The sequence below is a fragment of the Styela clava genome, chromosome 11 (assembly GCF_964204865.1).
Source record: "Styela clava chromosome 11, kaStyClav1.hap1.2, whole genome shotgun sequence".
Classification (NCBI taxonomy): domain Eukaryota; kingdom Metazoa; phylum Chordata; class Ascidiacea; order Stolidobranchia; family Styelidae; genus Styela; species Styela clava.
Window position 1 is genome coordinate 21,241,087 of NC_135260.1, and position 72,089 is coordinate 21,313,175.

The following is a 72,089-nucleotide window of genomic DNA, read 5'->3' on the forward strand; positions in this document are numbered from 1 at the left end:
TACATTCTGAAAAAACATTTTTAAATCTGGAATATATTCTAAATTGGACCATGGACCGGGAGATAATCTAATACTACACAAAAAATAACGCAAATTTAGGTCTCTAATTACTTGATGGATATATAACACTGAAGTGGAACAGCATAGTGGAACATGTCCCGTTGAACCTGGTCCATTGTTTCTTATAAGCAGCAAACAGTTTTGGACTGCTTCATGTCAAGATGAAGAATGTATACACACTCGGCAACGTTAGGAATATTTCATAGTGGGCTAAAGCTGAAAATAGCCAGACCGTGGTTTGTTTTGCTGGAGAAGGCTAAAGTAGAAAAAAGGAAAAGACTGGAATGGCGAAATTTTAGTTTCAACCCCCTAAACAACTTCACCCGATAACTCGCGTCGCTCTGCACGACCACTGTGGGTTTACGAAGACGTCGTAACTCACCGAAAGACGGTCTCAAGCACCGAAACGCATGATGGATATGGTATGAGAGCTGATATTCCACTGTGCCCCCCTATTTGCTAGTTTCTGTTAGAAACAGGACCCAGGCGTGTGTGAATAAACTTGAATATCACGACGATAACACGCTTCACGCTAAATCAGGGTTGACGAACCTATTTGCTATCGCCGGCCATTTTATCAGTCATTGCTTTGTAAGCGGGCGCACAAATTTTTAGTCATACTATAATACCTGCTAATTTCATCAACAGAAACGGACAACAAACGAAAGTACCAAAACCCGTGCATCCATAGCCTACATCTTGAGTTATTCAATGATATATTACAGAAAAAAATAAAAAAACAACAACGAAACATTCAATGAATTTTTTGCTTAGTGAGATTTTGGAAACTTTTTTGCTTTACTAAGCTTTATATAAGGACGAACTGACATGTGAAAACTGCATACTAAGATTTTTGTCCGCAAGTCTTGACCTGTATCAATTAAGTTCGATTTCGGATTTTTGACTCGAATTTTTTTGTCGAATACCGGGGGTAGATATCGCTGTACAATAAATTTTTATTGTACTACAATAATTGTAGTCTTTGATATTTTATCGCAGCTCTAGTTTTTTTTTAAACATTGATATCTTGAAAATAATCTTGGGTGATGGCATTGTGATAGAGCGGAGTCAGTGTTGCAAGAACAAGTTTGTAACATCGCATAAATACGAACAAAACTAGGGATAATCTGGCAGTTTGACACGCTTTTTCATGGTCGTGGATTGTCGTGATATTTCATACTTCATAGTAGCCTAATATTTTCCTTTGTCGACGCAACCGAAGGTTACATTGACACACAATTAATTAAGCGTATTCCCAAGGCTTAGCCTTAGTACGATGCGCCCCACCGCCGAGCCAAGACAATGATCATTTTGATCCATAGTTAAGGATTCAATGATCCAACAAATAAGATTTATTGGAAATAGCGTTTCCATAATACTACTGGCACTCCCGTTTTTTTCTGTACAGTTCCTGAAGGCTTATGAACCCATGCCAAACATACACTCAATCGCCCGAATGCTCCGCGGGCCACATATTCGCTAACATCTGCGTTAAATAGGAGAATCACATTTTACCTACGAAACCGCTCGCGAGCCTACTAACTTATTTCCAGCTACAAATCTCTGTTAACATGGCCTCTACATAGAACTGTGATAAAAAACATCGTGATTCATGTTTTTCATTAGATATCAAGTGAGCTATTAGGATTTATTATAAATACAGGAAAGGAACTATTTTACCAAACCGCTCACGTGCCACTTTCAACTTTAGGCATAACGATGTATATCATAGCAAATATACAAATACAAACCAAATTTTATTCAAATAAAACAAAACACAAGAGTAAGATCAGCCTTAACAACTTGATATAAAGATCAGTGATTAAAGCAAACTATAAAAGCCCGAATGAACTGGGCAGCAAAACGAAGCAGCCTTAAAAAAGAAAGGCAGTGACAGGATAAAAATTCAATAAAATTTGTATAAAACATTCGCATAACAGCTTCAAATATCAATATGTTTTGGTGTGGCAAAGTAAAATATCAGTGCAAAAAATTGCCAAGAGATTTATCTATGCCCCACCACTGTGTATGATTGATGGAGTTATAAATTGTAATGATGAATATATAAAATTAACTAGGTATGCAGGCTTCATTGCAAACACATATATATCACATTCAACTGTGCCGGAAAGATTGTCCATAACATTTGGTTTAAACTAATGGCATCAGGAATATATTTAGCGAGATGGATTATTTTATATCATATTTATTGATATATTGAATGACTTGATTCTCGGCAATTGAACTAACTAGATCGAGACACCGGTGTTTGCCCCCGACACCCATTTTACAGTACAGAATAAATATATATTTAATATTCAACATCTGAATTTCCTTCTTCAGAGCAACTCGTAGAAACATTGTTCGAATCGACTCCAGAATCATCCAATGAATCATCAGCACCAACAAACTTGATAACCTGAAGATAAGTTATATATAACTATCACTATGATTGAAAAAAAATCATCAATATTTTAATCTGTCAATTGGACACACTTTTCTTACCTTATCCAACATCGCCCGTTGCCGTTCAGCATCTTCAACGAACTCTTCATTGCAGTCCAACGTCAATATGGGAACGCCAATTAATGTTGGATCCATTCTGAATTAGATGGTAGAATAACGGTACTATTTTTTATACATACCCCTCAAGTTTATACCCGATACATGACAAAACCATTTTCCAGAAACGGTATAAACATGTTTAAAATAGGCCAAAGTCCAAACTATTATCAGATTCAAAATATGCTATAGTTAGGATAACAGCACCGATGTTTTGTTTGTATGGATGTTACAATACATACAATTCTCAAACAATACACCTCTCTCTCTAATGCTTTTTGAAAGTACTTTTTGAACACTCAACACTTACTGAACTTCATTCCTATGCAACCAAGCTTCATGTTTCTCATGAAGACATTTTAAATAATCAAGAGATACAGTTTTCTCTTCATCCCTTCCTCGTTTTTGCATTCTTGAATAACAAACCTGAAATGCCAAAGTTTCAATACATTGAACAGAATAATAGAAAGAAATAATGAATAAAATCTAATTACTCAAAATCATCATTACAGTTTTCTTAGAGAAAAGTAGGTTACACTTGGTATTTGGATGAAATAAATCAAAATAATTTACATAGTCAAGGGCAATGTTCCCTCTAATTTTTTTATAGTATGTGTGCGCAGAAATTTTGGTGTGTGCGCACTTTTTTGGAAATGACTAATATTTGTGCAAAAACCAATGAAGAAATTTTGGCGTTCTAACCGGGTAATAAGTGGGCCAACAACAAACTTTCTCCACCTGCCAACCGAGCACATTGTTACATTACATCGAAATACGTCTGTGCGCAGTAAATCTATGCGTGTGCACAGCCTCTGAAAGCTGTGTGCGCGCGCACACGCGCACACCTTAGGGGGAACACTGGTCAAGGGGCCACGAGATGTTTAAAACACATAACAGAGGATTGTGAATCAAGAGGGTTGGTAACCAGACATAAAAAACATCCTACCTCTGGGTTTGCTCTGAGATAGATGATTCCATCCAATTTCAATTCTCCTAATGATCGCAAGAGGTAGCTGCTCCAATCTTGGTAAATATTCCACTCCGTTTCTGACATCACACCACTTTCATAACAGTTCAAAGCAAATATATATCTAAAAAAATTTATGATATTAACAACTTATTGAAGCAGTTGGCAACAGACTGATTGACGCCTATCCTATTATATACTCAATAACAAAGCTATCCTTTCTAGATTACAATATGTAAGCAGAGCTTTGATATACAAACAGCTTGGCAACCAGAAAAGGGCTAAGTGACTAACAAATGAGTAGGTTTCATAATTGTTAATCTAAAACATAATTAATAAAAAATCGAGCAGCTCAGCAGTATTACTCACCTACTGCTATACACTGAACGTTCATAAAATTGCACTGGGTTTAAGGCAGATTGCTTCCCTGACAGAGGATTGAAGCTATCTTTCATCCGAGAGACAAAAGTATACGATTCAAAAGTATAAGCCCATCGCTTAGGGTCTTGATAAAAGAGTCCAAGGATATTTCCGCCGGTCTTCTGCGACATGGTGGGCTAGAAGTTTAATTTACAATTCAGTGTGTTTGCAAGTTTATATCTTGTTTGCAAACATTAACCAGTCTCCTTCACTAATGCTCAATCGCCAAACCCAGTGCAATTTTCTGAACGATCACTACATTAGATATGCTGACATTAAAAAGAAAACTAAAACAGCTGGAGCAAAGATGATAAAGCAAAGCGAAGCAAAATTTCTACATTCTTTCAGAAACCGAAGGCCAAGTCATTTGTGAACCACACAGTCAATCATCTTTGGCCCAGGATTGGAAAGATATAATTTCTGATGGCAGAATCAGCTTTCCTTACCTATCTGACTGTAATGATCTCTCAAAGAACTGCACTGGGTTATTGGCATCTTCCAATTCAGGTGGAACGCCTTTTCTTTGGAGGCGCATTCGACTTAGCAAAGCATATGACTGGAAAGTATACGACCATCGACTGATGTCATCATAAAACATCTGGAGTAAGTTGCCTCCGCTTTGTTGGGACAGAGATAACGGTGCCTAGGTGGTCATTATTAATTAGGTTCAAATAATTACATTATAGTTGTATCCTACGAGGCACACAAGGACAGAGAAAAATATAGTTCAATTATGCTGAGAAGACATAGAGGATGCTAATAACTTTGCCTTTGTTTGTTAAATATCAGTGACTTGGAGTTTGCCAATTGCAATTTTTGAATTTCAATCAAAATAGAATTTCTATAGACTATATTCCACATATTATTATGGCAAAACAATACCTCGTCATCTCCCGTACTGATGTTGGTCCATCTGGCAACAGGCTCAGGGACAACACTCCATTCCTCTGATTCATTTTGTAACATTTTTATAAATGTTGATTTGCCAGTTGCTGGAATAAAGCATAAAAGATTACGATCAACCAAGCTTGAGAATTATCTCGATGTTACTGTGTTACGGGATTCATTGCTCAACGATTACCAGTATATACAGATATACGTATTCCAAAATTGCGAATGGAATCATTATTTGAGAATAGGGCATTATCTTTAACATTATATAGCTATATTAAGTACCGGTACATGTTTAGTATCATCATACCAAACTTCAACCAGTCCATAAAGCAGTAAAGCCTGGTTAACAAGCAAGCCGTTTTCGAATTCCATATAGAGAGAACAACTTGATAGCCCAGTCCATCCTTAAAACTGACAGGACGGCGGAACGTATGTAAGGTAGTTCTGATACCGGTACTATGGTAGTTTCAGAATTCTACAGTTGAATAGTAAATAATTCTTGATTTAGAATGTTTGAAAATTTGTTAAAATTAAATAAGTAGGCCCATACATAAATAAATAGGGATAGTCAACTGTATAATGTGCTGGAACTTAACATCCATTAGGGCTGTAGGGGTGATTATATTCTACCATTTCTCTATGCTTTAAAGACTGAAAGAAGGGATATTTTGAACATAAATTTTATACTGTTATAGTTATTGTAATTGATGCGATGTTTTTTTGTCAAAAAATTACACAATTTGAATTTTCTCAATTTCGGAGTCTCTAGTATTTTCAGAATGTCAGAAAGGATTTATTTTTGTAGTTTTTTCATAGCAAACTGGGTAAATCCAATCACTGAATCAGTACCGTACCAACCATACTGGTTTCTGTACTGTACGGTACCGGTACCGCACCTACAGACCTAATTACAGAATTGAGTAATTTCTTCCTTTATACAGTTATTTCAGTATTTCAGTAACACTATCCAAATTCCAAGAATGTCCCATCATTTGGTTCAATAAAACAAACACTCCATGTGTCTCACAAATGAGGGTCGTCTGGCACAGCGGCAGATGGGTCATATTTAAATAAAATGCGTAAAATGGGTTTCTGTGAAACGAGACAATGTTGCTCGATCTGTATAGTGTGTTGTACTGAATTCTGCAATTAACAAAAGTCGGAAGAAAGATAAACTACACCAACACATAGACACAACACTTTTCATATGGAAAAGAAAACTCAGAAATGAAGTCATGATTATTTCAGTATTTTTCCAATATATGAATATTGATGACTTACCAATATTTCCTTCAATAGCAATCTTTTTGCCTTTAATGACGTGTGTTCTTAATCTCTTTGAGGCACGTGGAGCTTCCATATTGAATATTCGGGAGGTAGGTTTCGGCAGAGAAACGGATAATAGAAATGCTTTGATTAATATCTTGCTCGTGTAAGATCTTAGAAATATGAACGAGTCTCCTCTTCGAAAAAGTCTACTTGAAAATGAATCAAAAATCGAGTTGCAGCGCGTTTTTCTGGCAAACGATTCCCTCTCGAACAAACTGTCTTTTAGATTCAGATTTCCCGCGGCATCGGCACAAGCTAGATTTTGCATTTCCCGCCCTGAATGTGATTGGTTGGAATAACTAACTCCGCCTACTTTCTAATGGCGAACTGAAGATATGAATGGAATCAGCTGATCGCTGCTGGTCGGTCGCCCACAAGTTCTTTTTACATGTCGCGAGAGAAACGCGCACTCTGTTTAAATTTTCGCGGTTTCGCATACACGCTACACAGTCGCTTTTATGAAATCTGTTTGCAGTTTGCACTGCGTGTTTCTTCAATCCATTACTACGTCGTCCTCAATCAATATAAATCAAGTTGTCAACATAATCAAAGTGTGGTTATTAAGCTACTACGGGTACAACTGTAAAAGAAACTCGTTTGCTCAAACATTAAATGTAAAAACATATACAAGATGGTCAACGTGGCATGACTGATCTTTGTACCGGATAACGAGATCAAATAATTAACCATAATATAACTTGGCTTCACCAACTATTATATTGACGACTAAAACGCAACGCCGACAAGTTCCACGATAATTGTTGGTCCTCTGTTATTCGATTGCTATATAAATGATCTACCAAGATTTTATTTGCAGATGATAATTCTGTCCGCCATTCTACGTCTGAACGCCTAGAATATGAATCTAAAAAGTTGATAAATAGTTGGCAAATATCCAAACCCAGTGCAAACTCTCCTTAGGCAGTAAGAAGGGATCTTTTATATAAAATGCGAGATTCGAGTAAACGGTGACCGTACATTTGAACCCATGTGTATATCCGCGGGTGCTAAAACCCATGGGTTAGGGTTAGTATGGGTTCAAATATCAGCAAAACAAAAAATTCCATAGGTGCATTAGTATGCAGGACCAATTGTCGTGGGTTCAAACGTACGGGAACCGAGTAAACTAAACACCCCCGCCTGGCTTTTGCACGATTTGAATAATTTACAATATATCCGTAAATACTTAAATAATGTTAAATAACTAAACAATATTTCTGAAGCTACACCAAATACAAAGTGATTGCTCCACCAGAAATATTAAAATTCCTCCATGTGATGGAATTCCCCTCCTGGTGGGTAAAGGTTGGCATGTATAGAATATTTGGGGGTCATAATTGATGATTATTCTGGGTTGGAAACCTTATATATATTAATAAACTTGCCAAAATGTTTTCACGAACTGTTAGTATTTTATAAACGCTGGAAGCAGTTTATTTCACCTCCATTGCAAAGTGGAATCCCTAATTGGGGATTAGCAGCAAAGTCTTCATTACATCCAATTCAGGTTTTACAAAGTAGGGGAGAGTGGGGCACGGTGGCCCATGGGGCACAGTGGTCCAATCCACTCACTAGCGACACCGGTGGTCGTACCGGGCACGTGACCAAACTGAAAAAAGTCACGGTCAAGCCTGTCCTCTAGGAAATTTATTTGCGCCGGTAGGTCGTATTGGAAAAAGTTAGGAGACTTTCGTTGTTTTTAGGGGGCCAAAGTAAAAATAAATTGCCGGAGTTTTTGTCTTCTCAACTGCAGCCCGCATGACTTTTGTCGCCCATATTGGCATGCCAGGTAGGTGCCCCACAGTGGCTTATGACGGGGTATAAGATAGATCGGCACTCTAGCCTACTTGTCATGAGAGGGTCAATTATCCCAAAATGGTGGGCTTGGGCACAGTGGGACATCAACCACGAGTACACACTGGGACGTGTCCCACTGAACCCCTCCACAGCTCTGTAGGGTTTGAGGGACCTAGAGTAGCCTACCTTCTGTCCCCGCACCTGCTTGCTAGTTGCAATGTTGGATTGTCTTCCTATTTCAGAGCAATCCTAATTGATTTAAATGAACAACCAGCAAAATGCCACGTAAAAGGAAAAGAAAAACCTCCATAGGACAGATCGATCCATTGGTAATGAAGAGAGTAGCGGAGCAGGTGATTCATGAAGGCAAAAAACTGCTTACAACTGCAAGAGAAAATGCCATTCCCAAAACAACCCTATCAAGGTACGTCAAAAAACTGAAGTTTATGTCAGAAAGTTCTGTGTCCGACTCAGCGCCCTCAGATAGCCTCGAGTATTTTCGTCCTAACTACACGGTAGGAAGAATATTTTCGGATGAGGAAGAAGGTGAGCTTTCGAGTTATCTGCTACAGACACCACTACGGGCTTCGAAAAGACGAGGTTCGAGAGCTAGCGTATAAAATGGCAGTTAAAAATGGAACAAACATTCCGCGGTCATGGGTTGAGAACAGTAGGGCAAGAAGCGACTGGCTGTACGGATTCATGCAGCGTCATCCTAAACTCTCTCTGCGCAAACCAGGAGCCACAAGTTTGTCGAGAGCTACCAGTTGCAACAGGAAAAATGTTGGCGAATTCTTTGATAACCTTGATTCCGTAATGAAGCGTAACAAGTTTGAGCCAAATTCCATATATAACATGGACGAAACCGGGTTAACTACCGTTCAAGTGCCGTCCAAGATCATTGCCGAAACAGGTATAAAGCAAGTGGGAAAGATTACTTCGGCCGAAAGGGGACTTCTTGTGACAATGATAGGAGCAGTTAATGCACTAGGAAACTCCATACCTCCGTGCTTCATTTTTCCTAGAGTCAACTTCAGAGAACATATGCTGAGAGGTGCGCCACTTGGTGCAGCTGGGTTTGCAAACAAATCTGGTTGGATAAATCCACAAATCTTTCTTTCATGGATGAAACATTTCGTAAAACATGCAAACTGCACACCTTCAACTCCCGCACTATTACTAATGGACAACCACAAGAGTAACATCACGATTGATTCTCTCAATTACGCAAAGGAAAATGGTCTGGTTCTCCTCACATTTCCACCCCACTGTGGTCACAAACTACAGCCTCTGGACAGGTCAGTATACTAGCCGCTGAAACATTACTACGATAACGCCGTTGATGCGTAGCTAACTCTTCCAGAACATGCAGGCAAAACTCTAACGATATACGATATCGCCGGAGTTGCTAAAACAGCATACATTCGCGCGTTCACGCCTGAAAATATTCAGTCGGGATGTCTGGAATATTTCCGTTTGATCGAGATATATTTGGCGACCATGAGTTCTTTTCTTCCTTTGTTACAGATCGCCCAGAACCAAAAGAAGATGATAGCGAAGAGTGTCAGGCTGCGCCAAGCAACGCCGACGTAAGCTCTTTGCCTGGGACCTCCGGCACTACTGCACATTTCTCACCAGAAGATGTCAGACCGTTCAACAAAGCCTGTCCGCGAAGAAAAAAGTGTGGGAGAAAGAGATCAAAGACGCTTGTTCTCGCGGATACGCCGGTGAAAGAGGCTTTAACAGCTAAATTGACTAACTCACAATCCAAAATCAAAAGCTCTAAAAAGAACCCCAAGCGAAAGAAGGCTGCGGCACCTGCTGAAACGAGCAGCGATGAATCATCTGTCCCCTTGAATGACGATAGAGATCTGGAAAGTGAAGTTGATTCGCGTGTAGACGATAGTGTAGATCGGGTGGCAGCTGTGAGGGATTTTGCCATTATTAAATTCAGTAGAAGGCGTGGTGGAAACGCGTTGCATTACGTCGGTAAAATTCTTGACAAGGGCGACGACGAGAAGGAATTTGAAGTTATATTTATGCAAAGAATCCCGTCGAAAGCAACAAATTCCGCTTTTGTTTTCCCCGAAGATGAAGAAAGCACATTCGGGCTGGATGAAGAAGATGTAGTCTGTCGCCTTGAAGCTCCAGTTAAAGTTGGCGGCACGGCAAGAGCTTCCAGACACTACCGATTTAGTGAAGATCTCACACAATGGAATATCCAGTAGCTTTGAAGGACGAATAAGGGCTCGATATTTTAGCAAAATTTCTTTCCTGATGGTGTTTTGTTCTTTATAAATTATTTCCTCCTCAGTGTCCCACTATGACCCAACCACCGCCCCACTGTATACCGACGTCGGGTCACAGTGGGACAAATTTTTTTTTTTAAAAAACCTGGCTCACAGGAAAAATATTCCCATTGAGCAAATTCTTTGGTAAGGAATAAAAAGTTCGTTTCTCTTACAATGTAGTCATAAGCTTTAGAAGTTGAAATAGCGTAGTAAATAGTTCGAAAATCGCCAAAGTAAAAATGAGGGCCACTGTGCCCCACTCTCCCCTAAAGTAGCCTACTAATGAGCAGAAAAGTAGCCTATATATATATAACCAATTGTACCGTCAGCATGGAATTATGCTGCATTCGGGAATGCACGCTACGGAAATTGCAAAATTTAAGCAGCGGCATGAAAATGGCCTCTTCCGCTTGGTTTCAATAACAATTTCACACGCCTAACAAATGTAGCTCTAGTTCGCCCAACAGGTTTCCTCTGATGTTGAAAGATCTTCAATTTGAAACGTAATAACAATGCGTAGTCAAAGTGAGAATAACACGGACAGCAGCTGACAGAATGTGAGAGATGTAAATTTTCCCCCTTTTTCCACGTTTCGAGTGACCACACCAACACGGCGTTGGTTCAACCAGTCACTTTGGGTTCAACTATCGATAAGTATCGATGGTTTAACAACTCTAACAGCTATTGAATGACATCTAGCGCAGTGGTTCCCAACCGCCGGTCCGCGGAAAAGTTTGTTGTTTTTATGCCGTCTCAATCGCTTTACCGAATACAGTGTTGCGTTGGTTTATCACGAAATTCCTCTTCCTCCGTCATATTGCGACGTCCTTCGCGACATTTTGGCGACGAGTAATCACACTTTTCGCGGCTCCGAGTCATCACGAACGCGCATCATCAAATTCAGAAACCTACAAATTGACAAGCGTGCTTTTTCTGTTCTACATGCTTTTCTTGATTAATATGACCATCCATATAAAACGTTATGCATATTTCTTTGTTTAAACCAGAAAAAAGTCAAGAACAGTATAATATTCCAGTAAGATATGAGCTTGTTGCGATCCTGCAGGTGGTCACGAGACGCTCGAAAAAGCATGAGCCGCTGAGATCTTTCTCAGTATTTTGGTGCCTGGTGCCAGGTTACATCGGGGAATCCACATAAGTCATCTGATTCTGATGGGTTCTATTAGAGATGTTGCCATGTACTTACTATCTAACACCGCAACAAAATCTGGAATTGAATGAATAAATATAGAAAGGGTTAACCAGACGCGCTTTTTGGGTGTAATAATTGATGACAAATTGTGTTGGAAACAGCACACAAACCTGATTCTATCTAAAACAAGGTCATCTCTAGGTGCTATTACGAAAATAGCTAACAATTTAAATACATCCTGTTTAACATCCCTATACCACTCACTAATAGAAAGCCATATTCGATATTGCGCTTCAACTTATGTTCATCGCCAAACGTCCATTGTCAAAAAAATTCAAAGTGTATGCAACCGTTTTATTAGAAAAGTTTTCAATAGAGGAAATCGAGAAAAAGTTGATGACTTATTTAAAGAGTATAAGCTGCTACGTGTTGAGGATTTAGCTAAATTTGAACTATGCAGCATGATGTTCTCTAGCTACAACGGGCAACTTCCATCCAGCCTGAACAGATTGTTCCGAACAAACCCAAATTCAAATAGCAGAAATAAGGAAAATTTTTTCATTCCATTTGTTGCTAAAAGTATCTCACAAGAATCCATTGCAGTATGTGGACCGAAAGCTTGGAATTCCCTACCTAATGGGTTAAAAAAATCAAACTCAGAATTTCGTTCCAAACTTATGCAACATTTGTTATCATCATATTAACCAAAATCTTTGTTTTGAACATATTACTGTTTCGGATGGGCTACTATTTAGACCAAAAGCACCAACAGGAAACTCCGAAGGATATCAAATCACCACTCAGTAGATGGCGACTTCAAACTCCGCAGGCTACCTCAGCAAGATGCAATATGAAACAATGAACTGAATTAATATTTCAACTCACCCTTCTAATCTTATTATCCTGCTTAATTAGACAAAGACAATAAAAACAGCAAATTAGGTTAAATTTATTAAATTACAATTACATCAAATTTGAAATCAGCCATCAATAGAAACAGTTCTCTTTGTCAAAGTAGCATGCTGGGCCCTTTCTTTCTCATATAGGTCATAGCACAAAATCAAATATATTCCTCCCTTCCCTCCCCCCATAAAACTATATTACTCTATTGTGATCCTTATACAATTAGGGCAATCCATGACATGGAAACAATGCTTCTTTTTATAAAATATTAGCCTTAATTAAATAGTACTCTTATACATTTATTTTCTTCTGGCAAAAATGCAATCATGACGGGCTTTGTTGAAATGCTTTTCTTCAAGTTTATTTTTCCTTTAATTCTTACCACATTCGGCTTCAATTTTATAAATAAAACAAGAATACCTAAGAATTTGACACTCGAACTGAAGTATTTCAACAAAATCTGTATGGTTCACATTTTTGCTGAAATATATATATTCTATCAAAGACTCTACTAGCACCCTTGAGTGACGCATACCATATAGGCATAAGAACCTCAAATTTATCCCTTATACTTCGCCCATTCATACAATATGGTCTCACCACTCAAAGGTGCTGTATTTGCGCCTAAATTTTGATTTCATTGTTATGTATATGTTTATTTGGTGTTGTGTTGTCTCTATTTATATATATTGTCTTGTCTTATAAACTCCCCTGTATAAACAGTTTTGTATACTCCACCCTTACCACTTCCACCGCACCAAACGACCCATTGCCCCACCTTGCACAACTGTCTATATAAGGGACCATACTATACATATTTAATCTAATGTTTTTTGTTTTATATTTGTTAAAAAGGGTGCATGCCGCACATTTGTGTTTTAGGCCAGTTCGGTCTTGTGCATGCATCCCGTCTTACATAATAATAATCGTTCATTTATTTTTTTTATCACTATTACGAGACGAATAAACATACATATATACATAGATTTGTGGTCGTCTCATATAACCTTCATGTCTCTTGGATGTTATATGTGGTTCAGCTGCCAAAGCCATGCTCATTTATATTAAAATTGTTCTAAAAACGTAATTTCCTTAAAAAATAAAGTTAGATATTGAACCTCGGGTGTCGCTGCTCGATAACCATTCCTGGTTCCCCGCGACTTCCCTTCCCCAGTAAAAATGTGTTTTCAGTTTTGTATTTTGTTAATTTCGTATGTTATTTTTTAATGAATGGGAAAAAATAAACTTGACTATGACATTGTAATGTAAATTTATTTCGTTTGAGGCGTCGATCAACTGCAGAGGGATCGATATGAGGAACCCGATGAAAAAGAAAAAGCTTGATACAAATTGAGACTCTACTTTACAGTCCCAAACTTAAAAAAGAATCATTGTCACAATTTTGAATGTCTCTTAATAACGAATACCCAACGCTAAGCAAATCAAACCGTTGTCCGTATTTACAACCAGTTACGTATATATACTGTATGCATTGTGCGAACAGATATTTTCATCACTAGCTCTAATCAAAACGAAGCAAGGAAATTGGCGCCGCTGCAGAGCTACGAGTTGCAGAAACTTATTTGAGGCCTCGTTTGCAATCCTATATCGGAAACGAAACTGCAGCAAAATTCTCACTAGAATTAATTAGTTTTGTACATGATTTGGCATGTACATGTTTTATGTGTGCCTTTCTTGGTATTATTTTATGTTTCAACCATTCCAATTTTTTGCCGGCACATTATTTGATAGTTTGTCTTCGTGTGAAATTATTTTGAGTGTGCCGTTTTTTCTAAAAGCAGACATTGCTTTATATTACGCTGATATATTTTATTCTTTTCTGTTCCGGTGATTGTATATTTAATTTGATTTTACCGGTTCGCCAGGGTGGGGAGGTTGGGAACCACTGATCTCGCGAATAGTACAGTACTCAAAGGACCTTTTCAACAATAAATAAATAATAAACTATTTCTTGCGTAAAAATGGATAAAAATGCTAATGCAACTTTTTGCTAGTTCGGACCGACCTGGGAGGTTAAAATATAAAGGTGTGTGGCGTTCTACCAGTTTCCACTTCATTCAAAATATTCTGCCCAAAGGGACCTCAAGTCCATAGACATTCCTCGACATTCAATCTTGAACTATCACTCCTTTTAAATCCGATAAAAGATAACGAAATATAAATACTGTATTAATTTATCTATCACGACAACGAATCTCTATTCCGAGATTTTTTATTATTGCAGATCTGTTTATTTCAGAAAATTAAACGATAAATTCATTTATTAACAAATGTTTTATTCATTAGTACCATGCCCTGTTAGTGTAATAGAATAGGATTTTACATATTTATCCCGGGGGGAGAGGAAAGCCGACAAGGCTGCTTAACCATATGGTAACCACGGCCTCTCGTTTGGTTACCATTCCATGTCTGGTATGGGATTAGTTAGTTATTTGTTTTCGGAAGCATGGACTTGTTGGTGAAAGAAGCTGTAACCGACCAGCGGTTACGTGAAACACTCTACGGCGGCGAGAAGTCCAGCAATCCTCTCGCACATAACCATTTTCGCATGGGATTAGAACCTGCGAACCCACGCAGAGCTATCAGAGACGCGGGTGAAAACCCTAACGCTTAACGATGAGCCACACCCACACCGCCGTGACGTCATGACATTTTATTGCAGCCAACTACGGTCTTGCATACCGACCAACATAAAACAATGTTTAAGTTGGTCACTATATTGATCCACAATCTTTCAATATTGTTTCACATTGATTGTTAATTTTAACTGCGTTTGTAAAAGTATGGTTTCAGCTCAAGTGCGTGCACTTCATCAAATACGGCCACACGGTGCGTCTCATAACCATAGCAACGACCCTAAGCCATGTTACAGCGGATAATTGTAATTTTGCCAAGTTAAGTGTGGTGCTTTATGTCGGCAGAAATGCCGAAAAATGCACATGTAGTCGTCCAGTACGGACCATACGAAGCATGTGGAGTAGTTGAATCCCGCACCTCGAGACTTGCTGGATTAGAAGGTTTGTGACTATTTAAATCCAATGTTAAATAGACCAACACATGATTGATGTTTTATTCACTAAGATAATCGCCATGCTTTTTTACTACAGAAAGGGGAAATAAAATAATCATATGCTTCAAAATAATGTTACACTTGGAAATTTGGAAAAGCTGGTCAACAAGCAGATATACAAGAAAAACTCTTGTACTTTAGGGTAGCATTGTATTTGTAAATGCTTTATACTTTTCAACTTATCCAATTTTCATCAGTTTTTGAGTTAGTAATAGTCAATATGTTTAGACCATACTTAGAAATAATCTGTAAGATTTTATAAATTTTACAAACTGTGGTTATAATGTTAGCAGTACACTCTCATTCCATTAGTGTACAGCAGCGTTTCTCAAACTGTGTGCCGCGGATCTTTTTGGAATTTTAGACAATAAGCTAACTTATCCACTTACAAATCCTATCTGTGCAAAAGTCATTAAAAATAATCTTACTATTTGCATCTTCATTGCTCTGCGAACAAGGATTTTTCTGCTATGACTGAAATTAAAGCAAAAAGAGGAAACGACTTCTTGGAATTGACGTCAAAATGCGGGTGTTCTTGACAATGATGGAGCCACGTTGCAATCTTATTTGTTCCTCAAAACAGGCACACCCATTGCATTAACATTTACATAACAAATTTGTTGGAAGCTAACTTTTTTTTTTTACAAGTGTACTGCAAATTTTTTGTGCGTAGCAAATTTTTTTTTGATGCCGCAAGCAAAAAAAGTTCGAGAACCACTGTTGTACAGCATTAGGAGTATCAGTACACGATACAATTAACTCCACAACTTTGAAAAGAAAAACAATAGAAGCAAATGAATCAATCAAAGCATATGGATGAAAAAATATGTAGGCTAGTTAACCAAGCCCGATATACATTCACACATAGAAAAGCCATTGTAAATAGGACCATTACCAATAGAAATGTGTTTGTTCATATATTTATATGCCGCTAAGCAATATATCTGGAATACTCAGATCGAATAAATGTTATAGGCCTATTTAAAATATCTTGTTGACCCATTTCATTTTGTTCGATTTGATAACCAGCTTAGCATATTTCACTGAAATAACAGTAACTTTGACTTTTCTGAGTTCTTATAATGAAATCTCATGAATAGCATTGATATTACCTAAAATCATTTCTTCAAAACTTAATAGTTGATTGAATGTAAAATATTGAAAACCTCTTTTATGCCATTGAAATAAATAAACTTTAATAACCATTTGCCTTCTGGTTCAGCACAATTAACTTCAAATGGACACACAATTGAATTACAAGAAGTTCCAGATTGGAATGTTGTTCGATTGATTGTTAATGGAGAAAACGTTTATAAATGCGATATAAAAGAACTTGACTATGGAGGAGACGGGAAACTGGATCCACTCTGTCTCCAAGCAGTAGCAGCTGTACTAAAAGCTTACTAAATTATTTTTATTTATATCAATTTTCCGTCCCAGTTATGCCACATTTTGTGTTCTTATCAACGTCTAATGGTTTGACTTTTATAACCAGCCTATGCATATCACACTGCAGTTCTACATTCCATTACAGTTATGGTATTATATAATTGGATATGTTATATTTTGATAATCACATATACAATGCACCAGACTTCTTTAAAGTTCGATATGCATCAATTTGAATTATATGCAGCTTAAATGGGATCTCACTTCACAGGGGACCGAATTCTTGGTTCAAGATGTGAGATTCTACTCAATAATATATGGCTCAAGAAAAATTTTCAAATTGCCACTTGCCTTATTAATTAACCCCTGCAAAATAACATCATAGTTTTAAAAAAGAAATCTTCCTAATTAATCTTCTGTGGTTGGTATTTATTGCAAACTTGACATTGAACAAATTTTATATTCTCCCAAATAAGTCAGTGTGTGCAATTTCAGATTCTATTTCAGCGTCAAAATATGCATAAGCACTTTGGTAGTCTCACAACAGGCCACATCTCTTACTGTCAATAATTGATTTACTTTTCTAACCTGAATCTCACTGCTTTCCATGAATAAACAGCCATTTTCATTCAGAGTAGTGATAAAAATTATTTCAAGTTGGGTGAGGATTTTAAATGGAAGCTTAGTATTGCTATATGAAAATAGTGTAACAAGTTTTGCCTATGAGAGATTAGAAATCATTTGTTAAACTGAATATTGCTGTCAGTTACAGGGTTTATTGCGATGCACGGATGCTTCCTATGAAAGCATGGTAATGGAGTATACGAAAATACAGCAGAGAAAATGTAAATTATTTCTAACACAAACTATAGCATGCATGGACAGGCTGTGATTAAAATTAATTGTAATTCCCTCTTCGTCAGAAGACTAAATGATCTCTTAATCATCCACCAGTACTAATGGATGTTTGCTGAGCATTGACTTAGTAGTGTATTTCTGGACGAGATCTAACCAGCTGAGAGTTGATTTTTGAATGAAGATGTAAACCAATCTGCATGCATTGGCTCGTGAAAACACTCAAAATAAGCATCCTAAAAAGCTGCAATGATTAAGCTTGGAAGAAATTTTTGAGGTCGGGGAAACAACCACAGATAGCCAACTCTAACGACTTTGTGCAGACATATTTAATAATATAACATATTTATAGCACACTCCAATATGAAAATTGTACAATATCTGTGCCATGATTATATATTTTATTAGTAGACCAAGTATATAAAAATGCAGAAAGCTATTACAATAATTGGAACATGGAATATTAAATACAATGGGGTTGGTACTATATCAATGCTTGGTAGAAAATAACGATAGACACCAAATTTATTTCATCAAAACAATGTCCGTCCACATTTTTTTCCTCATGCAAAGATGATTAAAAATATTTTACAATGGTTAAATAAATAATGTATATTGTGAACAGTACTAGTCGTTATTTGATCTTGTCAGTGTGCTACCAGTCAAAAAAGAAATTAAACTGGTCGGCCATACAACAAAACATGCTGAATTAAATAGAACACTGGCTTTATTGCAAGAGGCAAAATCTACTTATAAAACGGTGGTGTGATTTATCTTTATTTCACATGTAATCAACGAACTTATTTGAATTAACTTAGTTGGGCCAGATTTAACCACAGAGCTCTATACCATACTATGCAAACACATTGAATACAGATTTAATCAAATTTATGACATTGGTCTAAGGCTGATGAAAGAAATGAGGAAGATCAAAAAATGTCATGAATATACAGGAAATATTACATGATGAAATAAAGATTGCTCAACATTTTGAAAGCGGTGCAATAAAGTAGGAAAAAAATTATACAGTTTATATTGTATCTGAATATTTAACTTTATATTCAAACAGGGTTAGTTGATAATGTAAACAAGTTGCCTATCTGTCCAATATTTTAACACAAAAATACAGAATTTACGAACAAAATATCTACACTGACGACACAACCATACCTTCTCTATGAAAGATTTAAAGTTTAGTCTATTAAATAAAGTATTGAAACAAATTGGTTAACAAAACCAAATTAGAAAATTCAATTTATAATTTGGAAGGAATTTTTCAAACTTGTAGGAGATTTCAGCAAGCTTATAAAATCTCAGCTGCAAAATTCTGAATATTGGATTCATCTATTGAAACATGTGTCAAAAGTAATCACCCTTAGCAAATGCAGAAATTCGCAAGCAAGGCATTAAAAAGAAACAATTATGTGGGGGGAATAAAGTTTAGTAAATTAACAAATTCAGTTTTTGGATGAATTTGATTAAGAATTTCAACATTTCATTTGGTTTAATTTTTATGGAAATAGTTTTAAAGTACTAAAACTAGGCATTTATGGCTATGGCATTGTTCAGTCCTACAACTTATAAATGATACAATATCTAATTCAAAAGGCACAAAACTGAGTTAATGGCAGTCAGAGATTTAACAGCGCATTGTGTTTTGAAAAACAAAAAAGGAGCAGCTGGTTTCAAGTTAGATACATTTCGTTTGAAAACAATAATACTCTGTGCAAGCATATTTATAAGTACATAATAATAATGATTGCCAAATATATTTAGTTGTCTTTCCTGACCCATCTCATAGTCAGTCCTGCATCAGTTCTTATACGAATAGAAGCAGCCTCAGCATATCGAACCTAAAATCGAAAGAAATCATAAAAATGAGAGCAATATGAGAAAATATTCAACACAGAGTAGACAGGAAATTTGAAAAGATGGAATATTATGAACAAAGATCTCTTGTTGGGTTACCAGGTATCCGACTTTTAAGTGATAGCTAGCCAATACACGGAGATGGTTGGTGATGATGTTCAAAATTTTTTAAGAATTTACAGATTAAGAGAAATCAGCTAACAAGTTAAATAAATTGCAGATATGTAACACCGAAACTGTACATACCGTTTCCTTGACACTTTGCATCAGATTCTGTGCATTGTGAACTAACATCTCTGTTGCTTGTTCTGCGTCTTCTTCTTTCTCTTGAGATGGATTTCCAAGAGTTGTTGCTTTTACTGTTGACAAGATCCTCAACTGAGTACTGATTGTTGGGAGACGATCCAATGTCTAAATATGAATTGCTTTTCGATAAATAATAATAAAAAATAACTTGCTGTATGTGGAAATACGCATAATTATAAAAAAAATACACAAACTGTTATCTGAAAAAAAAATATGCAACCGGCAATGAATAGTGTTTCAAATATATTATTAGGACCCAGCCAATAAATTCCCACCCAATGACAAAGAAAAAAACATCTAGAAGTGATTTGTTTATGTTATTGGGTTGTTTCAACTTGATCAAGGCTATATATGAGTATCCATTGCAAATAAGGAGCTAATTTAATGCCTCCTGAAGTATTTTAAACCAATAATTTATTTGACCTTGACATTTTTTAGAGCTAATCAACTCTATTCTTACGATATTTCATTAATTAATAATTACTCTTTTCTATATATACTACCTATATTTTTGAGCTATTTTTTTAAAATTACCCATCATGCAAGATTAACCAATTATAAGATTTTAAGAAATCTGACAACCTTCATCATATCAGTTTTGATCCTCTTATCTGTACATTGAGTTGCCACTTCCTTCGCATATTTTGTCACATCATTCGAAGCTTTCGCAATGTCTTTGGCACACCTAACAATTAGAAAAACATAATCATAAATGAAGAAAAACAAGACACCGTGGATTCATTTTATATTGTCCATTTTTAAAAGCATCAACCTAAAAGCTCAACTGTGAGAAAAGTATCCTGAAAATACAGAGATTAAAATCAACATTTAAAAATAATGATCTTACTGAATCAGTTCACTTCTTGAACCTTCTTCTCCATCTACAAGACGAGACATTTTAGCCATCAATAATGCCATCTTCTTTGCTGCTGCAATAATATTGTTACCCTAGAAAATGACAGATGTTTTAATTAACAATGTAACCAGTATTCCTATGTACGTATAAGGGTACTCCCGAAGTATGTGAATCAAAATAGCGGACACCGGAACGTAGTATGTGTAACAGGTTAGGGTTAGGCCATAATTTTATTCCAATTTTCCTTATTTTAATTCTATTACAAGTTCGGGGACTAGACAAGTGACTCCCGTAGTATTTGTACCTGAAATTATGGCCTAACCATAACCTGGTACACATACTACGTTACGTATATATATATCGTATCCATATATAAAAGAAGCAAATTCAAAACTTATAAAACAATATCAAAAGCCATACTTGAGAATACAAAAGAAAAATGAGGGATAAATCCGAACTATAACAATTTGTTAACAGTTAAATGATAGCAGTCTAAAAAAAATAATGGGATACATGCAATCACCTGCGAAGTGATAAACAAATTTGGTTTACATGATTTTTTGCACAATATTCGAAAATATATTTACAATGCATAATAAAATTGAATGCAAAACTTGAACAAACAAAAACGTACAGTGCTCTCCCATTTCTTTGCTTCCTCATGAAGTTCTTTAGCTGCAACCATGATGGGTTGATTAGATTCAACTTCAGGAAATTCTTCTTCGGGTGGTGGAGGAACTGGAGGTGGTAATTCAGTTTGACAAACTGGCATTGGTGGTACTGGAGGAGGTTCCTGAATGTTAATGCAATAGATAATACGAATGTTTTCCCGACCCTTGACCCCAGAAATTTCTTCCTATAATTTACTATTGCAAAACTTTTGATACTTATTTTGAGATTATTATGGAGAGTTGGCGCTTACAAACTGGTTTACATGTTCAAAACCATCAGTTTTATTATTTAATATTTAACCACGTGCCGCTTACACGGCTACATTAGCTAATAGCTAATTTTTACCTACTATCGCAGATTTTTTTAGACTAATTTTTGATCTTTTCAACTAAACTAAAGCTCACGATCTGCTCATGCTTCAATGAAAACCTAAATATTGGAGAAATTAAATTTCTAAATAATCATTATATTGTGAATCTTAATTATTCAAATTTAACTTTTTGTCAGTCAGAAATCTTGGACAAAAATATCTTCATAATTGGTTAGTGCGTACAATGTTTAAATATCTAGGCTTACTTCCAATGCTTTTCTCTGTTTTTCTTTCTCAATTATTTCTGCTTTCACTGTTTTCTGCAGGTTTGAAACAGCTTGGATTAATTTATCTTCATTGTCTGCAAAAGCAACAGCAATTTGTAATCAATCTAATAATTGGTACAAACTTTGTATTCAAAACAAGAAAAATTATCGTATGGAGCACTTTGAGAACCTATGTTCTAGACTAGAGTACAGTTGTATTGAACTCACTTGTGCTCGAATGTTACATACAGGTATTATATAATACAGGTATTAGTATATATAAATATAATATATATCATAATGTATATTATATAAAATATAATTTCCTTACCAATAAAATCATTTTGATTTTTGCGATTTGCTGGTGCTCCAGCGTAAGTACGAGCTGATTTCAATGTTGGATCAAGTTGTTGTTGAATAGCATTGAGATTTTTCCTCAGCTGAATCAAACATAGTTATTGCATTTATTGGGTAGACAGTTTAATACATGACGAGGGTCACAGATTAAGCAGAGTTGTATCATCCTATCGACCAAGCAAATCGAAATATTTCTAATGTTATATTTTTATTTTTAGTGTTTATGTCTTGCTGTTATTCCTTTAATCAGATAGAAAAATTATTAATTTTGCAAATTTATCAAATGAACAACATCAATTTCACTGTTAATTAATAATACTAACCTGTTCAACATATTGTGGATCATCAGTATTTTGCATTTCTCGTTTTCCGGTCATAAGTATTCTGTGGGCACGACGGGATATGTTTCCTAGAATAATTGCAAAAAGAAAATAGAAGACTTTGATTCTGCCGACCTACTTTATGTGATAAAATACAATCTTTCTACAGGAAATTCTTATACATAAGTCAATACTGTCTCGTTCAAGTATCCCTGTGGCATGAGTCACATATGGATACAAAGTAGGAGGTAAACAAGAGGAAGGACATGCAGTTTAATACACGATATCCTGGTACCCTTCAAATTTTGATGGTATAATATATATTGTGAATATTTTCGACAGAAAATTAACATATTTTATTGCAATCATGAATTAATTCAAGCATAGGCCACTAAACAAATTACTATCCTATTAATCACTGTGTTCAAATTATAAATGGAACTTGACATAACTGATATAAAAGTAAAATTTGAGTGATATTGCAACATACCAGCCAGAGGAAGAGCATCAGCTGGTTTATCCAATTTAACAGCTTTAACGCAAGCTTCATGTTCTCTTCTCATACTTTCTTCTGAAGCATCCATGAATGTTGCAAAATCAACTGAATCATCCACCATATCGGTTAACTCATCCATATTCCTGGTCCAATCCTCTGGTAATTCGTTAAAAAAGATATTTACATAAAAGAGAAAACAATACACAGACTGTATGACTAACTTAATATGTAGGTGCTGTTGCAATTTACACAAGAAAATTAGGTCCATGTAAGGATGCCCAAGAAGAACTATTAATTAATATAATCAATATTCCATAATATAATAAACACTAGAGCTAATCTTAGATTACTGTTAATCTGCACTTACGCTTCAACGTTTCAAAATGTTCCAAAGAAGTTTTATTTTCCGGATTTGAGAGAACAATTCTACCGGCATTGATTACCTAAATAAAAAGTTTCTAATTAAATTTATTATTCGATATATTAATATTAATTCTTGTGGACTAGCGACATAATGTAAGCAATTTAAGGTTCTGCTGTTGTCTTGTTCACAAGGACAAAATACATACAGTTATGGTAATAAAACCTCTCAAGCACGCTATTCGAGAAGTTTTCGAAAAAATTTCATATTGCTAGAGAAGTCCGTAGAATTAACTTGCTCAAAGCCCTAAATTTGGGAACATTTTAAAATATAATTCAGAATTATAAATGACATTTGGAAAATTGAATTTTGACGAGTTGAATAATCAAATAACTTCACAAACTGCACACTTTTTAAATTGAATTTCTCTTTTGTTTGAAATTGAAATAAACCCCAGAGAAGTAACATGTTAGGTGTTATAATAGTAAAATGTTCAGAGAGATATACTAGGCAGTTACTATGAAATACTATTTAACCTGTGGAGTTAACCCTTCAATTCTAACAGCCTTCTTTTTGACTTCGTCAACCTTTTCTTGAGACACGAGATCACTGGCACCAACTGCTTGTCGGGCCAGATCAGCAAGTCTTGTTGATTGACTTTGGAATGTTAATGCTTTGCCCTCAAAGTTTTCTTCTCTGGAAATATGAATGAATGAACCAATTTTTATATTATTTCAGATGATCTAGTCTATGCCAGGGTATTCCAAACTTATTAGGACGCGGACCCCTATTTGTGAATCTTAATTTTGACGAACCCCCATCCTATGCCGTATCCTTTTCTGTGTCAAACCAATGAGGAAGAATAAAGGGGGCTCCCGAAGTATGCGAACCAAGATGGTGGACATCGGAATGTAACATGTGTACTAGGTTAGGGTTAGGCCATAATTTTGGGTATGAATACTACGGGAGGCTCTTGGCTAGTATTCGAACTGATAATAGGACTAAAATGAGGAAAATTGGAAATAAAATTATCGCCTAACCCTAACCTGTTACCCATGTTACGTTCCGATGTCCGCCATCTTGGTTCGCATACTTCGGGAGCACCGAATAAAGTTTCATTTACAACACAAACGACAATAATGTGATGAATGAAGTTGCTTTTCTCTACACAATTCATCAATTTACGGAGCAATTTGTGCGAGCAAACTCGTAGGTCTGACTCTAGGACTAGTCTCATGGGTCTGTCTACCTGTTCAAAGTGTCGAGAGGAGCAATAGCAGCAGAATGCAATTGTTTTAATGAAGTTGTTGTATCAGCAAATTCATCAGCAACAGCACGAACTAATGCATCTTTCATTTGTTTCTTGACTTCTTCCAATTTTTTCTGCAGTTTCTTGGCAATTTCTTTGGCCTGAAATAGTAAATATACAAAAATATACAATAATTTTGAAAAAATGAGCACAAACTTTGTTATACCTTGGAACAGTATTAAATTAGAAGGGCCATCTATTTGAAAGGAGATTATGGATTAAATTGATGAATATCTTAGCTTTTGGACATTGTGTGTGTATCAGAACCTCATGCCCACCTTCCAATACAGGGTGTGATAAAATGAGTTGGAAATTCTCAAAAATATTTCCATTTTTTTTTATTATTAAATAATGGCTTCTACATTACATACATACAAAATATCATTGGATGGTTATATAAAAAAAATGCTCGAATCCAAATACAAGGTGCAAATCTTGGAATAAAGCAAATTAATTTCCATCACATATCTTTAATTATGAAACTATGACTTTGTCTTCTACTTCTAATAATATTCATCATAAAATAAATAGTAAATTAGGGCTGGGCAAATATTCGAATAACGAATCAAAATTAAATCATTCGAATTGCATTTTACTATTTGAATATCCAGAACCACAGAACTCAGGGAAGGCTAAATCGATTACTTGAATTGCTCGAGAATTTACCCACGACTCTTGCTAACAGACAGTAAACACAAACTTGAGAAACTGTTGATTTTGCGTTATGGTGTTTTTTGCAGTACCAATATTTGTTATTCGACTGTTCGGTATTTGTTAAAAATATTCGAATTATTCGATCAGAAAAAATATTCGATTCCGCCAATCTCTACTAGTATTGTAATATTCAAATTACCTCTTTTGAGTCGCCTCTTCCAGTTTGAATCAAATGTTCAAGATCTTTAAGTAATCGATCACATTCCGCAACATTCTTCAACAACGCAAATCTAGCGTTAGGGTCAGAGATTCGGGCTGCTATTCTGCATGGAAGAATTGAATGAAGACAGTGAGAAAGTACAATGAAAACATATTTTCAAATTTGAGGTTCAAAAGTAAAACTGAAGACAAAACTTACTGTCGAGCATCACCAAGAAGAGACTTAGTTCTAGCAAGTCCTCGGCCGCCATCTTTAACTCCAGGATTATCTAACCATCTGGCAATCTGGATGAAACAAGATTATCAATTATTAAGATCAAATTTTTTTCGGAAATCTGCTATTTTCATTGATCTTTCACAAACCAAGCAGGAAATTTTGTGTACAAAGGATTGTTTGAAAAATTGCCTATCCTTAATTCCACATTTCTTATAATGCTGGATCAGTTCGTGTGTGGCCTGAGACACAAGAAGTATTGAATAAAATCAAGTCATGAGTTCATAGCAATAAAAAAGCAGAATCGAAGACAGGTAAAAATAAAGACGGACTGGCTATACTTCTGTGAAGCTAAAAAATACTTGTATCGTATAAAATGGGATCAGGCTCTATTGTGAATATTGCTTCTTTTTATTTATAAATTTTATTCCATTATTGAACTTTTGATCTACTGTGTCATGTTTTTGAGGAATGCTTGGTTGGAGGACTGGTTTCACATAAGAAAGGACAATTATTTTCATCTACATTTCTCATTTTTTTTTGAAACAAAAAAATTCTTGGGACCTGAAGATTAACCATTGGGCAAGGAGTATATCAAGAAACAGGAAAACCTTGTACATTATTGTTTCAGCTGTAACACATATCAGTCGTTTGGATTGATTATACCAGATTATAACCTTCATTGAACACAAAATTTTCAATTGTTGGGGTTGTGAAAAAATGGACTTTCTGTGCAACTCATGGCCAAATCGATACCAAATGTTCAGATGGAAGTACAAAAGATGGAAAATGTCTTTCACTCCAAATATTGCTGTTTTATTTCAGATTCTATGGCATACCTTTATATGATAATTGGTATAGTATAATTTTGCAAACATGGTAGACTGGTAGTGGCAGGTAGTCTTTTGTGTCCATATTTTTAAGCATTGCTCTTTTGTTAAAGTTAAAATATTTTTAGTTACTCTTATTGTTTGGATATAAAGTAGAAAATATCATTTTTCACCTCCTCCATTTTTGAGTCCAATGTAGCAACAGACTTTTTACTTGCGAGAGCTTTTGCGACTTTTGCATTGAGAGCTGTAAGTTTATCAGCAATACTTTTTGATAAAGCAACAGCTTCTGGAGTGTCACCCAATCCCCTGTGGAATATAGACTTGCATAAATAAAATTATTCTTATATCAAAATTTTTGAGTTTGTCCCAACTATATGAAAAATTTATTACTCTAGATAAAATATGCTATGCAACTGGCATGGGATATTTTTCACAAACAAATAGATAATTAGAAGTAGAAATATCAAATGTGGGGATCGCATCGCAAGTAAAAATGCATTAAGGTGTAAGTATTTGCAATAAACAATTAAAAAGGGCTTGCATTTGTTAAAGTTTATGTCATCATTAATTAGATTTTTTCACTATTGAAAGCCTGGTGCCAACTATTTTAAGTCAAATAGGAAAGGGCAATCTAAGATGAGTAGGCTTGTGAGATCAATCAATGTGAGAGAGAATTGTGAACTTCCAAATGTGTCATTGGGACATTCCTTTTTTAAAAAGCACCAGGAATAATAGTAAACAGACAAATTTCTGGTAGAATAATTCTATGACATTGTGATTATTTATTTTAAATATCATAACATCAACTATACTAGTTTGTATTTGGTTACTTGGGGAAAAAATAAAAGACTCACAATGTTCTAAATTCTTCTAGTTTTTGCATCATGTCATCAATTTCATCACACAATTGTATAATATCATCACGATCTTTACAACTACCCAAACCCATGGCTATTTCTCTACCAGCTTTGGTGACATTATGCACATGTTCTGCACCTTCTTTCGGTTTGGCAGACAGGTTGGCAAGCCATTCCTATGTATACATACATGATCATTGAAAATATACCAAACTTTTACCCAAGGATGACAAAAACCCAAAATTACAAAACAGAATTTAAATCAGAAAATAAAGGAAAGTTAAAGATTACTTTAGTTAAACAGTGTTTGCTTGGTTTGTTAATTCTTTTCAAAAATGTTTGAATTTTATTGAAGGCCTTTTTGGTCTTACTGTAAGACTTAATTTGCTATTTTTATATTATTAAATACAATGAATGTACAGTAATTCATACTTATTCTCTACTGAACACGAATCAACTTGGGAGTACGCAATATTCAGTAGCCTAATGTTTCCCCAAACATAATCAAGCGCATTTAAAGAAATATTACCCTGGCTGCAGGCATTGTTTTGACCATTCCAGAATGAGCCATAGCTAATTTATCCATAGCTTCGATCGCATCATCAACATCTTCCATTAATTGATCAAGTTCACCATTAATTTGTGTTGCTATTTGTTTTGCTTCCGCAGAGTTTCCTTTTCCGCTGTATATGGTTTAAAAATAACCTATTGTTACTATCTACAGAGTTTACTTATCAACATTATTTAAAAAACTATTCAAATAGATCTTGAATAAATCCCAGTAAATATGGTAGTTCCGGTTCAATAAAATTAAATCAAAATCATGATATTTCATTATGACTCAGTAAAACTACCAATGTTGTAAACCAGGATCTAAAAAATTGCTGCATAGAACAAAAATGTACAACTTCTGAATGTCTGTATTACTTCCTCATATATTGTATTGTACAATTTGATTACTTTCTTTCACCAAATAAATTGACATTGTGGGTGCAGTATGGTGGTTAGAGCATTGAAGGTAACTATGTTGGTGCAGATCTTAAACCCTATCTATACTCATTACCTAACTAATGGTGTAATAAAATAGTGGCTGTTCTCAAGTCAGTGGTTGCTTCTACAAGTCTTGTTCGGTGTGAAAATATGAAAATGGCTCCTAACAGAAAAGTTGTCTTTCAATGGAAGTACTCGGCATGAATAATTTTGGAATATACGATGACAATATCCTAAAAGGTTTTTCAATCAATCTATTCCAATTGTTATTAAAATTACATACTTCGCTCTCAGATCTGAAAGTTGATCTGTCAGTGTACCAAGATGTGCCGTTGTACCCAGTATTTTATCACCCAGAGGTCCACCCGCTTGATTTCCTATTTCTTTTGCACCATCAAGAATCTCACGAAGTGCGAGTTCTCCAGGCCCTCCTAAAACAGGTAACAATATATAGAATCTTCGAATCAGATGCTGTAGAAAACTTACGATAACTAGAAAAATTATTCCAACTTGATTTCACGTAGGAATAGCCAAATCTAAATAACTATTCCAAATACTAAAATTATATTTTCCGAAAACAGAATTTAGAAATGCAAAAAAGTTAAGATAAAGTCAGAGGTTTCACCATCATTTGATAGGTTGCAAAGTAAGATTTTTCATCATAATTTGAGAATTAAATTGCTTGAAATGATAATTTTTAAAGATAACTATTCTAAATTATCTATCCTAATGAGATGAACATATTCACTGGTCAGGTCACATTTGACAAACTAAAACAAAGTGTCACAGTCAAAATCACTGATTTGCGATGAGGACTACTCTTTTCATACGCATAATCAATTTATTAGGAAACGATAACAAACCTGCTGGTGCATTAGGGTTATTGAGCCAATTTTTAGCCGGTTGCATTTTTCTTGCCATTTTTTGTTGAGTTTGTTTCAATTGCAAAACGTTGAGGGGATCAGTGTTTGCATCATCTGTGGAAACTAGTTGAAGGAGCCTGGATGTATAAAAAGAATGTTACAACACCCTTTGTACTATTTTCTCCAACCTTATAAGACAACGTATTAAGTTCAACATCCAAGAAACAAGTTAGCGGACATTTGCCCATCACAATCACATCAATAGGTTTGACAGTGGCATACGATAGTCCAATGTGCACACAGAACTCATTTCAAATACATAACAATGGTGGAAATATTTAAATTCATAATGTTTTTGTCAAATCAAACAGCTATAATTTTTATTCTGAGTGGCATGGCGGAGGTGACATTTGATGGCCAGAAAGAGAATTGTGTGTAAGATTGATAAGTACAGTCATCAATATACAACGAACACTGTGACCAATAAATTAAACTTTGTCCATATCTATTTATGGAAATTGCAAAGCAATGGAAAATAGCATCACAAGTCACAATATGTAGACGTCTAACAGGGTATGGATATCTCGCATAATATGTTTATTTAATAACTAATTTTCTTGTCTCAAAATGCAGACTAAACCACGGAATATTTATTCAAATATTAGTTCATTTCGCTGCTAATTGAAGCCATGTCCATGAATGCTTCCCAAGAAGTCTAGTCTTTAGTTATTGATTTGTTAATTCAGTCACCTAATTATTTCAGTAATTCTCTCAGATATCTGAGTTGTATAATATTCACGATTTCCTATTGCCGCTTCCTGAGCTTTTCCTGGTTTATCAACAGTCTGAACAAATGCTTTTAAACCTAAAAAAAATTGAGATAGTGAGAAGATAGAAGATACTGACGAGATAATGGACTTTAGAATTTTTCTAGTGTTGATATAGTACGATTTTTTAAAGAAGCAGTTACCAAAATTTACCATTCCATAATATAACACTATAAATACCTCTGTCCTACTCAAACCTATGTAGCTAGTTGGCAGGTCATCTGATCTGCAGATAATGGTCCAACCTAATCTACTTGTAACGACAGTTCATGGGACGGAGACATACCCATCGTAATGTATTGTAAACGCAGAAATATAAATTTAAATTTTTCATGTTCCCAAGAAACAGAAAGCTATTGCTTTTGGCTTTACCAAAGGAAATCGATGGCCTACAATATGCGCATTTCATGGATTACTCGTATTTTTAAATATTCTGCTAAAAGCTTCCCGAAAGGGGACCACGAGCCATAAAAGATTAAAAAGTAATATTGTACTAGAAATCAATCCTGGAATGTAAGCTTTGACTTGGTCCATTTCTTCTGTCAGAGCAGCTACATGATTTTGATTTGTTAAATCTTTACATCTGTCACCAATCATTCTTGCTAGAGTTGTGGTTCCTGAAATTCAACATATCAGTATGTAAAATGTTTAGCTGTACTGAATGTAAAGATATTTAGAATTTTTCTCCTCCAGATAGACACATCCCAATAAGGTGGTGGTCATGATCTGAAGAATAGGCTTATGTGATACCACTCTACTCAGTCGTAGATGGCCTCATGCTAATATAGGGTGTATTGTATTATTCGTATAGTATATATTAGAGATGTACCGATACCACTTTTGTCGCCGATACCGATCCGATACCAGCTAAAAACGCCGATACCGATACGCAGATACTACAAAAAGGCCGATATTACCGATACCGATACTATGTAATTATTACTTAATTAGGTGTGCTGTGTAGGGCAGACGGGTTAAAACAATGGTCTTTGAGCGTTGTTCATGGTACACATTATTTCAGATCGAAAAAAAAGATATATCACATAATATGAAATTGATGTTTGGTGTTTGCTTCAACTGATTAAGATACATTGTACAGTAACGCTAGTAATCTCGGTGTTCAATTGAAACTCATAAGCCGGGATGTCCAATTTGAACTTGATATGAATATCGCGACCTTCGAATATCGTTATTCGAGTTTAAAAGAATATCGAATATCACCCACACATTCTAGCGCCGCCGTCCTACGTTCAAATTAAAAGCATTTTACAAATATTTTTTTTCGTGGCTAATCGTAATCGTCGACGCAATAAGTCAAAGCCAAATTGAAAGAATATCAATCAGCACCGACAAAAAGAAGGCCTACCTATAACCGTCGAGGATGTTTTTTTACTTTACTATTTTATAATATAAAATATTTTACAATTGCTATCATAAATTTTGAATTTAGTTTATCGATGTCGACGGACTAAATGACACTCGTACTTGACGACAAACAGTCAGCATTTATAGCCGTGCCAAAAGTCCTTGTGCCGTTAATAAGGACCCCAATTCCACTGTATGATTTAAAACTGGGCGCCTAGTTGCTTTTTGTTATGTGCTGTGTTGATATATTTCTTCATAATTACTATGTAATATTAAAAATGTCAATATAAAAAATTGACAGCGAAAATAGCCAAATTAGTTGAACTAGTTTGGCTGATAAATAGCTAAAAACATGTGAATCCTATTTTTTCGTGGGGGTGGGGACATGTATGTCTCATAGCTCACGATCTCTCCAGACAAAAAATAAATTAAAAAGTAGTATTCCAACTTATCTTTTAAAACATTCTGGACCATATCAAAAAGATAAATATATCGGGAATATCGGCCTTAATTCAACCGATACCGATACATGGCCGATACCGGAAAAATGGCCGATACCGGAAAAATGGCCGATATTGCCGATACCGATACATCGGTACATCTCTAGTATATATAGGACTGACAACAACATTTTGAGGAATTAAATGGGAATAAATCACAGTGTCATAATCAGCCAACTTCTAACTACTCAATAGATCCTCACTTAATCGGATTATTAAAGCTAAATTAATTAAAAAATTATTAAAGATAACTATAGTATATGTTAAGTAAATAGGTATATTTGAAATTACTTTATGGCATTCCTACCTGGAGTAAGAGATTTAACAAAAACTACAAGATCTTCCATTCCTGCCACAATTGATGATTGGTTTAAGTAATCTCGAACATTTCGGCAAACTTTACATATTCTTCGAACCTAGAAATAAAAAATGAATGATGAATTAGATTACCTATTAAAAACAGTTGGCAATAAAAATATGCATATTAATTCTTGCGCTAATGAGTTTGAATATGAGTCTTCAGTTGAGTTTCATGTGAATATATTGTTCCATAGAAATTGCTATATCAAGTGCCAACAGTGGAATTGGCAAATGCCAAATAGTTCAAGAATTTTCAAATAATCGAAAAGAAAAGAATATAATTGAAACATTGAAACTCATTCTAATGAAAGATTCATAAAAACTAAAACATAAAACATCACAGTGATATTCATATTCTGTTAAAACAAATACCTCTGCTTCATCAAAAACAAGCAACAAATCAGATGTTCCTTGTAATATTCCTCTTGATCCAGCTATTAGTTTTTTCCTTCCTTCCATTCCTTCAGGAGTCATTTCAGCAGTTTCTCTTTTTTGATCAATAGATAAGAGTTGTGATGCTTGCACAAGCATGTCAGCAGATGTCTCAACCCTGTAATCATGGTTAAAACATGATTTACGTTCAAAATATGTCATTAAAAATCTCTGAATATCTAATAAGCTCCTTTGTTTGAAGTAAAATGAAGAGATCATGTATGTTATTGCGAACAGATGCCAATAAATAGTTTTAGATGAATGTTTACCTGATCACCATGCAAATATTACTTATTAGTAGAAGGCTGTTTATTGGCATTTTTTATTTTGCATGGTGATCAGGTAAACATTCATCTAAAACTTAGATCTCCATCAAATCTAACATTTTCGACTTGCTAATTAAATTTTCAGAAATAAAATTTTAAATTGAGTTTTTTTAGTTTTAGAAGGAAAGAAAAAACCCAATCCGACTCAAATGCAATTGAAGATTTCGAGAAGTTCATTTATAAAGTTTATGGGCCAGTTTCCGGTTACATAAAATAACCTATTTAGCATGACAGTTGCTTTCAGTTGTAAAAAGCCTGTTACTTTTCAAGAGCTGGTGGAGTGTCCAGTTTGAGTATTTCATCTTTAGTATCTTTAATTTGGTCTTTTCCCACCTGTAAAGGAAAAAAGATCTTGTAGCTTTATTGTAGCTTCTAATATTCAGAATGTTAATGATCAGCATAGCATTTTGAATTGGTCGAGGTTGTCAATGACGACCTGTATTTCATTCTACTTGCTATGATTATCACTTTTTTTCAATGTTCTGCTATTGTGTTTTGCAGCTATGAACAAATAGCATTTATATACCTATATAAATTATATTTATTATAATATATAATTTATTATATAGGGTAACTCATATTATATAAATATTAATTTATTATATAAATTATATTATTTATATGCTATATAAATACATAATACAATAAAATTGTCAATATCTAATTTCATAATTGGTATTAGTTTGTGGGTTAACATTAGGAAAAAGCTGTGATATGGGACAGTTTGTATTAAAAGTGGCTTGGTATTATATATCCGCCATACAGCAGTTACGTCAATATTTATCCATATAATTACAGCCACATGAATATATTAAATTGAATAAGCGGAAATATAACGGACCAGGCATTAGCGATGCTTAACAGGAAGTAGGTAATCAGGCTTAGCGTGATGATCAATCATGAGTGGAACGTGGAAAAGCGACGTGATTATTTTCTGAATTCCTTTCCCAGACAACTCCCTTCCAAACATACAATTTAACAACGCAAAACGTACATATTGCTGAGAGATTTACGTCACTCATTTCTCTCGAAAACAATCCGTATTCCCCATATATGGCAACCGGCCTGTTCTTTTTTGCGCAGAAATGTTATCAGGTGTTGCGTGCTTAAACGATTGAAGTTTAGATTCTCTCGATTTAAAAACGTTATTCCGTCGTGTACGGGCAAAATGGTTGGACGTTCCCACGTTTGCGCCGCGCATGACCTGATGATTACACTCAAAGATTGAAGACGGCCGGTTGTGGCCCAAATATTTCTCATCTTTTGCACTCAAATATCTATAGAATTTGATTAATCTCGTTTGACTAATTAATTATCAGTATTACATACTTAATTTGTCATGATCAAAATTAAACATCAGATTTATCGGCTATTTTAAAATCGGAAACATGTCTTTTATCACGTCAATTTGGCAAAGTCTAATCTAAGTACCATAATATGTAAAAGTCTAATCTAAGGCCAAACATAACAAGTAATTTCAAAATGGTGACGTACATTTGAACCCATGTGTATATCAGTGGGTTAAATCCATATGCGGGTTTTCCTAAAAAACCATGGGTTAGGGTTAATATGGGTTCAAATATCCGCAAAACAAAAAGAATTTCTATAGGTGCAATTGTCATGGGTTCAAATGTACTTGGGTTGAAATGTACGGGTACCTTTCAAATAGTATAGTTTTCTGCATATTGCTAAACTCCCAAAGTGGAAGTCTAACCTGGACTACCAGACAATTTTTTGAAGAACACATTTTATATTTAGGGATAAATTCGTTATTTCAAGTAAAATTTATGAAAATTGCTTATTTCGAAATAAGCAATTTTCAGTCTTTTCATAAATTTTACTTGAAATAACGAATTTATCCCTAAATATAAAATGTGTTCCTCAAAAAATTGTCTGGTAGTCCAGGTTAGACTTCCACTTTGGGAGTTTAGCAATATATTTCGAAATAAGCAATTTTCAGTCTTTTTATAAAATTTACTTGAAATAACGAATTTATCCCTAAACACTAAAGTTTGTTGTAGAATGATGAATATGAATGTTTGCACCACCTTCACTTAATTATAAATTGGAAAACCAGTAAAGAAGTTGAAAGCAAACAACAACTTTTGCAACAATTTTAATATGAATATAAAACAAGTTGGAGGCCAATGTTATATATGTTATGTATGACCTTTGCTAATCAACCAATCCTGTCGATTTTTATCATATCATAAATGTCTTTGTCTTAATAAACAACTTTTATAATGAAATCAATCCTGATCTTACCTTGACAAGGTTAGACACAGCAGCTTTTACAGTCAGAATTGGATTAATGAGATCAGGCATCTGGTTTCCATCTTTACCTTGTTCATGAATTAATACAAGGGTTGAAACCTGGAATGAATAAATCAACTTTTAAACTAGTATCCAGATTGAATGACTCATACAAAAATAAATGTTTTCAAAAGACGGCCTATGAATAAAGTGTGTATATACTGCATAATACGGGATATGATGTTGAACAATAAATGAATTCATATGACTTCATATTACAGCTGCACAGAGGATGACAAGAACAAACAAAAATGGGAATTTTCCCTGCCTCTTGTTGCAAAGGTGTGCTATGACTACCTAAAATACAGCAATTAAGAGTACTGTACTGACACTATCGACTGACACAGTATGATGTGTATTTTTGGGTAATTTCTACCCAAACATAGATCAATTTACATAGTCACATTCACCCAAAGACTATTTAGTCTAAAATCATCCTTATTATTTGATTGGGCTTGATCATCCTTATTATTTGATTGGACTTGTCCCACATTGACATGAAACTTCTTTAATTCAGTCATCCATCAAATGTCTGTCTTAAAGTGGAAATTTATCTGACCTTAAGTTCAAGTCACTTTCAGGTATAAGATCTTGAACAGAGGACTGTTTTCAAACCTTGTTACTAAACTGCTGAAATGAACAGTGGATTATAGTTGTCAAGTAGTGTAAGTCAATAGTATTTTGGTGTGAACACTGAACAGTAAATCTGTGTTTATAGTGAACTACACCTATGAATTTTGTTTCGAATTTGTTTTTCGAAAAAATAATAAAACAAGGTGAATTGTCTGTTGTTGAAGTTTCATATTTATTTTAAAAATATAATTCATGATCCAAGTATGATTACCTGTTCTGCCACAGGCTCCAAGATCATTTGGATAGTTTTGGTGTGAAACACTGGCATGATGTTTGATTGTTTATTACTGTATTAATAAACCTACAGTAAATTAAAGATAACAATTAATTAATATATCAATTAATCAAAAAGTATATGCTCAACAAGAAAATATATGAACAGAAAGAAATAATAATTCAATCACAGACATCTGGATATAGGCATGTTTTTCATATACAAGGTGTGGCTAAAAAGAAACGAGACTATTGAATTTAGAAGTTTATTTAGATGCATATCGTACAATGTCTGCATTGTCTAACACATACACGCCCTAAGCCATCTCTAATTGTCCCCTTCGAAATATTCCCCATTGGCTTTTATGCACTTTTCCATTCTTTTTGACCACGCTTTAAAGCACTGTGAAAATTCTTCTTTTGTAATGGTTTTGAGGTGTCTAGTCACGCTGGTCTTGATATCCTCGACTCCTTGGAAGCGTGTCCCCTTGAGAATCCCCTTCAGCTTTGGAAAAAGAAAGAAATCGCAAGGGGCTAAGTCCGGCGAATAAGGTGGATGATGCAACGTGGTGATTTCTTTCGAGACCAAGAACTGTTTCACGCTGAGGGCTGTGTGGGCAGGAGCGTCGTCGTGATGCAAGATCCAAGTTTTTCCCGCCCAGGAAGCTCTTCGTTTCTGACGAATTTTGTTGACAAGACGAGTCATAACTTCCTTGTAAAAGTGTTGGTTAACCGTTTGTCCTTGGGGAACAAACTCATGATGCACCATTCCCTGGTGGTCAAAGAAGGCGATGAGCATCACTTTCACTTGTGAACGTTGCATGCGGGCTTTCTTTGGTCTGGGAGAGGACACACTTTTCCACTGACGACTCTGTCGTTTTGTTTCCGGATCATATTGAAAGACCCATGACTCGTCTCCTGTGATGATGTTTTCCAAGAGTTTTTCGTCTGCTTCTATCTGCTGAAGGATGTCTCGGCATGCATTCAATCGTTGAGCTTTCTGCTCATCAGTCAAGAGCCTTGGCACCATTTTGGCACAAACCTTTTGCATGCCCAAAGTGTCAACCAAAATGGTGCGGACCGTTTCTTTGTCCATCCCAATTTCGTTGGCAATGACGCGAATTGTTAAGCGACGGTCACTGCGAACCAACTGCCCAACCTTTTCGATGTTGGAATCAGTAGTGGAAGTGCAAGGCCTCCCTGACTTCGGATCATCCTCCGCATCCTCCCTGCCTCCCACAAATCGCTTGTGCCATTCAAAAACTCTTGCTCTGGACATGGAATAATCTCCATAAACATCACGCAACATCTGCAAAGTCTCAGTCGCCGTTTTTCCAAGTTTGACACAAAATTTAATGTTAATTCTTTGCTCAGTCGTCATTCTTTAATTGAACCCCCTATTGCCTAAAAACTCAATCAGATCTCGCACAGCAATTTTTTCAACAAGCAGTTAATCACATTCACTTATGGCTTCTAAAAAGCAAAAATAATTGCGATGTTGTGTCAAAACAGCTGTTGAACAAAGAACACATATTACGCCACACTGTAAAAGTGTTGATTACCGATGGTTAATCGTGTTGCGCAATCTGTGACGTCAGTCTCGTTTCTTTTTAGCCACACCTCGTAGATACTAAATCATAATAACCAGTACAACACACTATCCAAATTCCAAGAATTTCCTTTTCATTTGGCTCAATAAAATAAACACTCCATGTGTCTCACAAACGAGGCTGATGCTTCATATCACGCCATGCTTGTCTCAATAATAATCTAAATTAATCGCGGCCATCACATGACCAAAATTGCTGTTTTTTTCTAAAAACTCTCGAATGCTACGGTAAAATTTTTTTGTATCATTACCGATATTGAGGGACAACAATGTCCAGACGTCTCCCGAAGGAGGGAGTGGAAGTGGTGACTCCTCTTCGGCCCATGGGCCGGGGCCACGGCCCATCAAATTGGGCCTCGGCCCATCAGGCTATGGGCTGCGGCCCATCAAGTTGTGTAAAGAAACTATTCACTTGGCTAACACAGACAGTCCCCAAACTCATAATAGAACTAAAATGTAAAAAATCTGAACAAAATTTTGCCCTAACCTGGTACACATACTACAGGAGTTTATTTTTTTAGTTCGAATATTGACAATTTTGTAAAAATTGAAAATTTTGGTAAGATAATTGAATTTTTCCTAGCTTGATGGGCCACGGCCCATTTGGTAGGGCTTATGACAGTATAATATGCAACTTCCTAAACATTGATTCAAAAATAATTATATTCAATATCTTGTAATCCGGATAATATGTTTTCAACAGGAATGGTGACTCCTCTACGGCCCATAGGCCGGGGCCACGGCCCATCTAATCGAGCCACATGGGCTGTGGCCCATCAAGCTATGCTATCAAGCTTTTTCACATTATAGTTCTATCATGAGTTCGGGGACTGTCTGTGTTAGCCAAGTGAATAGTCCCTTTACACAACTTGATGGGCCGCGGCCCATAGCCTGATGGGTCGAGACCCAATTCGATGGGCTGTGGCCCCGGCCCATGGGCCGTGAAAGAGGCACCACTTCCACTCTATGTTTTAGTAACAATTTAGCATAGTTCTGTTGAAAAAATTATCATTTTGCTGTTTTGGGCAATCACAGAATCAGAGTCTCAATTTGATATAAAATAGGCTATTGTTTGAGAGAGATTTACCGGAAAATGGGCATTGCAACAAAAATATGCATAAAGTTGCCCGGTATACAAGTAGGCTTATACGATACAGCCATCCAGTCATCAGAGTTCAGGTGTCAGCTCATTGCAGATTTTTGGATTTTCTTAAAAACTAATAAGTTATCTGATACTGATGACCATATTATTTTTTTTCTAAAACTGGAGGACTGGAAGTCTAGTGACACCATACTGTCATACTGCTGTAGGCTACTGTCATAATACTGTAATACTGTACTATACAGAAGGCTAGAATGTATGTAATCCCATATATTACTGTATTACAAAACTTGGTCCTTTGGCAAAATTAGGACACGAGAAACCTATAAAGTACGGTAACTTTAAAAGTAGTCTAATTAGAAAACAGAGTTTGTTTGGGTAATGCTTGTTCGTCCCTGACTGATAGCAAAAGCCTGTGTTACAAAACTTGGTCCTTTGGCAAAATTAGGACACGAGAAACCTAGGCCTATAAAGTACGGTACCGTAACTTTAAAAGTAGTCTAATTAGAAAACAGAGTTTGTTTGGGTTATGCTTGTTCGTCCCATTACCATAATCAGTTAAGATAGCAAAAGCCTAAAAACTGACAAACAGACGTGGATAAAAAAAAATTACTCAACGTCAGTATAATGCCAAATGGAGTTCCAGAAATTCGACAAGGCTACTGTAGAATGTTTGATTACAAATAGCCTATATACCGATACTGATATACAGATATGGAAGAAATATCCCTGTTCCACTGATTGACAACTTACCGTGTGATCAACCCACAACTTATCCCGTATTCACATATAATGGAACGTTGATTTTTTTAACTCACTATTGCTAACTAACGGTAAAAATATGCGAAGCGAAGGATTTTCCCATTCAGCAGGCACATAAGTTCACTGGACTCACGGGTGTGGCGCATCGTGCTTAGCGTTAAGAACAGTGGTTGGTTCCCAAATTTTTTTTTCGCGACCCCAATTTTTATAAAATCAAAGCCTACAGATACTCGCGACCCCACACCTACCGTGTTTTCCCAAAAATGAGACTGGGTCTTATTTCAATTTTCTTCCGAAAAATAACACTAGGGCCTATTTTCGCGGGATGTCTTATATTTTTATTTGTCAAAAACAAAGTTACAAAGTAGAGAATTACGGTATTTTCAAATATACAAAATATGAAAACCAATATACATTTACTTATAAATAACACGCTTTTATTCAAAATATTTGAAAATTTTATTCAAAACATAGAACATTAATCATTTAAAACGTGTAGGAGAGATTTCTTGCTATTGACCAGGTCAAAAATAAAATTACGTTATTGACTAGGTCTTATTTTAAGGGAAGGGCTTATATTAAAATTATTTTCCAAATTCAGCCTAGTTCTTATTTTCAGGGTAGGTCTTATTTTCGGGGAAACACGGTAGAAACGTTCAGCAACTTCAAAAATTAGTATATAAGTTCCCTCTTTCGAAGCACCCCATTTGATTCATAGATACTGTTTGTGACGGGCTATCTTGGATTCTTTACTTCACTTAGATTACTGTATTTAACTCTTTTTTACAATGAAGAGAAGCAGGAAATATTCCAATAAGCTAGTAGAGCCTAAGCCACCAGTATTCAATTCAGTCAGATCTCTCGTCGAATTACCAAAATTTCTTCCTTCCGATAGCAAGTCGTTTGAAATCAGTGCGATTCTAAATTCTGAATTCTATTTCAAATACAACATTTGCTCCGTCATATTGAAGATATCGCTTGGCCATTATTTCTCGTCTTATCACCCCGAATATTATTATTAAACTACATCCCTTCTTTAGATATGAAAAATGACATCGTCTAAAACTTTTCGTTGTTGGATATATTCGAATTGTCGGTTATTGTTCAATATAACAAATCATGTATGAAATAAGCGTATCGATACTAAAAACAACCATGTATTCCACTAGTACCTGACTTACTCTATTGTACTCTAATAAATGGTTGGTTGTAAACCTTTCTACACCCTCGGACTGTTCACATTAGATAAAATGTATTCTCGGAACGGAACTGTGTCCGAACTTTCCAAGTTCTGATTTACTTTTGAATTTACATAATACATAAAAAGCTCAATCGAACGCTTCGATTGCACAAGGCACACGGATTTCTGAAGAAAACACGAGATTCTGCACACACCATTCGATAATGGACATATACGTCAAAATTGAGTGGTATATTTGCGGCATAATGTTTTTTAGTCAGAGCAAGAATTATCTTTTTGTAAAAACTGAAAAACCAATACAAGTGTATAAAAATTGACGTTTCTAAAATTTTCGAACGAATATATCAACTGGAATATGCAGAAACGCAATAATATTATAGACACGATAGAAAAATTTAAATAGAGAAAGAGACAACGAATCCCGGAGCCAGTTATTTTACGATGGCGATAAGGGCGATATTAAATCCGACATGAAAGTTAGTATTGTAGTAAGAATGAAATTCATTTGAAACTTTGGGTTGCAAATTGATTCCCATATCTTTCTTCGGTGTCTCGTCGCCAATGATCGCACAATATCTTTCGAGTTCATCGAACTGAACGCGCAGTTCTTCGAGAAATGAAAGCTAAGCATTACTGTCCACCGACTGACTTTACATGCGCGCTGAATAAAGCATTTGGATGTAGATCGCCGAGCAATCACACCACAATCACGAAACACACTTAAGCCTATATGAAACCATGAAATTTTTAAACGTCTGCTTTAAAAATAGCTTGGTAGACCGAGGCTAGGGCAAGCTTGTTTGGTGTGAAGAAAGACTTTTGCCCTAGCCTCGGTCTACCATGTCATGATAGATTGCTAATTTTCAATTCACACTTCAATTTATTTTTAGTATCGAATAAAACAATTGAAGAAGTTCAATACATAAATGACGTTAATAAACATAACGTGATGGGATTTTAAAGACCACTGTTTATTGTTCCAAAAAGTCTGTTCCCAAAGTCTAAGTGGAATAACGTAAAGATTTTAATTAAATTCACGTACTGATTTTTGTAATCATAATCTCATTCTGATATTGCACCGCATGCTTCCCATGGAAATACATTTATTGGATGTTGTACATCGTCATTAGTTGCTAGTTGTATTAAAGTTATATAAATTTAATTGGACCAGTAATTTATCATTTTTGGCTTCATACCGAATAATTATCTATACTAGTTAATTTTCAACTGTTAATAGATAAAAATAATATAATAAAGCTAAGTGTTTAGAATTCGGGAAGTTGTGCAATACTGCTTGTATTGTAACCCAGCAGTAGCATTTCCAATGCGGAGAGCCACGATCTTGAGTTAAGTATGGTAGTTTACACGCTATATTGTATACTAGTCTGATATTCATCTAAATATGAGCAATGCAATTACTCTCAATTGAGTCTTTTATTATAATTTCATTTTTTTAATCGAGTCGTAGCGATTACCATATTCGTACTGAGAAAATTTTTGTTTGCGATGAATTTGACAGCGAATTCACATTGAATGCGTTTTAACTCTATTTCATAAGCGTTTGCTCTTTTGTCAGTACAGGGAGACCTCGGGTTATTTATTATAATTTCATTTTTTCAATCGAGTCGTAGCGATTACCATATTCGTACTGAGAAAATTTTTGTTGGCGATGAATTTTACAGCGAATTCACATTGAATGCGTTTAACTCTATTTCATAAGCGTTTGCTCTTTTGTCAGTACAGGGAGACCTCGGGTTATGACGGTCGCGACTTACGGAACGATGTTTCGAGGTTACAAACGCGCACTCCATAACGCTGTTTCGAGGTTACGAACGCAATTAACGAACATATACAGATATAAAAGATAATACTGTACTGTAATATCTAAGCCTATAAACTGGATCATTGTGATCAAGAAAATCAGTGCTCTGGGCTCATTGGTTTTCGTTATAGCTAATTTCTCCAAATTCATGAATTGGATCGATATAGGGCCCGTTGTAACCAAAAATATAATTGAATCGATAAAATATGGTAATTAGTATTCCAAACCCGAATCGATAATCCTAATGGAATCGATATCACCATACGCACATACGTATAAGTATTTGGAGTCAAGTCGTCTGTATCAGTGTCGTTTCGCCATGTCTCTTCATCGTTTGTTCTCTGTGTATAACTACAATATTAAACTCATCCACAACGTTCAATGTGTTCTTTGTGTGCTAAACTATTACGATTATGAACGAATAATCACTAAGCTTCAGTCACATGGTACCAGGGCTGCCACTCTAGATATTTTATATCTAGATCTAGATATTTTTTTCAAGATCTAGATGTAAAATTTGGAGCCTAGATGTTAGCTATAAAATCTAGATATTCAAGGTTCGAAGTATTATTCAGTGGGAAATAAATAAATAGATGTGTATAATACTGTGATAGGTGAATTTATATTATTTCATTATTTAGAAGAATTGATGTAAGATTGATAAAACTCAGTTATATTGTATTCGTCCACCGCTACCATATGTAATTAATATATTTAAATAACAAATTAAACATGTGACGTTTTAATTAACGTTAAATAGAAAGGACGACGTTGGTTCGATGAGTCAGCGCTTAGTATTGCATTGTTGCCAAGGCTGAAAGGGGTGAGAATAACTTGTGTTGTACACTCTAAAAAAACTTGAGTCAATCGCGTGACTAATTCGAAAGAGTTAGGAACAAAATGACTCAATCGTGACTCGAGCGTCATTTCTCTCGCACTCTCACTCGTTTTTGAGTCAAATATTCTCTCGTTTGACGACCGCCTTCTTTCTCTCGCCGCTAATTTCTTTGTATATTTTTTAAAGTTGGAACCGGCGAAGCGTAGAATTGGCGGGGAAATCGTCATTTCTCCTCTCGCGTTGTCGACGGCGGTTGTTTCGGCCGGAGGTTATCATGCAGCATGGCCACTCGCAGCTTGCGTCGCCTATCAGTTACGGTTAAATATATTATGCTGGGATTTTTATTTTGCGTGAGAGGCCAATAGGACAGTTGGATGGGGTAGGCTAGGTCGTTGTTTTTTTACAAGTGGATTACAAAGTGAATTGCTGTTATGACAGATGGAATTTAGCTTTCACCTGCTACATTCTGACAGTGCTAACAGCTTTGGGGCGGTTGTCCGTTGTCGGTAAGTGATTGCTAGCAGTGGATTCAAATAAGATTATCGAAATGAGCATGAACTGCAGTATAGCACAACTGGCTACTGAGCCAAGTTAGATCTGCCGGCCTAAGCTACCGGTAGGCCTATTGTCTGACTGTTAAGTTAACTTTATGTCTGAAGTAGGCTACATGCTGTTCAAGCTCAAGTTACAGGGTCTATAAGACAGTACAACTAGCCTATGTCAGTCTGCCATCTCTTTCTTTCTTAAACAGTTACCGATAACTCATTGCAGTGTTAAATTGGTACAGGTACTTTTATCACACTGCTTGCACAGCTATAGGCCTGGTATATATACTTGTCTTGTTTTGTTCTTTTATTGCAGTTAAGCATAACTTAGATATAACAGTAATCAAAGTAGTTTCTTGCAATGGAATTTTCTCAAAATTTTTCTGTGAATGAAGTGGTGTCATTTCTCAAAGAGAAGATTTTAGTAACATCCGAAATTGAACACATGATTCAAAGTAAGTTGGTACTTTCAACTTCCACCATGCCAATAAAATATGTGCATATTATCCAAGATATATATTTATATATATATAGGGAATTCACTTTTTTGATGATTTTCCAACCTATTTTCAGAGGAGCAAATTAATGGCCAAACTCTGCTGGATTTGAATGATAGCGATTTAAGGACTCTTGGATTCTCAACAATTCGTGCCGTGAAGGAAATGCAACGACTCATAATGCAATGCAAAAACGAAGCAAATGGCCCAAGTGTCATGTTGTGCCTAGAGGAGCCACCTGTAAGTAAATGGTTTATTGTACTGGTGTATCTACTTTCCGTTAGGTATATCATATTCGTGTTCTTTATCTACAGTTTGCCAATCTTCATGGAAAGATTCTCCAGTTTTCAGGGGGTTGTGATGTTATTGGACATTTGAATGAGAATGGGTATCTTAGACGAAGAGATCAGAAAATATTTACGAACATTTGTGTGGAAATATTAGTTTCTGAAGCTGTTAAGAGAGGATACAAAAAAAAGTAATTCATGTTTGTCTCGTAAGCGGGAGATGTTGAGATTGAGTCCTATGCAGGTCATCCCGACTGAGTGTAAATAATTGAGTAAGCTTATCCCGACCAACCTCATTCTCACAATATATAGTGGCTACTGGTATAGAGCCTGGTTTGAAGCGAAAAGCGAAGAAACATATCACCTTCATAAAAAAATTATGGTCAGTCCTTGATGTCCTATTATTGTGGCACCCTGCCTGCCATGGGAACTTACCGGTACTATTTTTGTAGTGTTATGCTCTGGGTCTAATTGATCCGGGCTTTTGACAATTGCAGTTTACTCGTTTGATATAATACATTTTTTATTGTTTATTAGCTACCCGCCATCTGCATTGAAAGTTGATCTCGCAAAATCAATTGTCGAGGAATTTCCAAAGCTGAAGTTAAAGTTAGAGGGAACAACCGGATATGTACGTATTATCCTTTTGAGATAATTTCGCTTTCCCTACAAGGCATTATTTAATCTCATGAATCTTGTACACAATATTTCGTCATTAAGGCTGTATTCCTCTCTTCTGAAGTTGCCAAAATGGGTGTTAAATATGATTCTGTGTTTACTGCGAGTCTGCTCTCTGTCAGCTTTGTCATTAGGGCTCTTTTGTTGTTATTGTTAAATTGCTAAAAATGTTTTTAGGGCCATTATTATGATCCTCTTCGTGGTTCCGGCTTTATAGAAAACAAGCTCAAAACTTTACGAAAACAAATGGCAATAGAAGATAAGATGTATAAAAAACAAAAGAGAAGCCACTCAACATATGCAAGTAGTTCCAGTTTTGAGAGTAGCGAAGATGCTGACACCAGTGGGAGTACTGTTGAACTGGATGCCTCACTTCTGGAAGACGATAGCCCTATACTGAAAAAGGTGGGAAATTTCTTATTTTTTTATAGGTGGTAATTTTTATTTCTCCGCAGCTAGTATTTTATTGGAATATTTTATATGCATATTGCTTTTCAGATTAAATGGCTGAAAGAAACCACACCTAACAAGGACAATAAGGCAGAAATATATAACATAATGAAGGAAAGTCATGACTATCGTAGGCTTGAAATACAGCTGAAGCCTATGACCTTAACTGACATTTTAGAAAAGTACCCAAGGTTCTGTGATGCTTATGAGGGTGGATTGGTAAGTTAGCAATAAATCTAGATGTAAAGTGCAATGTACATAGGCTGTTTATTATTGTATTCGGTGCTCCTGAAGTATGCGAACCAAGATGGCGGACATCGAAACGTAGCATGGGTAACAGGTTAGGGTTGGGCCATAATTTTATTCCAATTTTCGTTAACTTAGTCCTATTATGAGTTCTTCCAAGTCCTTCCGTAGTATTTGTACCTAAAATTATGGCCTAACTCTAACCTAGTACACATATTACATTCCGATGTCCGCCATCTTGGTTCGCATTCTTCAGGAGCCCCTTGTATTCATCACATCAAGATATTTTTAAGAAGTACGGATATAGAAAGCATCTTTTTTTTTACATGTGCTTCTTGTGGACTCAGATTGACTGTGAATTTGAGATGAATTACCCGGAGTGTAAGAAGTTTATGGAAATTTTTCCACCACTCATTCAAAAAATTCTTAAAATGGATCAGGATTGTGTTCAGTGTGATGATGGTATGTGCTTTATGCTTTATATTACTGATATTTTATGTATAAATACTGGTTGACTTAGAACTATCTCTGCCACATTTCCAACTGGGCGGCAGTGAAATAGCTTTATTATATCTATGTTTTTTGTGTGAGAGCATATTTAGAGTACTTGACACATTTTAGATGGACTAAAGAGTCTTCTAGTTCTATCGAAGATTTTGCCACCTCTCAACACAAAGGGGAGGAAAGGACAAGAGCAGTGGGCATTATTTAAGTTTCAAGGGGTGCGTACTCTGTTTCCTAACTTGTTTGCAAAATACCATAGCAGATGCAACGTGACATGTTTCTGAATGAATTTTCAAAGTGATGACATCGTTTGGAAACTTATTCATTCTTTTTTATTCAGGCCGGCTGCAACGTTGGATATTATGCTGAAACCAGGCCTCCATCATTGAGACAGCCATTTTTATTGGTCATTGGTCCGAAATCTCATCCTGAGGAATTCTTCTTAATTCTTGACAAGAAAGTGGTGCCAGTTGGAAATTCATCATTGCTGGCTTTTTATAGACTGTTCGCTTCGTTTTGGATTTTTGGAATTGAGTACTATGAAAAACTGGCAACTTTCTTCAATTTTTTTGAAGCTATTCTTTTCGGCATGGATCCCAAACCTTCAGTGGCCTCATTGTTGGCTGCATTGGACTTTGTGTAAAAAAAAAAAAAATGATCCTACATAGACGGCTCAAAATGAAAATGTGCTGATGCCACCCTTTGTAATTTTTGTGTGTCCACTTTGTTTATTTTGTTTTTATACTGATTTGGCCCTATGTTAAACCATCATGTCAGAGTACGACTTGTTAGTTTATACACTTTATAAAAAATCGATATGTATACACGAATTATGCATTGTCTCTTTTTAGCGTTCAAAAATGCAGATTTTATAGCCCGATGTTCATCTCAAAATGAGATTTTTTTTCGGAACTTTCTAAAGCGATTGTCTCATATCGCCAAAATTTGACATAGGCCACTGCAGTTTTGAGTCGTCGATGTGAGCAAACACTGGGGTCATAATTTTCATTATGATTTCTTTCTGTGAAATTTATTTCATTTTCTTTTGTTCATTGGTGATTGTGGATTAGTCTGCATCTTCGGTGATTGTTTATTGTGTTGCTGTTTATACCCTTATATAGCAACACAATTAGCGATCACCGAAAATGCAGATGCGCTCACGCTTGAGTGTTTTTGAAGTTCTTTTCCAAGAAAAATTTGGTATATTTAATTTCTGCTTTTTTGGTAAATGCATGGGTAACTTAAGAAAGTTGAAATGGGGCTGTGGGAATTGGAGAGGAAACCAATAACTCACTTTTTGGTGACTCTATCGAGTTGTAAACTTGACTCAAAAAAGAGCCATCGCAAATGATCTTGACGACTCTATCAAGGGATAAATTTGACTCAAAAAAGAGTCATCACATGACTCTTGACGACTCTATTGAAGCGGAAATTTGACTCGAAAAAGAGTCATTGTGCGTGACTCTTTTGACGACTCAATCAAGGGATAAATTTGACTCAAAGAAGAGTCATGTGCGTGACTCAAGTAAAGAGTCAAATATTTCTTGACTCTTTGAAAGAGTAGGAGGCTCGTTGAGTCAAATTTAAGTCAATATTTTTTAGAGTGTAAAGTCATTTAAATCCATAAGTGATATTGAATTTGTCTCTTCAAACATCAACCTATCGAAATGCCAAAGTGTATGCACTACCAGCAAAAATTTAGAAAAGATCGTCTTAAGGAATCAGCCTTTAAGGCAGGGGTTCCCAAACTTATTTGGCCGCGGGCCAAAATTTCAAGGCGAGGATACTCGCGGGCCAGTAAAGCAGAATGACCAAAGAAGCGCGACGTAAAGGCTGGGGTTCAGGGCGCGCTTAAGCGGCCTGAGAAAATTTTGAAAAATAGGCACCAAAATAGGCTGCAAGATTGATTTTAGATACACCCAGTATCGCATGAAATAAACTTCATAAGTATAATAGTTTGGTGATAGAATACGCGAGGAATAACAAGCACGACTTTCAAAAAGGATTTGTAACTGATAGCGACTAATGAAGTTACTTGCTCATCTGGAGTACGGCTTCGTATAAATGTCTACTCATATCAGGGTTGTCCAAAACGAATCGAATATTCGAATGTATTCGAATATCAAAGTATTCGAATACCTTTTCGGCTGATTTTCGAATAACTACGAATAGTAGCCACTTTTCGTCGTAAACGTGGTGTTTCGTTTTACTGGAATCTTCAAACGACTTTTTACGCTGTCTCACGTATTGTAATGACGATGAATTAGAATTGGCACTTTGATTGTTTATATTCTGTGTGACCGTACGTCGCATAGTGTTGCGACACATTTGCAGGTTTGCGTGGGTGGACATTGCCGACATTCGTCTACGAGGCTTCTAATTTACAAATTCATTTCCATTACGTCGAAAAATTGACAATTACCGTATTTCCCGGCTAATAAGTCGCTTTTCTAGGCCACCAAGATAAAGTGATTTGTGACCCTTTCGTTTTGCCGATTCAGCAGAACACGACAAGAAAACACAGCTGTGAAATAACCCGTGGACGTACAGTGTATTACTTCCAAAATCTTCACAGTGTATTACTTCACATTCCAAAATTATTTCAACATTCGGGTTAAAAGGTTGTCCAAAATGATTGCCGCTTTACTAATTAAATTTACCGCTCAATTGTTAAAAATAGTTAATTCTGTGAGTATGATTCTACCAAACTAACATGATCTGGTTCTAAACATTTAAAATTATTAGCGCATATCAGCATAACTGAACAACAGGGACACAATTTTTCTACCCGTCTTATTGAAGGCCAAATGGAAAAACCCCTTTTTGGAGTGCTAAAAATAGACATCGTCCTATTTGCCATGTGGACTTATTAGCCGGAAAATACGGTATTTATAGCAGTCATTGTTACGATATCCAATAAATTGTCACAAGTTGGAAAAACAAGTCGGTTTATTAGAAAATAATTTCTGATAACGATAGTTAAAAGTATCGATCCTTTACCAGGATGATTTTTTGTTGCGCAAAATAATCCAATCCATGACTGGTACCAGCATTTAAAATGTCATGCCGTATTAATTTAATTCTGTTCAATGTAACTCGTGGTTGTATCGACAATCTGTGGACATAAAATGTGTGGTAAACTGACCGATTTTATTAAAAATTGAATTCATATTTTATATTGATAAAATAATGGAAGTATTAATACCAAATACCACGGGCATTTGTGGACATGAAATACGTGGTAAATTGCCCAATTATAATTTCGGATTCGTATTTACAACATAATTAAACTATTATAATTCTAAAATGCAACGGCGATCTGTGATCTTAAAATGTGTGAGAAACTGCCCGATCCCATGGAAATACATTTATTGGATGTTGTACATCGTCATTAGTTGCTAGTTGTATTAAAGTTATATAAATTTAATTGGACCAGTAATTTATCATTTTTGGCTTCATACCGAATAATTATCTATACTAGTTAATTTTCAACTGTTAATAGATAAAAATAATATAATAAAGCTAAGTGTTTAGAATTCGGGAAGTTGTGCAATACTGCTTGTATTGTAACCCAGCAGTAGCATTTCCAATGCGGAGAGCCACGATCTTGAGTTAAGTATGGTAGTTTACACGCTATATTGTATACTAGTCTGATATTCATCTAAATATGAGCAATGCAATTACTCTCAATTGAGTCTTTTATTATAATTTCATTTTTTTAATCGAGTCGTAGCGATTACCATATTCGTACTGAGAAAATTTTTGTTTGCGATGAATTTGACAGCGAATTCACATTGAATGCGTTTTAACTCTATTTCATAAGCGTTTGCTCTTTTGTCAGTACAGGGAGACCTCGGGTTATTTATTATAATTTCATTTTTTTAATCGAGTCGTAGCGATTACCATATTCGTACTGAGAAAATTTTTGTTGGCGATGAATTTTACAGCGAATTCACATTGAATGCGTTTAACTCTATTTCATAAGCGTTTGCTCTTTTGTCAGTACAGGGAGACCTCGGGTTATGACGGTCGCGACTTACGGAACGATGTTTCGAGGTTACAAACGCGCACTCCATAACGCTGTTTCGAGGTTACGAACGCAATTAACGAACATATACAGATATAAAAGATAATACTGTACTGTAATATCTAAGCCTATAAACTGGATCATTGTGATCAAGAAAATCAGTGCTCTGGGCTCATTGGTTTTCGTTATAGCTAATTTCTCCAAATTCATGAATTGGATCGATATAGGGCCCGTTGTAACCAAAAATATAATTGAATCGATAAAATATGGTAATTAGTATTCCAAACCCGAATCGATAATCCTAATGGAATCGATATCACCATACGCACATACGTATAAGTATTTGGAGTCAAGTCGTCTGTATCAGTGTCGTTTCGCCATGTCTCTTCATCGTTTGTTCTCTGTGTATAACTACAATATATTTACTCATCCACAACGTTCAATGTGTTCTTTGTGTGCTAAACTATTACGATTATGAACGAATAATCACTAAGCTTCAGTCACATGGTACCAGGGCTGCCACTCTAGATATTTTATATCTAGATCTAGATATTTTTTTCAAGATCTAGATGTAAAATTTGGAGCCTAGATGTTAGCTATAAAATCTAGATATTCAAGGTTCGAAGTATTATTCAGTGGGAAATAAATAAATAGATGTGTATAATACTGTGATAGGTGAATTTATATTATTTCATTATTTAGAAGAATTGATGTAAGATTGATAAAACTCAGTTATATTGTATTCGTCCACCGCTACCATATGTAATTAATATATTTAAATAACAAATTAAACATGTGACGTTTTAATTAACGTTAAATAGAAAGGACGACGTTGGTTCGATGAGTCAGCGCTTAGTATTGCATTGTTGCCAAGGCTGAAAGGGGTGAGAATAACTTGTGTTGTAAAGTCATTTAAATCCATAAGTGATATTGAATTTGTCTCTTCAAACATCAACCTATCGAAATGCCAAAGTGTATGCACTACCAGCAAAAATTTAGAAAAGATCGTCTTAAGGAATCAGCCTTTAAGGCAGGGGTTCCCAAACTTATTTGGCCGCGGGCCAAAATTTCAAGGCGAGGATAATCGCGGGCCAGTAAAGCAGAATGACCAAAGAAGCGCGACGTAAAGGCTGGGGTTCAGGGCGCGCTTAAGCGGCCTGAGAAAATTTTGAAAAATAGGCACCAAAATAGGCTGCAAGATTGATTTTAGATACACCCAGTATCGCATGAAATAAACTTCATAAGTATAATAGTTTGGTGATAGAATACGCGAGGAATAACAAGCACGACTTTCAAAAAGGATTTGTAACTGATAGCGACTAATGAAGTTACTTGCTCATCTGGAGTACGGCTTCGTATAAATGTCTACTCATATCAGGGTTGTCCAAAACGAATCGAATATTCGAATATCAAAGTATTCGAATACCTTTTCGGCTGATTTTCGAATAACTACGAATAGTAGCCACTTTTCGTCGTAAACGTGGTGTTTCGTTTTACTGGAATCTTCAAACGACTTTTTACGCTGTCTCACGTATTGTAATGACGATGAATTAGAATTGGCACTTTGATTGTTTATATTCTGTGTGACCGTACGTCGCATAGTGTTGCGACACATTTGCAGGTTTGCGTGGGTGGACATTGCCGACATTCGTCTACGAGGCTTCTAATTTACAAATTCATTTCCATTACGTCGAAAAATTGACAATTACCGTATTTCCCGGCTAATAAGTCGCTTTTCTAGGCCACCAAGATAAAGTGATTTGTGACCCTTTCGTTTTGCCGATTCAGCAGAACACGACAAGAAAACACAGCTGTGAAATAACCCGTGGACGTACAGTGTATTACTTCCAAAATCTTCACAGTGTATTACTTCACATTCCAAAATTATTTCAACATTCGGGTTAAAAGGTTGTCCAAAATGATTGCCGCTTTACTAATTAAATTTACCGCTCAATTGTTAAAAATAGTTAATTCTGTGAGTATGATTCTACCAAACTAACATGATCTGGTTCTAAACATTTAAAATTATTAGCGCATATCAGCATAACTGAACAACAGGGACACAATTTTTCTACCCGTCTTATTGAAGGCCAAATGGAAAAACCCCTTTTTGGAGTGCTAAAAATAGACATCGTCCTATTTGCCATGTGGACTTATTAGCCGGAAAATACGGTATTTATAGCAGTCATTGTTACGATATCCAATAAATTGTCACAAGTTGGAAAAACAAGTCGGTTTATTAGAAAATAATTTCTGATAACGATAGTTAAAAGTATCGATCCTTTACCAGGATGATTTTTTGTTGCGCAAAATAATCCAATCCATGACTGGTACCAGCATTTAAAATGTCATGCCGTATTAATTTAATTCTGTTCAATGTAACTCGTGGTTGTATCGACAATCTGTGGACATAAAATGTGTGGTAAACTGACCGATTTTATTAAAAATTGAATTCATATTTTATATTGATAAAATAATGGAAGTATTAATACCAAATACCACGGGCATTTGTGGACATGAAATACGTGGTAAATTGCCCAATTATAATTTCGGATTCGTATTTACAACATAATTAAACTATTATAATTCTAAAATGCAACGGCGATCTGTGATCTTAAAATGTGTGAGAAACTGCCCGATTTACCAACATTTGAGTTATGATAATAGAATTAAATTAACACGGTAAGGCATTTTAAATAGTGGTATCGGTCATGGATTCGAATATTTTGCGCAGCACAAAATCATCCTAGTAAAAAGTCCATACTTTTAAATACAAACCAATGGCAACCATCATCCAAATTAGTTCCCAAGAGCGGGATAAAATATAAATTCTTTTTCTGACGTGTGACAATTATTCGTGAGTACGAAAATAAGAATAAAAAACTAATTATATTCGGCACAATATCACCGCAATCTGTGGACATAAATTGTGTGGCAAACTCGCGATTAATATTAATTTTTGATTCCTATTTCCGTATTCACAAAATACAACGGCGATCTGTGGACTTGGAATGTGTGGTAAACTACCCGATTATAAATAATTTTTGATTCCTATTTTCATATTTATAAAATAATAAAAGTATTATTACTCAAACATACAACGGCGATCTTCGGACCTCAAATGTGTGGTAAAGTTCCCGAATATAAATAATTTTTGATTCATATTTTTGTACTCGCGAAAAAATTGTCACAAGTCGGAAAAATAACTCATACTTTATCCCGCTTTTTGGCAAATAATTTGGATAATGGTTGATATTTGAAAGTATGGGCGTTTTACTAGGATGATTTTGTGTTGCGCAAATATTCAAATCCATCATCGATACCACTATTGCCGTATTATTTTAATTCTGGTGACATGACTCATGGTATATAAAATATATACTGCAATAATCTGCAAATATGAAATGCCTGGTAATATAGCTAGGTTGTAACCTGTAGATAGCAGTTATTCCATTGCTTATTGTATGGAAATTCCTACATACATTTAGATAAGCTTCAATTAACGGATTTTATTTTCGAAGTATTCGAAATTTCATATTCGGAAAAAATAATTTCGAATGTATTCGAAATAGTGAACTATTCGGTTTTGGCCATCCCTGAACTGTCTCATATCATAGTCAAGTTTATTTTTTCCATCCAGTAAAAATAACAAACGAAATTATGAAAAAAGTAAAATTGACACACATTTTCCTGGGAAGGGAAATCGCTGGGAACTGATTATCAGGCAGCGACACCCAAGGTTTGATATTTAATTAAATTTGTAGTTGAAGTTTATAAAACACTGTTATCTCTGGTGAGTATGGTTTTTGCAGTTACCAGTTGTGCAGTACTACCAAGGTTGAGATTGACCCCAGAGATAAGAGATGACCTCAGATAGCGACTCATGTTTTTTTTTTGTTAAACAAAAAAAACGTCTCAATGTATATGAATATTAAAAAAAAACGAATAGTCAACATAATTTACTTGTGCATTTTTGTAGATACGTGTAATTGGGGTTTGCTCGAAATCAGATGTTCAAAACGTGTCTCCAATTTGTAACATTGTATTCGCAATACCGCACTCAAGTGATTATCTGTCAGTCTGGACCGTAGTTTAGATTTGTTAAGGTTCATGACTGAAAACATTTGCTCACAGATGTATGTGGATCCAAACAAGCAAGCCATTCTTTTGGCATGTGACAGTAAGTTGGGATATTTTCTGCCACTCAAACTTTGATAAAAATTAATAATGCTGTCATTATTAAATTTCTGTTTTGCTGCTGAATCTTCTTGCAAATCAATACTTTCAAATTGCAAGCAGGCATCGACCACTTCTACATCACAATCGAATGGTGACGCAAACAACTTCAACTCGGCAGAGTAAGTTCTGAAGTCAGCAAAGCGACGAGAAAATTCCTCCAGTAGTTGCCTCTTCTTGTTCTTCCAAAAAACTTGAACATGTTTTTAGATGAGTCAATTTTCGTTCTCGAAGGTGCGTTTTATTCAAAGCTAGTTTACGTTCAGTAGACCGAACATCGTCGAACATTTCTGCAGCTAATTTGTTTCAGCCTTGAAGCTTCAAATTTAAAGAATTCATTACCCCGTTTATATCCACCAGGAAGGCCAAATCACATAGCCACACAACATCTTGGAAATCAGAGATAACCTTATTTTTTCCTCTACAAAATTCGTCAATTTCACGGCGAAATTGGAAAAATCTCTCCAAAGTTGCTCCAGTGCTTAGCCAGCGAACCGCGGTGAAATATATAACATCTTCATAATCGGAATTGATACTTTCCAGAAAGTATCTAAATTGGCGGTGATTAAGCCCCCGACTTCGAATGAAATTAACCAAAATAACAACAATATCCATCACATGTTTCATTTGCAATATGTGCATGATCAAGGCCTCCTGGTGTATGATGCAGTGGTAAGTAATCAACTGATTGAAACAAATAACTTTTTCCTTCAGTAATGCCGTGACGCCCGATCGGCGCACAATCATTGAAGGAGCACCATCTGAGGTGACGCCAACCAACTTTTCCCAAGATATGTTATGTTCGTTAATTGCATTACAAACCGCATCAAATACATCCACGCCACGTGTTGATCCTGAAGCTTTTTAGCGCCAACATTTCCTCGTGCAAATCAAAAGAATCAGTTATACCGCGGACAAATATTACTAACTGTGCAGTATCAGTCAAATCTGTGCTTTCATCGAGTGCTATGGACAAATGAGAAAAGCTTTTCAGCAAATCAGTGAGCTGGACATTCAAATCCTCTCCAATATCCTCAATTCTTCTAGTAATTGTGTTGTTAGAAAGACTGATGCTGGAAAACTTACTTTTTACTTTTTATTTCATCATTGTTGCATCATGCATTCACGGAAAAATTCACCTTCAACAAACGGACGATTCTTTTTAGCGATGTTGTGGGCAACAATATAACTGGCCAATGACGTGGATTCACTTTCATTTGACATTTTTTTAAACATGTTTGTTTGACTTTTGTAAGAATCTAACAATGAATTAAATTTTGAAATACGCCGCTCACCCGTCAAATGATCATAATTTGAAGAATGTTTCGTCTCATAATGGCGCTTGATGTTGTATTCTTTCAGAACAGGAATAGTTTGTTGACAAAGAAGACAAATCGCTGAAGTTAGGAACGCTGCCAAACATCCAAAAAACGCCTGTTTTCAGTGTCTAGGTTTCGTTTTTGTGACATCTTCAAGCTTTCTTAATATAGGGCTGATACGTGATACCTAAAAGACTGCCGTACGCAATCCTAATACAGGTACGTAAGTTAAGATACCGGTATAATTGAATTGTTACGAATTACACGTGCTTAAATTGTGATAATGACGTAACAATTGGCGGCATCTACGACGTAAAAGGGTGAACACATTTAAATTGTTAAACGTGCTAGTATTTATTCACAGTTATAGTTTCACTAATGTTCGGCGGGCCATTTGAAATCGTCTCGCGGCCGTAATTGGCCCGCGGGCCGCGGTTTGGGAACCCCTGCTTTAAGGAATGAATTGCCCATTCAGATGATAAGAACAAAGCCCTTTGTAAGTTCTACAGGTGGGAATTGAATTTGAATTCTAGGTTATGTTAGCTTCTTCGAGATCCAATATTACTGTATTATGTAATACAATAAACTTTGTATGCTCCTGTTTTGTTAATTTTCATTAAATTCAATGACTTCATATCTAGAGGTATTCTTCTAGATGTTTTATTTTTCAATCTAGATGTTTTTAGTCAGGCAAAAGTAGCAGCCCTGCATAGTACAGTACAGTATTGTGCACAGTTCCAGTGATACAGTACTGTACACAGTTTCAGTGATACTGTACTGTACGTCATTTTGGTTGTTTAAGCCGGTTTTTTCGTAACTTGTTTGATCGTTTTTTTTTACTTTTGTCCTTTGTTGTGGACTCATTTTTTTTTTTTAATTTTTTTAATGTTAGTGCATCAAGGTTTGCTTTTATTCACGTGAAGTGGAATTGTTTTCTGTTTTTCTAATAAAGTTCTTATTTGCATTATTTGTACATTTTATAATATAATAATTTAATATAATATAATTTAATAATATAATTTAATAATATAATTTATAATAATAATATAATACAATACAGTACGATGTGTAGCCTATGGAGTAATTCATGCACTGTACCACTGTATGTTCCGACTTGAAATTCGGGGAACTGCGTCGTAAGTCGAGGACTCCCTGTATCGGTATTTTAGTTACAATAAAACTATTTCACCTAAAAAAGAAACATCATGACTGGGAACTGAAATTATTTACTTTTGAATTGTTACAAAGCCAGAACAACATGGTTTGACAAATTTTAGTAAATTCAGAAATATGTGTGTTAAATATAGGTATCTCAAATAAGGAAAACGTAATTCCTGGGATGAAGATCAAATGTGGTGATTGTTGACAAAAGATTGCACCTGTAAGAGAGCGTTGCCAAAACTAAGTAGTACGGGTATGCAATCTGTCACAGTAGACCAGTGGTTCCAAACCGCTGGTCCGCGGACCAGTGCCGATCCGCGAAGCTTTTTTGTCGGTCCGCGAGGAATTATGTTGTTTTTCTACCGTCTCGATCGCAGACGAAGTTTCAGAAACCTAAACATCGACACGCGTGCTTTTCACGCGTTCTGCATGCTTTTCCTAATTAATATGGCCATCTAAATAAAAGCTTATGCATATTTCTTCGTTTAAACCAGAAAACAGTCAGGAACAGTATAGGGCTTCGCCATCAAGTAAGATGTGAACTTGTTGCGACCCTGCAGGTGGTCACGAGACGCACAACAAATGGATTCTATATTGGATGTGTTTTATCTAAGTTAGTCATCTACTCTAACATATTTCAAATACATATGGCATTGCGAAAATGAATTAATAAAACATATTTTCAATTAGGTGCAATTTGTGTAGATAAATCTTTAGTTATATTCCTTTCTACAAAATTGTTTAAAATACACACGCGTGGAGTACAAATAAAATATAGTACGTCTCTCCGCCATCTAATCCATGTCGCTTTTTTCTCTAAATTTGTATTGTAACGTTCATTCTCAATGCAGTTACTAGTAGCGATTTCACTCAAAAATATTGACGAGATCAATGTCAGCCTGAGAAAGAAAGGAAAGGTAGCAAAGCAAATTAATTGTGATAGTAAGTTCTATAACCAATTCAAATTTTTGTTCTTGCTCATTTTAATATCTATCTTATAAGCCTAGTTGGAAACCTATTGACAATAGGCTCACCAATCAATAATTTTATGTGGTTCAGTAGCAAATTTTAGAAAATGGAAGTACTCGTTCGTGGAATCACTCTAAAATTGCAAATATCGCATTTGTTTCTTCATGTATCCTCGATCCCGGTTATTAGCTAATTGAAGCTAACCGTTTATGGACTAAATAACTTGTTGTTATTTCGCCATACTTGTTTGTCACCGGATGCCTCAATTCCCCACTTGCTTCTGTCCGGTGAGTGATTATATATAACTTGAAATAGTATTCTCCGAATCACTCACCGGACAGAAGCAAGTGGGGCATTGAGGCATCCGGTGACAAACAAGTATGGCGAAATAACAACAAGTTAGTTAGTCCATAAACGGTTAGCTTCAATTAGCTAATAACCGGGATCGAGGATACATGAAGAAACAAATGCGATATTTGCAATTTTAGAGTGAATCCACGAACGAGTACCTCCATTTTCTAAAATTTGTTATATATAGTTATATATAGTCATTCTAACTCTACACTTTACGGAATGCCCACCTTGACAAAACTTGCTCGAAATATTAGAAAGCGGTACTCTGGCTAAGTCTAGACCAGACCAAGTACGGTCCGTGGGTGTTGGGAAATACAATTTGTGATAACTTGGAAATGCAACTCAATGTATCTATTGTTGGACACATTTAGTGGCTATAACGATCGTTTCAATATTATGTTGTTCTCGTTCTTTGACACGTTTTTAAAAAATCGCTTTTCTCATTCCGTCTAAAATTTTGCTGTATTATTTTTTATCCATGGGAACACGGATTTTAGTCAGTGTCATGACTGGCTGTACGTTTTGATTCTGCAAAATTCTTGCTACTGGAAATTCAGAACTTTTTTGAGGGTACCGGTAGCGTCAAAGGTACCGGTAAAGACTGATTCGCTCTGGTCTAACGTGTCCATATATTTGTGCGTAGCTCTCTTGTTATGATAAAGCGTTTTTGAAACTTGGATTTACTGAAGTAAATGGTAAGCCTAAGTGTGTTGTCTGCAAGAAAATTCTTTCCAAAGAATCAATGAAACAAAACAAACTACAACGTCACCTCGAATCAAATCACCCGGGGCCGGGTTGCGTCAATAAACCCGTTGAATATTTTGAACGCAAATTGGATGTGCTATTAGCACAAGCAAAAGTCATGAAAGTATTTACTACTGTGAATAAATCCGCTGTATACGCTTCTTATATTGCTTCTTACGAAATAGCAAGGCAGAAGAAACCACGTGTTACTACAAGTAATGAAAAAGGTTGTAAACATCATGATAGGAGAAAAGGAGAGCGAAAAGTTGAATTCTATCGCATTGTCGGACAATACCGTTAAAAGAAGAATCGAAGACATGTCCGGTGATTTGCTGATTTGCTTGACCAAATCGTTGATCAAACGAAAGCTTCTCCTTACTATGCCATTCAATTAGACGAATCTACCGATGTAGCAAGTTTCCTCAACTTTCAGTATTTATAAGATATATTTATACCGGAGAGGTCTTGGAAAATCTGTTGTTTTGTAAAGCTCCGACATCACATACGAAAGGGCAAGACATTTTCCGTGGGACAATTGTGCGGGAATTTGCACCGATGGGCGATGGCGCGGCGGCAAATACTGGTATCAAGTCTGTAGTTGTTTTCACAACTACAAAGTCCCAGGGATAAAATGGACGCACTGTTTTCTGCACAGGCAGGCATTGGCCACAAAAAAAAAATGTCTGAGGAGTTGCATGAAACACTAGGCATAAAAAATGCGTTAGGCATAAAAAATGCGTTAACTACATTAAGGCAAGACCTCTCAATCAACGTCTGTTTTCTTCTTTGTGCCAGGAAATGGGCTCCCTCCGAGCATTCTTCATTGTTATTACATTCAGACGTGTGCTGGTTGTCACGAGGTCGAGTTCTAAATAGAGTTGTTGAATGCAACAAGAGATAATGTGAAAAATACAGCCAAGAAAAGTTTATAGCAAACGTGACGTATTTAGCGGACATATTTGCCTCGTTGAATTCGCTCAATCAAGCCAGGCAAGGTCCCGGATTCACTGTAATCGATCACAATACCAGCTTATTACAAGAAGTTGAATCTGTGGAAAAGTTACGTGATACAAAATGAATATGAATGATATGTTTCACCTGCTAAAGGCATATATTTTTGAAAGAAACGTCAATATGCGGAATACCATATCTGAGCATCTAGCTAAAAGGCTTGAACAGTATTACGATATCGCAATAACGCCCACTAACAAGCAAGATTGGATGATTAATCCATTTGTGTGCCGCAAGTTAAAAAAGGTTGCGGAGCACTGTCCTATGACAGGGATGGCGAAGCTTTTTCAATGAATGGGTCAAAAATTATATTTTTATCGCGAAACAAAAAGAGTGGATCACAGATTATAATATTTAATCAATGTTTGTATCTATAAAAATCTCTGAAATCCTTAGTTTTGTGCTTTACTCATGCAGCACTTCTATCAGGGATTTTTTATGGCATCCAATGTTACAAAATTAGAGTACGAAAACACACATAGGAATCACTAAAAACGTTGAGGATGCGTCATATTATTTTACAAAGAGTTCGGGGAGAATTCCACTCTGATATTGTTATCGGACCACCTGAAGTATGCGCACCAAGATGGCGCACAACCTAAAAAACAGTATGTGTACCAGGTTTAGGGTTCAGGTTATGCGACATCTTGAAGCAGCTATATATTTTTCGATCAGCTTTCAACCACGTTAAGGCACTTTTACACATTGTCATTCAGATTTTTAGGATTTTATTTCTGAAAGATTTTGTTTTCTCAACGGCATTGTAGGCGAGAAACTAATGAAATAAAAAGTAGCATCTAGTTCTCGCATAACTCTCAAAACAGTCTGCAGATGAACTTTCGAAAAAGTTGCTAGAAATGAACCGATCAATTAATTGCATTGTTATGTCATAAGGGATGTCAGAGCCAATAGCTGAATAACGGTGCAGACATGCATCCAACATTGGGGGTTTTGAAAATTACCATACCGGCCCGGTATTTAACAATTTGAATATGACCGATCGCAGCCCTGACTGCCCAACTGACGGTACATTATAATATTTAGGTGATTGATATCAATTCTTATCACTGATATGTTAGCATTTTTTATTCTTGCCTCGGCGGGTCACGAATAAAACTCGGTTTCGCCTTGGCGGGTCAGTTGTTCGCCATGCAGTGGTTTGTTTTCATGCTTCATGACTCGTGGCTTCATTTTAAAGTCTATAGCACATGCCCCCGTTTTTCAGTATAGTACAGGAGTGGGCAAAATTTTCTAGTAAAAGAGACACATGCAAGTCAAAATATCTGGGAGCCGCATTATTATTTTAAAATTAAAAATATATATATATTAGAATACCGTGAACTGAATTGACCGCTTAATGAATTAAAAAGAAAAACTGTTATTCTAAAGTTCCTCTTAGTTAAATTTGGATAATATATAATTATCGCCAGCGAGAAGAGCCGCACTAAAACTCCGGCGCGCCTCATGCGACTCACGAGCCGCTGTTTGCCCACCATTGTCATAGTGGTGTTTATAGTTTTATTTTGGTTGGTTAATTCCAAAACCTATTATGTTCAAACATGTCATGTTCAACAAAGTGAAAATAAACTTCAACTGGGTTCAGGTTGAGAACCACTAACTAAGCAAAGTGGACTCGGATTTTCGATATACGAGATTTGGTTTTAAAATTGCCGCTGCATTGGATTTGATGATAGATTAGTGTCTTACTACTTCCTCTAGTCCAGTATGCTAGAAATATTGTTGTATTTGGCCAATAACTACAATAACAAATTAACTTTCATTTATTAAGCATATATTAACATTTTTTTTCATTTCAGTTATTCCACTTACTGATAAAAACAGCCGTCTCAGGCGTAGCCAGCGACTACGCAGGAGGCAGCTGAAACCTGGCGAGGACAATATACTTACTTGGGTATGTTCTTAGATTATACAAAAGTATTGACGTACACTAGAAAGGATATTTTTTGACTGTTAAGTAATATGATAGGATTTACATATTTATTCCGGAGAAGAGGACATAACATAGAAATCCTTTTTAGTCAAAATTTTTTATTGGTAAATTAAAAACTAGTAAATTCTTTTATTTGAACTATGCATCAGAAGATGAATTGATTGGGGTAGGGCTGTCCAAGCGAACCAAATTATTCACAATAGAATCGCAAATTATTCGAATCAATTTGCGAATTGCTAAAATGAGGTACATCCAGCGGAAAAAAGCGTCACGAACGAACACCCCTGTACGGCATATTTCTCTTGCCTTCATTTTGCGGTTGCCTATCCATTTCATGCATGGTCATAACTGGAGAGTTATTATCGCTAATGACGTTTGTGAGAGACTACACAGTACAATTTAGTTTCAGGAAAAAATACTAGTTTTATAAATAGTATTGATTTGGAGCTATTGAGTCAGTAATCATAGGAACACGGTATGTGCAACTCGAAGCTGGAATACATGCTGGGGGATCCTTACGATGGAAATACATTGATTTGGAGCTATTGAGTCAGTAATCATAGGAACACGGTATGTGCAACTCGAAGCTGGAATACATGCTGGGGGATCCTTACGATGGAAATACATGTGTTCAATGGAATTTGTAATTTCCTATGATGGCAATACTTTGTATTTATTATACGTCTATTACTATGACAAATAATTGCACTTTATCATTTTGATGGTTGTTGTACATTAACAACAATACGGCCATCAAATAATAGTGTCATCCCTAGCTCCGATTTCGAGAGCTTTTAGGGATAAATTTGTTATTTCAGGTAAAATTCATAAAAGACTGGAAATTGCTTCTTGCAAAATTCTCCAAATTCATAAATAAATTCATAAATAAATTCATAAATTGGATCGATAAAGCGCCCGTTGTAATTATACAACAGATGACAACCAAAAATATAATTGGATCGACGACATCCATATGCTAATTAGTATTTCAAACCAGAATCAATAACGCTATGGATATCACCATACGCACATACGTATATATATATAGGGTTTCAATTCGATATTCAGAAAAGGTCTGGTATTTAAAGTCGAGTGTTCGAAGGAGAGACAAGGAAGCAAAAGCCTCGTCTCCTAGATACGTGTCGTTACGTCATGATTTGTAATACTCATCGTTTGTTCTCCATGTATATCTACAAGAATAAAATAAAGACTGGAAATTGCTTATTTCGAAATATTCCAAATTCATAAATTGGATCGATAAAGGGCCCATTGTAATTAGTAACAGATAGCAACCAAAAATATAATTGAATCGATGACACCAGATGCTAATTAGTATTCCAACCCCGAATCATTAACTGTAATGGAATCGATATCATCATACACATCATATACGTATATAATATGGGGTTTCAATCGAATATTTAGGAGGTCTTGTATTTGGGAGTCAAGTCGTATCAGTGTCGTTTCGTCATGTCTTCATCGGTTGTTCTTCGTGTATATCTACAACATTAAACTCCTTTACAACGTTCAACGGGTACTTTGTATGCTTAAAGTATTACTGATAGAACTGGCATTGTCGCGACAGGACATTTACCTGACAGAGCCTGCGTTGCCGATTTGTGTGAATTAGATAAATTCGTTTCTTTAACACTAATATTACGGCATATGCTTGTCGAAAATCTGTGTCTTTTATCAATCCTACCATTTTATCAGCGCTGTATATATGTTAGCTTTTCACTTAGGAATGTTTTGGGGCGTTGTATGGATCATATGCTATATAAAGCTTATGATCACAAAGCTTAGAGACAAATCAACCCCATACTTTCAAGCGAGGAATCCTACTCAACCAACTATAGCAGAACCAACTCCGAATACTAATAGATCAAATCGAGAAGACATCGAGACAGTTGTGCCCATTCATGCTCTCCACGTTTCCAATTCCTCACTCTTTCTATATACATGTATATGTAGCCAATTAGTTGTTATGTAACTACAAAACTACACCAAATTGGCCCAATTCGTGAGAAACTCATGAAAAACAGAATTAATTATTCCCGTTATAGCAATTATCAATTTCTCAAAATCCAATTTCAAGATTTAATAGCCTTTCAGTGCCATCCCATGTAAAAATAAAATAACGACAACATTGGGTTGAATATAGGAATCCTACTCAACCAACTATAGCAGAACCAACTCCGAATACTAATAGATCAAATCGAGACTGTTGTGCCCATTCATGCTCTCCACGTTTCCAATTCCTCACTCTTTCTATATACATGTATATGTAGCCAATTAGTTGTTATGTAACTACAAAACTACACCAAATTGGCCCAATTCGTGAGAAACTCATGAAAAACAGAATTAATTATTCCTGTTATAGCAATTATCAATTTCTCAAAATCCAATTTCAAGATTTAATAGCCTTTCAGTGCCATCCCATGTAAAAATAAAATTTATTTCCAGTAATATTCCAATAACGTAAATTCGAAATATCTTGTTAAAACCAAATTATCCACTTGAGAACAATTTTTTACATCTCATAATTGGAGTAATGCGTGGCCAGGAATACGGTGACTTGGCAATAACAAGTTAATTGCTAGTAATGAACTTTAAGAAAACACTTTTAATAATGTTTGATTATAGTGAACCGAAAGCTAACCAGAAACGGGAATGACCCGTGATTCGTTGATCGTTAATGTAAAAATCCGTTTCTTTATTCTATTTTAATTATCTGGCAGAAAGCTATATATTCAGCAATGTGTTTTGTGTTAATCAGACTAGATTTGATCTAATTGTGTGTACATTGTATTTTTGTATATATTGTCGGAATTACAATAAACTCGTAAGGTGTTTTCAAACGTCTCATTACTACAGCCGAAGGCTATCGACAGATAGATAGTTCGAGTTAACTAACGCAAGACAAAATTATTGTCAATCAATGCTGGGGTTACAATACACAAATCAGACCAATCTACAAACAATCTATGTGTAGTGATAACTAATCACTATATTTGGAGACCCCGACCTTTGGACTGCCTTCTGACTCAGATCAACCACGGAGCAGACAACAATCCTACGGAGCCAGCCTACGGAGAGGAACTCGATAAGATAAGTTTCACGTTTTAATTTACATCCTATAAGTCGCAACTAAGGGTGCCTATTGCTAATCATACAATTCTCTATCTTCCAACAGGCCTATCGCAAAAACTCGAGGAACCGTGCAACAAGAACTAAACTTACATCCTATAAGTCGCAACTAAGGGTGCCTATTGCCAATCATACAATCCTCTATCTTCCAACAGGCCTATCGCAAAAACTCGAGGAACCGTGCAACAAGAACCAAACAAAGGATCAAACTCATCCATACAGTGAACGAAAAGGACATTTCACATCGCCCAAGGCAATATTGACTGTCTGACCTCGGAATTGAAGTATAATTCCTCAGCCGAATTTTGGTACGTACATCATTTTCGACTAACTTATGACGTCCATTTTCGACTAACTTATGACGTCAAGAATATTTCCATTCGATATCTTTTTGAAAAAGTCTATCTAAGGAAACCTCCGAGAGTAGCTCTTCCTTTGAAAAGTCACATTCTGGAAAAATTCAACTCATATCGTCCAAATTAAAAGCGAGTATGTCTCTTGATGATCAAACAAGAAAAGGTCATTCTAGCACTTCGGGAAATTTTGATTTATTCAGCGATACTCATACTCCACCTTCCCGGCCATTACGACAATATGTCTCTTGAGATCCTTTTAAAATACCATCATTTTGGATTGATTCCCCGCAATTATGGTTCAGATGCGTTGGGAGCGCATTTTCACGAGCAGGCATACCTACTGAAACCAAAAAATTTGATGAAGTTTTGACTGTTTTAGATAACTCAGTTATCGATAGAATTGGCTTGGATTTACTAGAGATACATGGAGTTAGGCCATATGCTCAGCTTAAGGAAGCTTTGTTGACAAAATTTGCACCCACGGAAGATCAGAGATTGACTGCATTTTTGCACACTTCCGAACTAGGAGATCAAATGCCTTCTGAAATGCTAAAACGTTTGAAATTTTTAATCGGACCTGAACGTTTGCAGGAAACTCTTGCTAACAGCCTGCTCAAGAAGTTATTTTTAGAAAAGTTACCGTCATCTATCAGAAATATTTTGGCGTAAAACTACGACAATACAGTGGACCAATTGGCAATTCAAGCGGATCGAATCGTACAAAACTCGGATTTTTCAAAACAAGACACGTATGTACAAAGTCAGGTGCAAAATAAATTACTTGAAGCAAAAATTAATGACCTTGCCGATAGCTTCAGAGAATTTTCCACTAACTGGCAAAAACCGAATTTTGTCAATCATCAGAATAAACGAGGATTTCAATCTACAAACAATCTATGTGTAGTGATAACTAATCACTATATATATATATATATATATATACATAAAAAATGTATGTAATTATTCTTTTATACAATACGATTTATATTTTCATCAATGATAATGTAACATCTTATAATATCTTAACAGACAATCAAAACAATGTTTCCTGAATTTCTCAACGTTTTTCTTGTTTCAAAATTTTCAATGTTTTGATTCTATGTTTGGAACTTATAGGCACGATAATTATGTCTAAAAACCGATAATTCCATTCCAAAGGAAGGGAGTATTATATAGGGATAGATTAATAATTTGACGAATATTTCTAAAAGCCAAGAAAAAGGCTGTAATAATTTGACGAATATTTCTAAAAGCCAAGAAAAAGACTGATTATTAATATTGAAGAAATTCTCCCAATTTAAAAATCAGATCGATAAAAAGCCCGTTTTTAATTAGGCAACAGATGGCAACAGAAAAATAATTGGATCGATTGCATGGCAGGTGGTAATTAGTATGCAAAACTCCAATCAATAAGGCTAATGGAATCGATATCACCATTCTAATCCTCGGAATATAGATTTATAGATCAAAACCTTATACAATTCTTTAAAATTCTGATTAGGTTAAAATCCTGGGAAAGACATAATTATCGTATGTTTTCTGTATATGAGAGTAGGTCTTGCTGTTGTTCTATCCATTCTTACAACTATCGTGTCTTACAATTATGTATACTGTACAATAAACGAAAGAAAGGATTGTCGCAATTGTCCGTTTGTCTGCTGTCATCTATGGGGGGGGGGGGCAAAGGATCCTAAAACCTCCCTAAATGCAATTTAAAACTTCTTGGGCAACAGTTTTATCTATATTTATACACCTACAGCCACAGTCAGGTTTTGCATTTGCATTTGTCTTATTAGAACTGAATTCATCAGAATTGAGTAAATAAAGAATTGGGAGTATGTGCACAACAGTTTTCAAAACTTCTGAATTTTTTGACAAGTTGATGGAGCCGCGATCTCCTTTTATAACTCTGAAAATCATAAACATGCAAATATCAGCAGCAATTTGATTGTAACTGCATATATTTCATCACAATATCGAAGAAGGAGTTTTTATTGTACGATAGAGACAGAAATAGGGTTGCGCAATAATATTTGATTATTCGGTTCGATTCGGGAAAATTTTTCTGTTTGACATTGTCTACCTAATTTTTTACATTATGGTGCTGTGCCAAGCTTGGAATTTGAATCGGAGTTTTTTGAATTGCAACCATGATACATGCTTTAAAAGGTTAGACTCTCATTCAATAAAAAACAAAATTGTTAAAAAAAAAACAGATAACATCGCGCAGGAAAAATAATTTGTTTCTTTATTTTTCACTTCGATATTCTATGTTTAAGTGAGAAATTCAGGTTTGTATTGAAATTTTATTCTTGAAGGTCTTCATAATAGTAAATTATGTAGCTGTGTGCTTCATCCCTGGCTGATAGTGAGTGGGGAAATTTTCTTTGTACTTGATTTTCAGATCCAAAAATTTTCTACTTTCATCAAGAATCATGACTCAAGGTGAAGCACAAATATGGGCCAACATCATTAAAGTGTCTTTGCTATTTTATTAAGTTGTTGAAGAATAGTGAAGAGAGGGACTAGTTGGAATAAATAAAGTAGTTTTTATGCAGTGAGAAATGGGAAAAAAGTTCTGAAATAAGGTTGGGAACTACTAGTCTGAAATATTATGTTTAAGATTATCACAATAGTTCCAGGAGGTTTTCTAAGTTTGCCCATGTATGAATACATCTAAAATTATTCATATTTAATAATGCAGATTATTTGATTTGGGGACAAAATGGAATGTTTTTGACTAATTGGCATTCTTTTTTTTTGCATAGTGCCAGTTTTACTAATTATGCAATTTTCCTTTTAACATTTTAGATATTCTGCAATCAAATAAATCATATTTTGAACATAAAGCCAACGATTCAACCATTTATTATTGAATATAATATTTTATTGCAGAAATCTATCACTTCAGACCTGAATACATTTACTGTGAAATTGCCATCAAACCTAGTTTTATTTTTGTATGGTATTGAGGATAAATAAAGCACTTGCGTGATATGAAAGAGACAACAACGTACTTCAATTCCAAGATGGCAAAATTGCCAAAATTAAGTGAGTTTTCTTAAATCCTGCTGTTTATATACTCAATGCTTGTAGGTTCAAATTTCAAAATTACCTAACCCAATTTGCCAATTTGAGTTTTTGTTCCTTAGCTGTCAAATTCAGGTACTCAAAAGTGTTGATAGCGCTTCCAGCTATTATTTATTTACCTATTTATTCCACCAAAGTGTAAGATAATATATAAATAATATATTTGAAACTTGTCGCAATGCACCAGTTATTCTGATATGATGATTCAACTCCGAGCCCCAGATTTAGATATTTATAGGTAATGTCTATAGCAGCGATTCCCAAAGGGTGTGCCGCGAAAATGAACATAATTTTGTTGAACATTTATTTTACTTTTCTATTTCGTTTATTGCTGAGAAACAGTAGAGGCAAACACTTCATAACAGAAAGTGAACGACATGGGTTTATGACTTTGAATATTTTGTCTTCAGAATGGTTGATTTTTGGTAACAAAACAAAGTCATAGACCCATCAACCCATCAAATATGAACAAAAAGTAAAACAAACTAATAAATAACATTGCGACGAAGATTGCAAAAGTCAATCAAATATGTATAAATTGCATACATCAATCGATTGACCATACAGAAGATGAATTTTCTGAAAAAATACATGAAACTTTCAAACTAATAAATATAGTTTGGAACAATATTTTAAAATTGTAATTAAAACTTACAATATAATATTGGTTTCCATCGTCGACCTTCGACGAACATTCTTGAATGAGGGTACATATAATTATCAGTCCAGGAGCGGTTTTAATATTGGTCCAAGTGTAGTACCAAACTCTCCTCCGACTGGTTTATTGATATATATTTAAATTTTACCAGACATTTTACAAAGAGCGGTCATCTTCAATTTTGTTAGTAATCTAAACTTCTATCTATATAACATACAACACTTTCAATTAATCTTGTAAACTCATTTTATCTATAATTTTCCTCATTCAAAGTTCAAATATTAATCATTATCTTATTTATAACCAAGTTGAATATTTCAACTTCGCCATATAAACCAGGCCAATCCGGACGTGAACAAAACATCACTGAAATATTGCAACAATAATTTAAAGATTAGTACGCAGATAAACGGGTTTTCTGATAATAGTTAGATAAATCACATCATTGTAGTATTCGACCACGGCTGATAACAGTTTGTTGATATACGTTTACGTCTAAAATGAGATCCTAGAGTTTTCTGTATATTAATCCGGACTAATGCTCAAATTCCCAACGCTTATCTGAATTAACTAAGCGATAAGGATGCAAATTTGTATTAGCAAAAAGCGACTGCATTATTTATTAGTTAATTCAGATAAACTTTGGGAATTTGAGCAATAGTCCGAATTAGTTTCTGTATACAGCAGTTATTTTTTGCCCTTGCGACCCAGCTTATATGCTATTCTGCAAGCTGTTATCAAACTACCGCGCGTTGGACGGTCGGAACAAGGAGCGCGAGAAAAATCTAATTTTGTGCAGAAAGTTGTATAAAATGATGGTAACGTAACTGTGTGGAAATAGCCAGTGCCGTGTTACAATGGTGTCGACCGCACAGGAGCAGATATTTTCCATTGCATAACTTGGGACAGAAGAGAAACTGATGAAGCACAAAATGCTACTTTGGAAAGATGTTGTTGTTGTCGCATTTTGCTAACTCAAACCTCAGTTTTTCTTACAACCCAAGATGTTTCGTGTTCATGCATGAAGCTCTATCACAATGGTACGTACGTCTAAGCTCTCGACATCTGTCATGAGTTACGTAAGCTATTTTATGAGTTGTTTATTCAATTAAATTGTATTTGTGTGATGTACAATACTGATTCTTGCGTAATTTTGATAACAATATGCTTTCATTCTCATTATATTACAGTATTGTTTCAAAAATCTTTCATCGAGCCTCTGAAACAACTTCACAAAACCTGTGTAATATTATCCGTTTATTTCACAATGAATTATTATAAATACTTTTTATCTTTTGAAATTTTTACTCTCTCTTTCTCCATTAACACTTCGGCACAAAGTAAATAATTGCACGTACCCTATAGAATTAAAATTACATTGATGTGTCTTCAAAGTTAACATTATGTTTTCACCCGTTGTTGGCAAGTTGTGAGATAGATAGTGGGAAATTTGACTTAATGCTGTTCGATCGAAATTCGGGGGACAACGCAACATAATTTCTATTTATTAATTCTTCTGAAATAGAGCAATTTATGTGTTACCGTTTAAAAATCCAAATAAAAACGATTCATAAAAACGATTCCTGATTCGATTTTTAATTGTCTACCGAACATATTTAGATATTGTTAGCGGATATTCCTGAACAAAAAGATAGAATCCATTTATGGAAGTACAACGTCATTTAATTGATGTTGCGGTGATCGGAATTTCCGTCCGACCTAAAGATTTCTGTTGATTTCCATGACGAAACACCATCAAACATGATTTTTTGTCATCTTATACCAGAGCTACAATTTTTACCAAAGATCCGTTTTCAAAACTTTGAAATCACTAAGTTATGTACTTTTAAATCAAACTCCAAAAAGCGTTATAAAGTCAAATACAAGTTATTGGACACGTAGTGGACATAACGATCGTTTCAAAATTTTGTTGTTATTGTTATTATTTGTCTCCGTCAACACGTTTTGAAGACATCGCTTCTCTTCGAATACTGGACCAATTGCTTTGCAATTTTTAGTGGTTAAAGATAAAAATTTTCTCCAGAAGGCTATTACTTTTTTTCTTGCTATGACGTCATCAAAATTATGCGACT

The 72,089-nt window shown here is 35.4% G+C and overlaps 4 protein-coding genes across 7 annotated transcripts; 2 read left to right on the top strand and 2 right to left on the bottom strand.

Annotated features, from left to right (window-relative positions):
- Window positions 1-1,798: 1,798 nt before the first annotated feature.
- Window positions 1,799-6,789, bottom strand: LOC120347662 (deoxycytidine kinase 2-like). 2 transcript variants are annotated; one of them, XM_039417719.2, is made up of 7 exons: window positions 6,185-6,789; window positions 4,892-5,001; window positions 3,959-4,146; window positions 3,569-3,713; window positions 2,933-3,048; window positions 2,566-2,662; window positions 1,799-2,479 (listed from the first exon to the last, which is right to left on the bottom strand). In XM_039417719.2, the coding sequence occupies exons 1-7, from the start codon at window positions 6,498-6,500 to the stop codon at window positions 2,372-2,374; spliced, it is 1,080 nt and encodes a 359-aa protein (XP_039273653.2). In that variant the 5' UTR covers window positions 6,501-6,789; the 3' UTR covers window positions 1,799-2,371. The 2 variants fall into 2 exon arrangements, with proteins under 2 accessions (XP_039273653.2, XP_039273652.2); XM_039417718.2 differs by lacking the exon at window positions 3,959-4,146 and adding an exon at window positions 4,456-4,652 and having other exon boundaries at window positions 6,185-6,787.
- Window positions 6,790-15,247: 8,458 nt separating this feature from the next.
- LOC120347047 (UPF0728 protein-like) lies at window positions 15,248-17,490 on the top strand. Its single transcript, XM_039416853.2, has 2 exons — window positions 15,248-15,414; window positions 16,690-17,490. Exons 1-2 carry the CDS (start codon window positions 15,309-15,311, stop codon window positions 16,872-16,874), a joined length of 291 nt encoding a protein of 96 aa, XP_039272787.2. The 5' UTR covers window positions 15,248-15,308; the 3' UTR covers window positions 16,875-17,490.
- Window positions 17,491-18,095: 605 nt separating this feature from the next.
- LOC120347046 (vinculin-like) lies at window positions 18,096-36,636 on the bottom strand. The gene is made up of 26 exons (XM_039416850.2): window positions 36,431-36,636; window positions 35,539-35,646; window positions 33,536-33,606; window positions 32,888-33,065; window positions 32,463-32,571; window positions 30,785-30,907; window positions 30,214-30,328; window positions 29,464-29,600; window positions 28,884-29,031; window positions 28,140-28,293; window positions 27,608-27,786; window positions 26,924-27,059; window positions 25,906-25,991; window positions 25,687-25,810; window positions 24,774-24,934; window positions 24,061-24,220; window positions 23,531-23,606; window positions 23,158-23,319; window positions 22,671-22,756; window positions 22,322-22,430; window positions 21,991-22,085; window positions 21,377-21,535; window positions 20,734-20,834; window positions 20,469-20,571; window positions 19,827-19,991; window positions 18,096-19,564 (listed from the first exon to the last, which is right to left on the bottom strand). Exons 1-26 carry the CDS (start codon window positions 36,485-36,487, stop codon window positions 19,484-19,486), a joined length of 3,183 nt encoding a protein of 1,060 aa, XP_039272784.2. The 5' UTR covers window positions 36,488-36,636; the 3' UTR covers window positions 18,096-19,483.
- A 7,140-nt stretch (window positions 36,637-43,776) lies between these two features.
- Window positions 43,777-48,565, top strand: LOC120334474 (uncharacterized). 3 transcript variants are annotated; one of them, XM_078118134.1, is made up of 10 exons: window positions 43,777-44,766; window positions 44,885-45,048; window positions 45,123-45,286; window positions 45,633-45,726; window positions 45,951-46,058; window positions 46,116-46,178; window positions 46,272-46,442; window positions 46,817-46,931; window positions 47,091-47,191; window positions 47,314-48,565. In XM_078118134.1, the coding sequence occupies exons 1-10, from the start codon at window positions 44,673-44,675 to the stop codon at window positions 47,614-47,616; spliced, it is 1,377 nt and encodes a 458-aa protein (XP_077974260.1). In that variant the 5' UTR covers window positions 43,777-44,672; the 3' UTR covers window positions 47,617-48,565. The 3 variants fall into 3 exon arrangements, with proteins under 3 accessions (XP_077974260.1, XP_077974259.1, XP_077974261.1); XM_078118133.1 differs by having other exon boundaries at window positions 45,951-46,178; XM_078118135.1 differs by lacking the exon at window positions 47,091-47,191 and having other exon boundaries at window positions 45,951-46,178; window positions 47,314-47,484.
- Window positions 48,566-72,089: the final 23,524 nt, after the last annotated feature.

Coding starts and splice junctions, on each gene's coding strand:
- LOC120347047 (XM_039416853.2), top strand. CDS start 15,309: ATGTCGGCAGAAATGCCGAAAAATGCACATGTAGTCGTCCAGTACGGA. Junction 15,415..16,689: donor GAGACTTGCTGGATTAGAAG/GTTTGTGACTAT, acceptor CTTCTGGTTCAG/CACAATTAACTTCAAATGGA.
- LOC120334474 (XM_078118133.1), top strand. CDS start 44,673: ATGGAATTTTCTCAAAATTTTTCTGTGAATGAAGTGGTGTCATTTCTC. Junction 45,049..45,122: donor TGTGCCTAGAGGAGCCACCT/GTAAGTAAATGG, acceptor CTTTATCTACAG/TTTGCCAATCTTCATGGAAA. Junction 46,443..46,816: donor ATGCTTATGAGGGTGGATTG/GTAAGTTAGCAA, acceptor TTGTGGACTCAG/ATTGACTGTGAATTTGAGAT.
- LOC120347662 (XM_039417718.2), bottom strand. CDS start 6,500: ATGCAAAATCTAGCTTGTGCCGATGCCGCGGGAAATCTGAATCTAAAA. Junction 5,002..6,184: donor TGCTATTGAAGGAAATATTG/GTAAGTCATCAA, acceptor GCTTTATTCCAG/CAACTGGCAAATCAACATTT. Junction 3,049..3,568: donor ATCTCAGAGCAAACCCAGAG/GTAGGATGTTTT, acceptor TTGGCATTTCAG/GTTTGTTATTCAAGAATGCA.
- LOC120347046 (XM_039416850.2), bottom strand. CDS start 36,487: ATGCCAGTGTTTCACACCAAAACTATCCAAATGATCTTGGAGCCTGTG. Junction 35,647..36,430: donor TGGAGCCTGTGGCAGAACAG/GTAATCATACTT, acceptor TATTCATTCCAG/GTTTCAACCCTTGTATTAAT. Junction 19,565..19,826: donor TGCAAAGTGTCAAGGAAACG/GTATGTACAGTT, acceptor TTTCGATTTTAG/GTTCGATATGCTGAGGCTGC.